Below are 62,029 nucleotides of genomic sequence, written 5' to 3'. Positions count from 1 at the left end.
GAAGAAGGACAGGATTAGGAACCAGTATATTAGAGGGACCGCTCAGGTTGGATGGTTTGGAGACAAAGCAAGAGAGATGAGATTGAGATGGCTTGGACATGTGTGGAGCAGAGATGCTGGGTATATTGGGAGAAAGACGGTGAACATGGAGCTGCCAGGGAAGAGGAAAAGAGGAAGGCCAAAGAGGAGGTGTATGGATGTGGTGAGGGAGGACATGCAGGTGGCTGGTGTGACAGAGGAAGATGCAGAGGACAGGAAGAGATGGAAACGGATGATGATCCGGGAACCGCTGAAATTAGTAGTAGTAGTAGTAGTAGTAGTAGCAGCAGATTAAGCGCTTGCCATAAACCAGCATAAAATAGAGGCAACGTTTAATAAAAGAGTGTGACTCCTGTGTGCATTATAACACCAGGTGGAGGCACCGCTGGGACATCCTGTTTACCAAAAGAAGGAGGTAATTTAACTGTGATTAGTGTTTATTTGTTTTTGCCATTTGAAATCTACTCTAGGTACTTAGTATGGACCTTAGTCAGGCTGTTGAGCGGAGTCGTGAGGAGAATGTGGACTTGTCTCGTGCTACTTTACTTAGCAGAGTGCCACTGGATGTGACTGCTGATGTGGTTAGCTGTGTGCTAAACACAGTTAAGGTTTTGGGTCGGACCCTTTTGTCAACTGGTTAACGTTGTCACCCGTGGTGTGAGAGATCCGGGTTCACATCCTGGCCTCAGCGGTTCCCGGACTATCCCCTGAATTCGCCAATGCACCAGCAGCCACCAGCAATGAAGTCTTTATGGGCCATGGTCATTGGGCCATGGCCCATAAAGACTTGATGTTTCAACAGCAGCATCCAAGCAGTTGAGTCCATGTTGCCTAATATTTTGAAATAACCTAGTATATTAAAATACCAAAGAATCTGTGTAGTTGAGTATTAATTTGGCTGATGGTTGTAAACAGCATAGCAGTGTTCATGTCAGCAGTGGTTCGATATGCATTGTTTTTATAGGCGTGACCACTTCCTGCATAGTTTTGTTTTGCAAAATATTGTAGGCAACCCCCCCCCTCTTTATGGTGTCGTTTTTCTTTTTCAATCTGATTTTTTTTTTTGGGACTATTTTCACAAAAATGTGTCATTAAATTCACGTGGATTGTCCTCGTCTTTAGAGAAGTCCATCAAAAGTCAGAAACCCAATTGTGTGATTCGAGAGTTGCAGAAAACAGTTTGCAAGTCTATTTGTGGATGAAGATGGTGACTTGTCATCGTAACACGAGGACTGCATTTGCGAATCTTGTTAATGCATATGTGCAACAAATCTGGCATTTGCATTTCAGGTTTTACATGCAATTTACTTCTGACACAGAAGTTTGTCCACAACTACTAACCCACACCAGTCATCCATCCATACTCTTTTCCAATTAAATCAAAAATCCTCCTTGGCTATGAGTGGGTTACAGTAGGCCATTTCATAGCCCTGCAGAACAGCAAACTGTAGTTGTACCTCTTTGACACAATGCTTATTTAGCAATCCAAACAGTCAACATTACCTACCAAAGCAAGATAAAACCTATGAAAAATAAGTCTTAAATCTTCTTAAGCGTGCTACTAGATGGTGTGGACTGCAGATGTTCAACAATTTTTCATGTACTATCAAGGTAGATATCACCACATAGTGAAGTCTTGAGTTTTCCCATTCCATTTGTTGGCAGCATAACATTTAATCCACCCCTGGATCGGCTCCACCCCCTCTGCCGATCCAGGGAGGGCTGCAGACTACCACATTCCTCCTCTGATACATGTGGAATCGCCAGCCGCTTCTTTTCACCTGACAGTGAGCACATGGGAAGATAATAATATTCCCCCCACTTCCCCTTTCCCCCCCAAACAGGTGCCCCGACCGACCAGGGGAGGCGCTAGTGCAACAACCAGGACACATACCCACATCCAGCTTCCCACCCGCAGACACGGCCAATTGTGTCTGTAGGAACGCCCGACCAAGCCGGAGGTAACACGGGGATTCGAACCACCAATCTCCATGTTGGTAGGCAACGGAATAGATCGCCACACTACCCGGACGCCTCTAATTCACCTTACTTTTAAGCCACCAGCAATAATGTCCCACAAAGAAGTAAAACTACACTTTTTTTTCTATTTTGCAATTTATTGCTCATATAAACGCTCTCTAAACAATTTTTGATAAAAATAAAATCTATCAATAATAATCACAAATAAAATCATCACAATGACTTTTACATTACATTATATTGCACAATTATAAGCTTTTTGACAATGAACAAAGGTATTGTTGTTCGGGTTGTGTGTTGGAGGAATGTTGAGGTCTGTGGGCAACAACAGACACCGGTTGCCTTGACAGGGCAACAGAAAACGCCAAAACGCAATCCCCTTGGCTGCATTTATACAAGGTCTACAAATCATACTTTTGAAGTACTGACAATGACAGCCAAGTTACCTTGACTACAAACATTTAGTGACTGGGACCAGAACTCTTTCTGTACCGAGCAGGACTACTTGTTCTCTCTGACACTGGCCCCACACCAGTCCACAAGAAAGCCACTAGACTTGGTATTCAGTAGACCTTGCATTAACACAGAAGAGATTTGATTTCGACTCTATAGATCTGATGTTTTGATGCTGATTAACATGAAAAAACAGACCTAGATCACAACGGTTTTAAATATCAGATCCAGTCTGGTCAAGTCCACTCGACTCCCATATGGCTCCTCCGTGTTTACACAGTCACAACATCAAATCTGTGCCACAACCTCGGGTTTTCTGTCCTAGTTTAAACAGTCTTTTGTCCCTTCACAGCAAGGTTCTGCCAAATGAATTCATGTCCATCTCAGCTTTGACCACAAGGATGTCTTCCTGTCTTACTTGGCAGTTAGTGAATAGTAAGCTACAGAAAATCCTGAAAGAACCAGCAAAATCTTAAATTTCGACCAAAAACCCAATGCATCCGTGTTAGTTCAGCTACGCTCCACCTCCGTGTTAAGTTCAGGGCATAGTTCCTTGAGTAACATCTCCATCAGCACCTAGCACAAAAAGGAGAGAGACAGCGAGCATAAGACTTGTGCATGAACATCAATTCTATGTTACTTGATAAAGAATGCAAAGTCTCTTTCCCCTGGAAGTTATGAATGAAGGGTGGTGGAGGAGTGAGCGTGTGCTGTTCTTACATAGAGAAGATGCTTGTTGGCACTAGACTCCTGCAGGGCATTGAAGATCTTGATGATTCCATAGCGGGCGTTCTGCTGGCCAACTAGATTTGCGAGGGCATCTGGAAGAACAAATATTTTTGCAAAGGAGAGAGACAAAGATCAGAAGATGTGAGCGGAAAAACCCCCCACATATCTAGATACATTTTGACACTGGGAATTAACAGTGGAGTTTTGTAGTGTTTGCACACTAGAAAAATCGAGTATTTGAGAAAGCGGGATCTGTATGACTCAATGCTTTATTTCATGTGTAGCGAGTATTTCTATTTCAAGTCCGATCCTCCAAATTTTATTCAAATACACCAGAAATGAACAACGTGAAAAATAGCAATTTAGATTCAAACCTTTTAGTTCCCAGTCTAAGACTGAAAGTCATATGTTATTTGGTTGACAGTGTCAAAGCTTAAAAGTACAGCTGCTTAAAGTAAGTCCCGTTGGCAAAATAAACCTTTGCCCTACAAACTGCTCAAGAAAATTGTAATTTATTCTAGCTAGTGGAGATAGGATTGGGTCCCACAAAGCCAGAAACTCACTCACAAAGGAGATGGCAAAAGGGTGCTACTCTGAAAAGTTGAAAAGCACATTTTCAGCCAACAACCCAGCATCAGTCTAGAGAGGTTTGAAAGACATTACCAACTACAGGGGACCATCCCCACACACTGCAGGGAACCATCAACTGGCTGACGTCCTAAATGGGTTTTACTTCAGGTTTGATAAGCGCACTTTCACACCCCTCACAACACACAACCAACCCCCCCCCCCCCGCCAGCCTGTCTTCCCTCCCTACCAAACCCCCTCCTGCACTCAGGATCTGTGTTGAGGACTTGTGCCAGCTCCTCCAGAGACAGAAGACCAGGAAGCCACCAGCCCCCATCTTCCAGTGGATTAAAAACTTCCTGACAGACAGGAGGTGGCTGGTGAGGCTGGGGAAAATCACATCCAGCACCCGAACAATCAGCACTGGCGCCCCCCAGGGATGTGTGTGTTCCTCTCTCCCCTCTACTCTTCTCCCTCTACACAAATGAATGCACCTACACAGATGACCCATTTGTTAAAACTCCTGAAGTTTGCAGATGACACAATCATCATTGGCCTTATCCGGGATGGTGACAAGTCTGCATATAGACGACAGATTGATCAGCTGGTGCGGCCATAACAACCCGGAGCTGGACACGCTCAGAACTGTGGAGATGACAGTGGACGTCAGGAGGAGCCCCCCCAACACTGCCCGTACTCAACAGCATGGTGTCTTGGGTGAAAACCTACAGATTTCTGGGTTCCATAATCTCCCAGGACCTAAGGTGGGCATCCAACATGGACATAGTCATCAAAAAGGCCCAGCAGAGGATGTATTTTCTCCGCCAGCTAAAGAAGTTCAACCTGCCTCAGGAACTAATTCAGTTCTACACTGCAATAATATCAGTCTGTCCTCTATAAGTCCATCACTGTCTGGTTTGGATCGGTCGCCAAACAGGACAGGCACAGACTACAACAGACAGTTAAGTCTGCAGAGAAAATTACTGGTGCCAACCTGCACTCCATTCAGGACATATACTCCTCCAGAGTCAGGAAATAGCCAAGCAACATCACTGCATTCCCTGGTCACAACCTGTTCCAACTCCTCCCCTCTGGTAGGCACTACAGAGCACTGTACCCCAAAACAACCAGATATAAAACCAGTCTTCTTTCCACGGACTGTCATTCAAATGAACACTTAACACTGTCAAATAAATCCAGCCACTTTGTATATACTGTACTGAACATATACTGGTAGCGACAACAGGTATCACAAGGGCGAGTGCAAGCAAACAACCAAAAACTGTAGAATTTTACCGCTGTAAAATCTCTTTCGATGAAGTAAATCTCTTAAAGTTTTTCCTCAACTTAAGGGGAAAACTTGAGGTGTTTTTTGGAACTGGAACCAGGTCTTCAGGAAGTTAGGTTATCAGAGGGTAAAAATACAATGGTTCATGGCAAAATTGTTGTTACCTGGGATGTTGTCCAGAAGTTTCTGTTGGGCCCGTTCCTTTGTATCTCTGCGTTCTGAGTCAGTTCGGACTTTGACATGTGGGGCGAGCTTCCCGTTGGGCCAGAAAGTGTCCCGGAACACATTGATGTAACAGACCAACATCTGTTCAGAGAAGATCCAGTTCACCGTGTCCCGGATCTGTCTGGAACGGAAACAATGCCACAAAGTTTTGTTAACCTTTTTGCTGACTTTTGTGGCACGTTACAGAATTATCACATATTAAATAAAGGTTTACACTATTTGAATGAGTGAACACAACAAACGCATGGTCTCTAGAGAACTAGCCGGGTCTATTATCCGTTAGAGCGACAAATCCAAGCATTTCCCCTTTACGTAAAGTTGACTATGGCACCACTGCTATGAAAAATAAAAAAATGGGAAAGGTCTCTGAAATATAAAACAACTAGTCACAATAATCTATTAAACATGCTGACACACTTAAAGCAGAAGTGCATTTGAAGTGTTTGAACGTGTGTTTTTGTGTACCCAATTGCTCTAAATGGCTGAATGTGCGCCAAAAGCATTAATAGGCAAGTCAAACTGCCTTGACGCTCCCAATCGGCACTTATCCCAATCAAAGGATCCAGCGCCCAAAACACAGCCGTTTTTTTTTTTTGTGTGTGTGTGTGTTCCTGCTGCTGCTGCAAATGAGCTGTTTAGCCTGCAGTGTGCCATAGAAGCATCAAATAAGGCGGAATTCAAATATGGCTTTCAATGTGTCGAGGCCATTATAAAGATTTTTATAAAGACATTATGAAGTTTTAACAGTAGGACGTATAGAATATCACTATTCAACTTTCATTTGCAAAAACTGTTTTACACTGATGAATGTGGTATAAACCTCAAAATTATATACCCAATTTCCCCTCGGGGATGAATAAAGTATTCTGATTCTGATGATCATCTTTAATTGCCATAGTCCCATTAAAGATGGGTAGTTCTAAGATGATCAGGTTCAGATATTAAAAACTATTCTTGCTCGCATTGACTTTTGGTGACTAGAAAAATGAGGCAGGTGTGTCTCCAACACATCCATGTTAGGGCTGGGCAATGAATCAACATCATCATTAACTATCTTTCAATGGGATGACATTCGGATATTGACAAATTGCGATACCCCCCCCCTTTTCTCTCCAATTATACTTTTTGGCCAATTATCCCACTCTTCCGAGCCGTCCCAGTCGCTGCTCCACCCCCTCTTCCAATCCAGAGAGGGCTGCAGACTACCACATGCTTCCTCTGATACATGTGGAGTCGCCAGCCGTTTCTTTTCACCTGACAGTGAGGCATTTCGCCAGGGGGACATAGCACGTGGGAGGATCACGCTATACCTCCCAGTCCCCCACCCCCACCGAACAGGCGCCCCGACCGACCAGAGTAGGCGCTAGTGCAGCGACCAGGACACATACCCATATCTGGCTTCCCACCCGCAGACACGGCCAATAGTGTCTGTAGGGATGCCCGACCAAGCCGGAGGCAACACGGGGATTCGAACCAGAGATCCCCGTGTTGGTAGGCAATGGAATAGACCGCTACGCTACCCGGACACCCCGAAATTGTGATACTCAATTTTGTTGTTTTAAGAATAATGAGAATCTTTTACATACATTTTCATACAAAATGAGGTCTGAAATATTTGAGGAGGTATTATTCAAAAACTAGCTTTGCTTGATATACTTTACATGACAAATTGTTCAACGTGATGAGTTGGATTCTAAAATATAGTATTTTTTGCATAAGCAAGAGGATTGTATGACATACAGTGCCTATAAAAAGATTCACCCCCTTGGAGGTTTTTATGTTTCATTGTTTACAACATTGAATCACAGTGGATTTAATTTGGCTTTTTTGTCTCTGATCATCAAAGGACTCTTTCATGTCAAAGTGAAAATAGAGCTCTACAAAATGATCTAAATTAATTACCATTATTCAACATAAAATAATTGACCACGTAAGTATTCACCTCCTTCAAGTCAACGTTTAGTATATGCATCTTTGGCAGCAATGACAGCCTTCAGCCTGTGTGGATAGGTCTCTCTCAACTTTGCACATGTGGACACTGCAATTTTTCCCCATTCTTTGTTGCTAAACTGCCCAAGCCCTGTCAGGTTGCATGGTTAACGTGAGTGAACAAACAGCCTTTTTCAAGTACAGTCACAAATTCTTAATTGGCTTGAAGTCTGGACTCTGACCCAGCCACTCCAGGACGTTAACATTATTGTTTTTAAACCATTCTTGTGCAGCTTTGGTTGTATGCTTGGGTTTATTTTGCTGAAAAACAAATCTTCTCCCAAGCTGTGGTTCTCTTGCAGACTGCATCAGGTTGTCCTCAAGGATTTCCCTGTATTTTGCTACATTAATTTTCCTCTCTACCTTCACAAGCCTTCCAGGGCCTGCTGCAGAGAAGCGTCCCCACGGCATGATGCTGCCACCACCGTGCTTCACGGTGGGGATGGTATGTGCTGTGGGTGCAACAGGGTTACTAAATCAGTCTCATAAAATCCGTCTCGTGAATTTTGCTGTTTAATATTTTATAATTAAACTACTAAAATTGATGGAATAATCAAATCAGTCTCATGAAATCAGTCTCATTAAGTTATTAAACATTAATTTGGTGTTCAACAGTTATAACTGAGCCACTCAAGTTGATGGAATAATCGGTGTTGCACCAATTGGAGTCCTTTACTTCGCAGGGGATGACTTCAGTGAGTACTGTCGCAAAAGACACAGGATAACGACTTATTTCAATGAGAACAATTTATTAGAACAATCTGGGTATAGTGGGAGAAGGATGCTGAATATGGAGCTGCCAGGAAAGAGGAAAAGAGGAAGGCCAAAGAGGAGGCTTATGGATGTGGTGAGGGAGACATGCAGTTGGCTGGTGTGACAGAGGAAGATGTCGAGGACAGGAAGAGATGGAAACGGATGATCCGCTGTGGCGACCCCTAACGGGAGCAGCCGAAAGTAGTAGTAGTAGTAATATCTTATTATTAAACTATTAAATTGATGGGATAATCAAATCAGTCTCGTTAAACCAGTCTCATATAATTATTAAACATTACTTCTGGTGTTTAGTATTTTATAATTAAACTACTAGAATTGATGGAAAAATTAATGTTGCACTGATTTGAGTACTCTTATTGGCAGGTGAAGGCTTCAATAAATGTCACAAAACAGGCAGGACAACAACTTACTTCAATTAAAACAATTTATTAGAACAATCAATAAACAAAATTGACTTATACTAATCAACACTAATTAACATATAGATCAGATACAATCAATGATGAGCAGCAATGTAATAATCAAGACACAAAGGCTGACATGAGGTCGTGAGACTGTGCAAATATTGTGTGTGTGTGCGCGCGCAACTGAGTGTGTGTGTGTGTGTGTGTGTGTGTGTGCGCTACCGTGTACAGCAGAGAGAAGATGTATATGTGAAGAAGGCTGCGGGTGGCCGCATAGGCAAGATGGCACACAGTGAAGAATGTGGTAAGGTTAAGACAAGAAGAGAATTAAAGAATGAAAGAAAGAGAGAGAGAGATCACATGCACAATCTATCTACCAAAGTAATTTTGCAAACAAACAAAAATGAAAGTAGCGAATGAACAAAAGAAAGCAGACGGCCCATCAAGCAAACTCTATGTGGATCAGTGTGCGCAACTGAACAGCGAATGAATTCAACTAATAGTACTTTTCTAAAGTAACAAAGGGAGATTCAAACAAAATGAACAATTAAAGAAAAAAAATAAAACGATTGGCCTATGTAACACTTTCTACGTGAAATGATGAGACCAATTATTAAACTAACTCTGCCCCAATGCAAAGCCTGACTTGATTGCTCTAGTGGCAGTCAGAGTCCTTGTTGTCTGACCAACAGTGAGGGCGCAGGTTCAGGAAAACACTTTCTTTTCTGGGCTGTCCGGCGTCGAAAAGCAGCTCCACGAAAAAGAACTTCTTTCCTTCTGGCAGCTCATCAGCTGAAAATCCTCGATCCTCCGTCTGTCGCCTGATGATCTTGGAGGAGCACGCTGCGACTGTGTCGACTTTTAAGAAATAAATGGGATCCGTTGAACTTCTCATTCTGTGGAAACTGTGCCTCTTGCAGGAAAACTTAACCGGTTACAACCGCTGATTAGCGGATGAACAACACAAGGTTATCTTCCGATGAAACCACGGGCAGCTGTAATGTGAAGACATGTGGTCCTTTGTTCTTCTGCAGAAAGGGATCTCTGAGTGCTGCGAGTGCACGGTCCACAGCAAGAGAGCGAATCCCAAAATTGCTGTGGTTTTATGAGCGAAATTGCATCACTGGATACAGTATTATTGTAACCAATAACACTACAGTGTGAGGTGAGACGGCGGGTGGCGACTACCTGAGGTTGAGCAGGGAGTTGTGGGTATTGTAGTCCACGGGCAGCGCTGGTCCCTACAGCACTGAATATCAATATCGTGTAAAATTCCCTATGATTACCATGATAATATTTTCCATATCACCCAGCACTGCACAGGCATACACACATGTACACGCACACAAACACTGACAAACCCAGACAACCAACACACGCAGTTCTGTTTCATCAGCAGTACTTTGTTGGGCTGAAAACAACATCTTCCCAAAAAATTATTATAATTACTACTTACTTGTTGATGGTTCGTCCAAAAGTCACCTGGACTAGTGCAATCAGAGTCTTCCTCACCCACTTAAACACTGTGGAGGGACAGAGAAAGACATGATGGGGAAGGGTATAAAGATGCATCGTATAACATTAAATAGCTGATGATAATAAGCTGACTGTTACAGTCGATGGATTCTCTTCTTTCTTCCCCCCCCCTTTTTTCTCCCCAATTGTACCCAGCCAATTACCCCACTCTTCTGAGCCGTCCCGGTCGCTGCTTCACCCCCTCTGCTGATCCGAAGAGGGCTGCAGACTATCACATGCCTCCTCTGATACATGTGGAGTCGCCAGCCGCTTCTTTTCACCTGATCACCTGACAGTGAGAAGTTACCCCAGGGGGTTGTAGCGCGTGGGAGCATCATGCTATTCCCCCCAGCTCCCCCTCCCACCCAAACAGACGCCCCGACCCACCAGAGGGGGCGCTAGTGCAGCGACCAGGACACATACCCACATCCGGCTTCCCACCCGGAGACACAGCTAATTGTGTCTGTAGGGACGCCCAACCAAGCCGGAGGTAACACGGGGATTCGAACCGCCGATCCCTGTGTTGGTAGGCAATGGAATAGACCGCTACCCTGCCCAGACGCCCGACGGATTCTTTTTTTGCTGTCTCTTTTACATACATGCAGACTGTGGTCCTCTCAGTTGGAAAGCAAAGAAGCAATAAGAAGCCCTGGTCTAACATGTGCAGATCTTTCCTAACACTATTTTCACTCTGTCTCAACTGCTATGTTTCTCTGCAACACCTAGATGTGGACAGCACCGCCCCCCCCCAAAAAAAATTAGTTTCCTCAAACTGTTAATAATCCATAGAAATTTAGAGGACAATTAGGCATTGTCTTGTGGGGAAGATGGCTTGGGCTTTCTCGTTGTAACTCTTAGCTACATGTGAGGGGGAAAGTCCAGGAAAATGTAGAGTACTGCACAGGAAAATGTAGAATAATGCAGAAGAAAATGTAGAATAATACAGAGGAAAATGTGGGAAAAGTCAGCAGCAGAGGACCACCAGCAAAGGTCCAGGATCTAAATTAATAAAACTGCATAGAAGCTCCTGTCATTTCTGAATAAACTTAGTAACTTTGTTAACCAGTTTTAGTGAGTCTGTGTGTGTCTGTGTTTATTTGCATTGCTGTATTCCTGGCGTTTAACATACTATTTTATACTAGACTATTTCCATTGACCAAGCTTGTTAAAAGATAGGAGACAAAATTTTGGATATGAAGGCAACTCTGGACTTACTGCCTCGCAGTTCAAAGATCTCTCCTATGAGCATGAAGCAGGGTTCAGCCAGGGCATCTTTCTTTCCGTCTGCCTCATCACCGTAGTCTGACAAGTCACTGTCATCCTCAGCCTCCTCCTGGAAACAGTTTACACACAATACACACACACACACACACACACACACACACACACACACACACACACACACACACACACACACACACACACACACACACACACACACACACACACAAACAATCTTCTAACTGAAAGGAGTTGCTGAGAACATTATTGAGCATGTCAATTAAAATATTAATATGAATTTAAAAGAAAAAAGTCAGATAAAATGCCAAGTTAGATGGCTCTGTAGATGTGTGCTGTGTTTCCAGCTGACTAACAGCCTGCTGGACTGGTTACTGCTGGCCTGACACAGACAGCCCGGTGTGTGTTTGTATTAAATAACCTCAGTATGCGAGAAGAAGTCCCCTGGTAGTCTTTCTAGGAAGGAGGCCAGAGAGAAAGAGGATTTCTTCTGGATCGACATCACCTTGAAATAAACATTGAATAATGCATGATCACTAAAAATACCAACAACATAACCATCCTCTCAATGCTACAAGAGTGACTGAGCACAAAGAACAACTTTTTACATCTTATTCAGTTCACAGATACATATACACTCACCGGCCACTTTATTAGACACGCCTGTCCAACTGCTTGTTAACGCAAATTTCTAATCAGCCAATCACATGGCAGCAACTCAGTGCATTTAGGCATGTAGACATGGTCAAGACGATCTGCTGCAGTTCAAACCAAGCATCAGAATGGGGGAGAAAAGTGATTTAAGTGACTTTGAACGTGGCATGGTTGTTGGTGCCAGACGGGCTGGTCTGAGTATTTCAGAAACGGCTGATCTACTGGGATTTTCACGCACAACCATCTCTAGGGTTTACAGAGAATGGTCTGAAAAAGAGAAAATATCCAGTGAGCGGCAGTTCTGTGGGCGAAAATGCCTTGTTGATGCCAGAGGTCAGAGGAGAATGGCCAGACTGGTTCGAGCTGATAGAAAGGCAACAGTAACTCAAATAACCACTCATTACAACCGAGGTATGCAGAAGAACATCTCTGAACGCACAACACGTCGAACCTTGAGGCAGATGGGCTACAGCAGCAGAAGACCACACCGGGTGCCACTCCTGTCAGCTAAGAACAGGAAACTGAGGCTACAATTCGCACAGGCTCACCAAAATTGGACGATAGAAAATTGGAAAAACGTTGCCTGGTCTGATGAGTCTCGATTTCTGCTGCGACATTCGGATGGTAGGATCAGAATTTGGCGTCAACAACATGAAAGCATGGATCCATCCTGCCTTGTATCAACGGTTCAGGCTGGTGGTGGTGGTGTAATGGTGTGGGGGATATTTTCTTGGCACACTTTGGGCCCCTTAGTACCAACTGAGCATCGTGTCAACGCCACAGCCTACCTGAGTATTGTTGCTGACCATGTCCATTCCTTTATGACCACAGTGTTCCCATCTTCTGATGGCTACTTCCAGCAGGATAACGCGCCATGTCATAAAGCTCGAATCATCTCAGACTGGTTTCTTGAACACGACAATGAGTTCACTGTACTCAAATGGCCTCCACAGTCACCAGATCTCAATCCAATAGAGCACCTTTGGGATGTGGTGGACCGGGAGATTCGCATCATGGATGTGCAGCCGACAAATCTGCAGCAACTGCGTGATGCTATCATGTCAATATGGACCAAACTCTCTGAGGAATGTTTCCAGTACCTTGTTGAATCTATGCCACAAAGGATTAAGGCAGTTCTGAAGGCAAAAGGGGGTCCAACCCGGTACTAGCAAGGTGTACCTAATAAAGTGGCCAGTGAGTGTATATTCCATTCCATTATCCAAACCACTTATCCTGCTCTCAGGGTCGCTGGAGCCTATCCCAGCAGTCATATATATATTTGACAGTAAATCCACACTAAAATATTATAAAGTAAATATGCAATTTAGTCTAGAATTAAAAAAAACAAAACAAGAAATCCCCACAAAGCATGGTGACATTGTAACTAAGAATCAACCTTGTGTTTTTATCACTTATGATATATGAAGGAACTTATAAAATTATGAACAGGAGATTGATATGAATCTCTCCCATTTTTTTTTTTTTTTACTGTGGCGTGTTAATGCATAAACTATGTAGTTCACTGACAAATATTACATAGCAATTTTGGCCTGATGGGAACACAAAGCACATCAAAAGGGCTGCTAATTTTAATGGTGAGAACTGTGGTTTTTGCTAACACTAAATCAGAATCAGGTTTATTGACCATGTAGGTTTGCACACACATGGACTTTGACTCCAGTTTTATGGCTCTCACAGTGTACTTAACACGGAATAACAACACTACAACACAACAATCTTCATAGGCGACATGAGGTGATAAGGTGCAGTGGTGCAGAGAATATATCAGAGATGCCGAAACAGATGTTAGCAGGTTACTTACATACATGTCTGAGGTAGATGGACATGACAGAGTGTACCAGTATACATACAATGTACAGTACAGTATATACAAAATGGTTAGATTTATTTGACAGTGTTAAGTGTTCATTTAATGACAGCCTGTGGAAAGAAACGGTTTTTATATCTGGTTATTTTGGTGTACAGTGCTCTGTAGCGCCTACCAGAGGGGAGGAGTTGGAACAGGTTGCGATCAAGGTGTGATGGGTCTGCACAGTGATGTTGCCTGCCCGTTCCCTGACTCTGGAGATGTATAAATCCTGAATGGAGGGCAGGTTGGCACCAACGATTTTCTCTGCAAACTTAACTATCCATTGTAGTCCGTCCCTGTCCTGTTTGTTGGCCGATCCAAACCAGACAGTGATGGATTTGCAGAGGACAGTCTGGATTATTGCAGTATAGAACTGAATCAGCAGTTCCTGAGGCAGGTTGAATTTCTTGAGGTGGTGGAGAAAGTACATCCTCTGCTGGGCCTTTTTGATGATTGTGTCTATGATGTTGGATGCCCAAATTAGGTCCTGGGAGATTGGGGAACCCAGAAATCTGTATGTTTTCACCCCAGACACTGTGCTGTTGAGTATGGTGAGGGGGGCAGTGTTGGGGAGCTCCTCCTGAAGTCAACTGTCATCTCCACTGTTCTGAGCTTTTTCAGCTTCAGGATGTTATGGCCACACCAGAGGGCCAGCTGATCAACCTCCCGTCTATACGCAGACTCATCACCATTCCAGATGAGGCCAATGTTGATTGTGTCGTCCGTAAACTTCAGGAGTTTAACAGACGGGCCCCCTGAGGTGCAGTCATTTGTGTAGAGGGAGAAGAGTACAGGGTAGAGTACACATCCCTAGGGGGCACCAATGCTGATTGTCTGGATGCTGGATGTGATTTTCCCCAGCCACACCAGCTGCCTCCTGTCTGTCAGGAAGTTTTTTATCCACTGGCAGATGGGGGCTGGTACAGTGAGCTGGGTGAATTTGGAGTAGAGGATATCTGGAACAATGGTGTTGAACGCAGAGCTTAAGTCCACAAACAGGACCCTTGCGTGTGTCCCTGAGGAGTCGAGGTGTTGGAAGATGCAGTACAATCCTATTTAGATTGCATCTTCCACTGACCTATTTACTCGGTAGGCAAACTGCAGGGGGTAGAGCAGGGGGCCTGTGATTTCCTTCAGGTGGGCCAACACCAGTCTCTCGAAGGATTTCTTGACCATAAACATTAGGACAACAGGCCTGTAGTCATTTAATCCTGTGATACGGGGTTTCTTGGGGACCAGGATGATAGTGGACCTCTTGAAGTGTGTGTGTGTGTGTGTGGGGGGGGTACTTCATGCAGCTCCAGTGATCTGTTGAAGATCAGTGTGAAAATGGTGGCCAGCTGGTCAGTGCTGACTTTCAGACAGGAGAGTGACACACCATCTGGGCCTGGTGCTTTCCTGGTCTTCTGTCTCTGGAAGAGTTGGCGCACGTCCTCAACACAGATCCTGAGTGCGGGTGGGGGTCAGTAGGGAGGGGAGACGGGGCTGGCAGGGAATGCAGTTGGTTGTGTGTTGTGGCCGGAAAGGGTAAGGGCTGTGAAAGTTTGCTTATCAAACCTGCAGTAAAACCCATGTAGATCATCAGCTGTTGATGGTTCCCTGCAGTGTGTGTAGGGGGGTCTCCTGTAGTTGGTAATGTCTTTCAAACCTCTCTAGACTGATACTGGATCGTTGGCAGTAAACCTGTTCTTCAACTTTTCAGTGTAACACCCTTTTGCCACTCTGATCTACTTTGTGAGTGTATTTCTGGCTTGGTTGTACAGATCCTATCCCCACTCCTGTAGGCTTCCTCTTTGGCCTGATGAAGCTGCCTAAGTTTTGCTGTGAACCAGGGCTTATTGTTGAAGGTACAGAAGGTTTTGGTGGGTACACACATGTTCTCACAAAGGCCGATGTAAGATGTCACAGTGTCAGGAAGTTCATCCAGGTCTATAGATGCAGCCTCAAAAACACGCCAGTCAATGCAGTCGAGGCTTGGTCCATTTCCTCACAGTTTTAACCACAGGTTAAAACTTTTTACCTGTGTTTTTAAACTTTTTAAGGCAGCTTTTAGTTTCTGCAAGTAGGTTGGGATAAGAAGAATCAGACGGTGATCAGAGAGCATAGAGGACAGAGCAATAGTTGTCCTTTAATATTTTGTAGTAATGATCCAGAGTGTTTTTGTCCCTGGTGGGACATTTAACATGCTGTCTGTATTTTAGCAGTTCGTGGCTGAGGTTTATTCTGTTAAAATCCCTAAGGATAAAGAGAAAGGAGTCTAGATATTTGCGCTCCATGTTTGTAATTTAATCAGCCAGGTGTTTTTTTTTTTTTACATTTTCCGCCTTTATTAGATAGCGATAGCAGAGAGAGACGGGAAAGGCAGGGGAGAGAGAGAGGATGAAATGCATCAAAGGGCCTGGGCCGGATTCGAACCCAGGCCGCTGCAGTAAGGACTCAGCCTTATGTGGTACATGCTCTATCAGGTGAGCCACTGGGGCACCCCCATCAGACAGGTGTTTTAACACAGGCCTGGGGTGGGATATAGACACCGCCCAGAATAAATGAGGAAAATTCCTGCAGTGAATAGAATGGCTTAGTCAATGAAAAAGGTCTCCAAGTGAGGGCTGCCTTATTTCTTCAACATCCGTACACCAACCTTCATTTATGTAGAAGCATATGCCGACTCTCTCCTCCACCCCACCCACTTCCGTTTTTTCCCCCCGATAGCTCCGTTTTGTGGCCCCCTCGGAAGAGTTGGAACTTCGGCAGATGAAGTGTGGTGTTCAGTACGTTCTCACTAAGCCAGGTTTCAGTGAGGCGCAGGGTGGCAGATCTGAAAAAGTCCCAAGTTTTTTCATCTAAGAGTAGCAGTTCATCCATCTTGTTGGCCAGAGAGAGGCTATTCACCAGGTGGATTGATGGGGGTGCAGTTCGAAATCCCCGCTGTTGCAATTTAACGAGCACGCCGGCTCACTTCCCCCATCGGTGTCTCTGCCAGAATCCGCAGAAAGCTGCTGCACCCCAAGCCAAAAGCTCGGCAAGACTTTCGTTAAAATGTTCAGTTAAAGTCTCTTCATGCATGCTCAATAATCCAGGTAAGAAAACCACAGAAAGTTGAATCAGTTCATCTGGACACGTTCATTGGGAGAGAAAACGTTTTCTTTCCCAATCAATGTGGTGTCAAGATGAACTGCTTCAACTTTCTGTGGTTCAGTTAAAGTTGGTAAAAAAGTCTGTTCAGTTTGTCCAGTGGACAGTTGGAGGCTTAAAAGTTCTTCCCTGCTATAAGTGATCAGTGAGTGGGTGCTGGAAACCAAACAAATAAATAAAAAACACAAAATACAAGAGAGCGCAGAACCGAGGCTACCATCCGCGATGCCATCTTGCATTATACAAAATGCAATACAGTCATGGCAGCATCCTACATGTAGCAGTTTGTTCAAAGCAGGCAACCTTGTAGCGCTATATAAGTTTAATTTATTATTATTATTACTATTACTTCTGATATGTTAGTTTTACACAACAAGCCATGTACTATGTGTAACATAAACTTGATCATTTTATATGGTTAAACCCCTTACCTTGAGATGCTCTGGGGATGGGCTAAGAAACGCATAGAGAGCTTCTGACTGGCATAGCCGCTCATCTGTTAACAGACGCTACACACACACACACACACACACACACACACACACACACACACACAAAACCCAAACACGTTAAAATCAACCAAAAGCCAACAGTTAGGAGCTGTGACTGGTCAAACCAAAATGAAGCAATGTGGACTTGGTCTCTGGTCTAGTTTCTGCCCTTGCTGAAAATAGAAGTAGAACATTTATTAGAAATATTACAGTAGATTTAGATACAATATACCATTATTCCCCTTAGAAAGACAGTGCCCTTGGAAAGACATATATATATATATATATATATATATATATATATATATATGTGTGTGTGTGTGTGTGTGTGTGTGTGTATATGTATATGTATATATGTGTGTGTGTGTGTTTTTCCCCCCAAAACCATCAATGGTGTTACAAGTGCTCAAGTAATGAGGAGTGGAATATCAATACAGATACAGGAAAAAAAGTTTTAATGCATAGCAGTACAGGCCTCTTTCGTGCGTCTCGCACTCATCAGCTGCTAATGTGGTTCGACAAAGAATCATACAGTTTACGTTGCCTAGCGTCACGCCCCTAATTTCCCTAAATGTTTTTCAAAACAAACCCCAGTCCCATTGGTTGTAATGTTTTCTACTCCTCCATTGGTTGCTGTGCATCATAAGTTCCTACCCCATTGGCTGTTATAGTTTGAATGTTTCCCAAGCTGATTGGTTGCTGTCCAACCAAAATTAGGGGTGTTACGCTGGGCAACGTAAACTGTATGATTCTTTGTCGAACCACATTAGCAGCTGATGAGTGCGACACGCATGAAACAGGCCTGTACTGCTATGCATTAAAACTTTTTTTCCTGTATCTGTATTGATATATATATGTATATACACTACCGTTCAAAAGTTTGGGATCACCCAAACAATTTCGTGTTTTCCATGAAAAGTCACACTTATTCACCACCATATGTTGTGAAATGAATAGAAAATAGAGTCAAGACATTGACAAGGTTAGAAATAATGATTTGTATTTGAAATAAGATTTTTTTTACATCAAACTTTGCTTTCGTCAAAGAATCCTCCATTTGCAGCAATTACAGCATTGCAGACCTTTGGCATTCTAGCTGTTAATTTGTTGAGGTAATCTGGAGAAATTGCACCCCACGCTTCCAGAAGCAGCTCCCACAAGTTGGATTGGTTGGATGGGCACTTCTTTGAGCAGATTGAGTTTCTGGAGCATCACATTTGTGGGGTCAATTAAACGCTCAAAATGGCCAGAAAAAGAGAACTTTCATCTGAAACTCGACAGTCTATTCTTGTTCTTAGAAATGAAGACTATTCCATGCGAGAAATTGCTAAGAAATTGAAGATTTCCTACACCGGTGTGTACTACTCCCTTCAGAGGACAGCACAAACAGGCTCTAACAGGTACTATTTAATGAAGATGCCAGTTGGGGACCTGTGAGGCGTCTGTTTCTCAAACTAGAGACTCTAATGTACTTATCTTCTTGCTCAGTTGTGCAACGCGGCCTCCCACTTCTTTTTCTACTCTGGTTATTGCCCCTCTCTTTTTCTGGCCATTTTGAGCATTTAATTGACCCCACAAATGTGATGCTCCAGAAACTCAATCTGCTCAAAGAAGTGCCCATCCAACCAATCCAACTTGTGGGAGCTGCTTCTGGAAGCGTGGGGTGCAATTTCTCCAGATTACCTCAACAAATTAACAGCTAGAATGCCAAAGGTCTGCAATGCTGTAATTGCTGCAAATGGAGGATTCTTTGACGAAAGCAAAGTTTGATGTAAAAAAAATCTTATTTCAAATACAAATCATTATTTCTAACCTTGTCAATGTCTTGACTCTATTTTCTATTCATTTCACAACATATGGTGGTGAATAAGTGTGACTTTTCATGGAAAACACAAAATTGTTTGGGTGATCCCAAACTTTTGAACGGTAGTGTATATATTAGAAAGGCTCTTTTTAAACAATAATGATGTCAGAAGAATGCTTCTAAATTAATGCTATTAGTGTCGGCTACTGAATTTCATTGGGAGTGATGAAGGACAGGATTAGGAAGGGGTATATTAGAGGGACAGCTCGGGTTGGACGGTTTGAAGACAACGCAAGAGAGGCAAGATTGAGATGGTTTGGACATGAGTGGAGGAGAGATGCTGGGTATATTGGGAGAAGGATGGTGAAAATGGAGCTGCCAGGGAAGAGGAAAAGAGGAAGGCCAAAGAGGAGGTTTACTGATGTGGTGAGGGAAGACATGCAGGTGGCTGGTGTGACAGAGGAAGATGCAGAGGACAGGAAGAGATGGAAACGGATGATCCACTGTGGCGACCCCTAACGGGAGCAGCCGAAAGTAGTAGTAGTAGTAGTAGTAGTAGTAGTAGTAGTAGTGTAGGCTATTGAATGAGTGCTTTGCATATGTTACCTGGAGAAAGGCATTAAGCTGAGTTTTGCTCTTCTCCAAAAATTTCTGGTCAATGGATTTGAAGGGCAGTTTACTCAAAGATGGTAATTGTAGTTTCTTCAAGGACGGAAAACACTGGGAGGGACAAAGACACTTTTAATGTTCCCCAATGAAACAAATCTTTAACAATTAAAGCCAAGAAAATATTCATTTGAAAAAAACAAAACAAAACAGATATACACCCATGCACACATGCTCACACTCCATTTGCTCCCAGCTACCATACTGACTGATGTGCAAGGTTCCTGTCCTTTACACACTGACCTACACAAAAGGCTTTACCATCTGCCTGTCCAAACTACCTCAGGCAGAGAAAAGTGCATTAGTGTGAGAGAGAGACACGGAGAAGAAGGGTTGTCAGGAAAGATTAATTAGGAAGTATACAAATTGTTTTATTTCTTCCCATTGTTTTTGCTATTGTCTGGAGAATTTTGCATTATATTAACACAACGCCTTTTTCATTCTAGACAATATTACATTACAACGTTCATCATCTCAATAGAATATGTCATTTACAATACCACTCCAACTCATTTAAGGAGTGGGATATATGAGCTAATTACAACACTGCCAGATAAACTTAAGTGAAATCCTAAGAGAAATTGTCTCCTTTGGACATCCTTGTGTATCCAAATGGCCTTTGGAGCATGCTATGATTTCAAGCCAGCTGTGTGTAATTTAACAAACTCTTTTTTATGTCCGTGTCTGTCTTTGGTTTTCTTTTTTTTTTTCTCCCCAATTGTATCTGGCCAATTACCCCACTTCCGAGCTGTCCCAGTCGCTTCTCCACCCTCTGCCGATCCGGGGAGGGCTGCAGATGACCACATGCCTCCTCCGATACATGTGGAGTCGCCAGCCGCTTCTTTTCACCTGACAGTGAGGACTTTCACCAGGTGGACGTAGCGCATGGGAGGATCACGCTATTCCCCCCAGTTACCCCTCCCCACCGAACATGTGCCCCAACCGACCAGAGGAAGCGCGAATGCAGCAACTAGGACACATACCCACATCCGGCTTCCCACCCGCAGACACGGGCAATTGTGTCTGTAGGGACGCCTGACCAAGCTAAAGGTAACACAGGGATTCAAACCTGCGATCCCCATGTTGGTAAGCAACGGAATAGACCGCTATGCTACCCAGACACCCCATGTTTTTCTTTTTATGGACTTGCATGAAAAAAGGTCTCCATTGGATTAAATTTTTCGTTGGTTTTATCTTTTACCCAAAAAGTGTTGTGTTCTCTGGGATCTTTCCTGGTATGTTGCAGTGGCAAAGTTGTGGTAACTCTTAAGGTTTCTGCAGGCTTCAAATGAACTAGTTCGTGTGGCCTGTAGCCTGACCACGACAGCTTGTTTTGGACAAGTCATAGATACCTGAAGGTGGGGCAATAAGCCATCTGTCACAGAGAAGGGTGGAATGATAATTAGGAAGTCGCTGTATTTGCGACTCGAAGAGCCAAACAAATAGGGATAAAGGTCAACACTTTCAGAGACTTTCCTTGAAGTTATCAGTGATGAGCAGTAAGTCAATATGGTGACCTAAGTAGTTGTGTGAGGAACGTACAATTTTTTTCTCCCTTTTTCAGCCCAATTTGGCATGTCCAGTTCCCTTGTCCTTCTGTGGTTCTTCCACTGTATGACCTCTAAGGTGGTTGTAGAAGGCAAAGACTTCCACGTGCATCCTTCAATACACGTGGAGCCAGCCGACCGCTTTTCACCTGCAGGTTTCTCCAGAAAACAGAATGTGTGTGAAGGCACACAGCAGGCAGAATTTGCAGACCACTTAAAACCCTGCTCTTTCTCACACTAAAGCATGCCTGGCCAATCACTGTGGAAAATGAGCGCATCCTGTGCAATGTCAGCTTTGGAAAGTTTCAAGAATGTCCAGGCACAGGGCGTCCGGTAGCATAGCGGTCTATTCCGTTGCCTACCAACACGGGGATCGGCGGAGCTGTCCAAAGGAGCTGTCCCACATTTCTTGACACTATCCAACATTCTGAACAGAACTTTGTTTGAAGCATGCAGCAGCCTCTAGATGGAGGAGGCTGGACCAGTTCATTAGCTCCAGAGGGAACTTGTTAGACTACATTCAGCCGGTATTGACTAACGGCGTTGTACCACAAAATGCAAGGTTACTTCTTCACTGAATTTTGGAAGAATATGTGTCAATCATTCACAGCCATGTTTGGAGCTGCGCTACCTCAGTTAGTTTGCGGTGCAGGGTCTGGAACTCTGTGAGTTTCCTCTGGACACTCCAGCGACTGTTGGCCGACTCTTCTCCTTCCACCAGACTCACACAAATACTGTAACAGGCCACTGTCTCACCACTTTCCTCTGTAGCCTGGAACACATTTTCATTAGATTAGCTGGTTTTTGGAGTTAGGTGTCTATATCATCTATATTAATAAAAAGTTAGCCCTCATTCAAGTCAGCTGGGCAGATACATGTCTGTATGGTCAAACATATTTTTGGGACGTTATTCAGTTTGCTTACCAGCAGTAACTGCAGTACCTCAGTGATGAAGGTTATCGAACCACAAATTACGGGGTGAGTTAAGTCGTTTTATAGCAATCTTATTACCTCGGCAGTAGTGATAGTAGCCCTCCAGTGACCTAGGTTCTCACACCACCAGTCTGTCCTGCTGATGTGCTGCTGTAGTTCACTGTGTTCTCTCTCCATGGCTCCAATCTCCTCCTTAAGCTTGGACACTATCTGCAGACACACAAAGACAGGAACACTCCCCAGGATTAAATTGGGAAGCAAAAAATAACAATTAAAGCCTGAACATAAAAATGTATTTCAGGTGGCTTTATGTTTTCAGATGAGTGAGCTTTTGAAATTTTCCTGGAGTATTGTGAAAAATCAGGTAATGTTAAACATTCACATTACTCACATCTACCTAATAAATTTAGGTACACAAGCTGTTCACAACAAATGAGGTCGAATTAATATACTTGTTTTGTTTTTGATTTTGTTTGGAATTTTCCACCTTTTTCTCTCCAGTTGTATCTGGCCAATTATCCCGCTCTTCCGAGCCGTCCTGGTCACTGCTCCACCCCCTCTGCCGATCTGGGGAGGGCTGCAGACTACCACGTCTCCTCCAAAACATCTGGAGTCACCAGCCGCTTCTTTTCACCTTGACAGTGAGGAGTTTCACCAAGGGGATGTAGCGTGTGGGAGGATCACACTATTCCCTCCAGTTTCCCCTCCCCCCAAACAGGCGCCCTGACCGACCAGAGGAGGCGCTAGTGCAGCAACCAGGACACATACCCACAGCCGGCCTCCCACCCGCAGACACGGCCAGCTGTGTCTGTAGGGATGCCCGACCAAGCCGCAAGCAACACAGGGATTCGAACCGGCGAGCCTCGTGATATATGTGGTTTTTAATTTGAAGTCAAGAACCTAAAATACTTGAGCAAGCTTCTTTGTATGGTCACATTTGAGCCCAATCGTTTAGCAGTGACAGTGATGTACGCTCTAACAACGTTTCCCATGCGCTCTCTTCTCTTCTAGTTTGGATGTTTAAGACCGTTCTGATTCTACCTTCTGTAGTGTTCAGGATTTATGGTGAGCAAAAATGCACATTTGTTTCTGTATCCTGCTCTTTACTACTGTTGCATGTTCATTTCTGCCACTTTCCTGTTAACTGATTGTGTACAGATGAATAAAGCAAAAATACATTAAAAACAAAAAGTGATTAATAAAAAAAACATGATAAATGGCAGCTTTTGCAATGGTCCCTCAGGCTTGTCTTGTGTTACCTTTTTGTCAGGTTTGGGCGCATTCTGGATGGACCCCAAGGCCTGTCGTTTGTACTCCAATTTGTCATAGAGCTGGCAGAGTTTAGTAGCAGCATAGCTTGCCTGCTCATTGATTCCTTTGCTACCTTCATCACACACTTCTTCGCCTGGATCTAGGCCCTGACACTACACACACACACACACACACACACACACACACACACACACACACACACACACATATATACACATAAATTCACATACAAATACAACCAGACATATACAAAAAGAATTGAAGAATGGACTGTTGACTTCCTCAAAAAGTTAAAATTTTCTTCTTCATATACAATATTAGTTCTTTGATAAACCATGTGGTGCAACCTGGACACATGGTCAGTAATGAACCCGGGGTCATCAGGTGTTTCGGGTCTTAACATCAGACACCCTCGCCCGAGCGACCCAGCCGGGGGGGGGGGGGGTGATCAAACCCCGACTTGTGTCCAGGTAGCGCATTATGCCACGCATCACCCCTCTTCACCCAGAAACGAACAAGTGTTTGTGTACAACATCTGTGAGTCTGTCTCTGACCCCCTCCTCCTTGTCTTCAGTACTGCACTGTGACTGGCTGCGCTGCTCGTCTTGTCTGATCAGCCTTTCGTATAGGTCTGAAACAAGGAAGGAAGGGTAGTACCGCTCCCTCATCGTCTCTGCAACCTAAAGAACAAGACATGTTTAGCTAGTTTGTGAAGATGCTGACAACACAGATCTTACATTTGTGAGCATAGTGGAAACATCCATTACTAATCCAATGTAAGGCTGTTTAATTTGGCAGTTAGTAAAACTGAAATAATTAATTCATTAACATACAATTTAATGGCATGGCTAATGACCTTTCGGAGAAACTGACCTGCACTTTTAGCCTAAGAAGAGTTGAAAGCCTCACTACCATCTACCAGGGTGTTCTGGATTTCATTACTACAAATGCAGTAAATGGTATTAACAACAGCAGTAACTACCTGTTCCTGTAGTCTAATGAAGACCTGAGTTCCTCTGTTGCCCACCAGACTCTGTTGGACCTCTTTTAGGAGTACCTTCTCCGCTGGAATCTCTCTGCTCTCGACAAAGAAATTTTGGTAGATTTCCCCTACAATCTGCGGCACCTCACTCTATCAGGCGCACACAAACAGATTTAGGTTAATACAAATCAGTTTCTGGAACATCTCCCTTAAAAATGCGGGCCACCATACTTTGTAGAAGTGAGATATAACCAGTAATACACAAAGAAACATAACTGGAGCAACACTGCATATACGGCTTGGGGCAACTTGCTCGGTCAAATGCACACATCAACAAACATACACAAAGACAGCATTTTTTTTGGCATATATATCTGCTGCTACTATTTAATGTGCAGTGATCGGTGAGTTAATGTGGCACCTTATTGGCAGTTTTGAGTGTCTCCACAAGTTCCCAGAAGCTGATCAGAGCCCTCTTATCGACTCTCTCCATGTAAGCCCTGAAATGATCTCTGTATCCTGGGTTACACATGATGTCATCAAACTGGAGGATCTATAGACAGGAAGGAAAAAGAGACATAATATCAGCCTTCAAATTAACTGACACTTAACTTAAGCACTTTGCACCCTTTTATGTGCACTCAACAGTTTTTAGAAATGTATTCATTCTCAGCCCTTTTGTCCATTTCGCTTGTCTGGATTTCCACAGCAAAATGCCGGTGTTTACACTCATGCTTTGTTTGCTTGCTGGCAAGCTACCCATTTTCAAACACGGCAGTTGTTTATTCTCAGACAAGCTTGAGTCATTCTGATGCTTGTGTTTGGCCAATCAGCACCATTCAGTGCACAAACTCCAGTGGTATTAAAGTATCTATCCCGGAGTACTAAAAAGGTTCCTGGGATCACAATTCCAGACTCAAAAATCAGCCCTGGTTACTGCTGTGGAAAACCTCATACAAAGTTCAGAGTTCCTGAAAAAACTGAGTTGTGGAAAAGGCTCCTGTGATGGCAACAGTGTCAGGGGTGTAATTCTTTATCATCTCTGTGACTTCCCAACAGGAATAATATACATATACAGCACATTGTGTACACTGTCTTACCCTCTGGCTCTGAGGTCCATCACCCTCATCAGCCCCAGCTTCCTCTGTGTTGTCATAGTTGGGCCCACCCAGAGAGCGGATCCGTTTCTCACATTGTTTCTTAGCAACGGTAAGCTGATTGATATAACGTTTCATATCTCGGGCCCTCAGCAGATCTGCCTTCATTGCTGCCGACTCTTTACCTTTACGCTCTGAGAAAGAGGGCGGGGGTGGGGGGGCATAAGCTCACTTCAAACACATCACAACACAAATAACTAGTGACCCATTCAGCGACCAGGACAGTTGGATGAAGCATCCCATTGATCAATCTTTGACCTCATTTACAAGTGGTATTAACAATTTGTATGGAAAAGGAGAAGAAAAAAAAACATTAATGCAAGGCGTAAATGTAGGCAGCATGAATTGCTATTAGCATGTGATCAAATCTGCCAGACCACCTCTATTCATTTCTTTGGCTGAGCTAATCTAGCCATCAGATCTGACCTGCATAAGTTTAGAAGCCAAACTTTCTGTTAGCCTTGGTTCAGCTGTGTCCAGATCTACAATATCTACATTATGTCAGAGTGCTCCACTTAAGGGTGTTGCACCTGCTGACCAGAACAGCATTTAACATGACCAAAATTAAAAACATTTTAGCAGACATTTTTCTAAAATGCTAGCATATTTTTAAGTCACCACTGAAACATTTGTATACGGAGCCACTGCTGTGTAGTGCAGTGAACTCCATTGTGTCAGTACCTTTCTGCTTCTTGAGCTGAGGCAGGCTGCTGATGGTCGTGGCATGGATAATCTCCACTACAATCTGATACCTAGAAAGAAAGACAAACAAGAGATATATATGGGGGGGGGGGTGTAATTAGAAAATCACTTCTTGTAATCATTCAACTGATTAAAAATGTGCTTTGCCACAATGAAAGAGAGACTGAATGAAAGAATATCTGATAAACTGTCTGCAGTGGCAGCTACAGATCGTAAACTAAGTAAATCCAGACTACATGCAATGAAAAGCTACATGTGGAGCATGAGGTACATATAAAACAACAACCATCAAAAAGTCAGCAAGGGACTCCATCATTTCTCAGACTTCAACAAGAAAAATTTGGCTGACTCATCTCTGTTCCACATTTAGAAACCAGTCTATCACCGTGGAGACACTATCTGTTCCCATGGTAACCCCACATCAGCAGTGGGCTAGAAGTTAACAACACTGTCTGTACAATGCACATGTTTGTACCTATGTGTATGCGTGCATGCGCATCTAAATGGTCTGAAAAAATGTGATGGCGCTAGAGCGCAATATAATTTTAATGAAGTCCTTGTATAAAGCAATGTGTGTGTGTGTGGGGGTGTCTCCGTGCTTTGAGTGGGTTTCATGCCTGAGTTGTTTAAGGAAGTCAACATCAGCAGAAGTTGAGATCAGTTTGATGAAGTCTTCATAGGAGGCGGCGTAAGTGTACGCCTTCTTCTGCTGCTCAGCCTGCTGCTCCCTCTGTTCCAGCTGGGACAAGAGCATTCTGTTGATGGAGTCTGGGTCACTTAGCACTTCCACCAAAGGCTTCAACACTGCGCGCGCGCGCGCACACACACACACACACACACACACACGAAAACACACACACACACACACACACACACACACACACACACACATTAATTCTCAGTAAATAGAGCAGGAGTTTAAATCAAGGCATGCTGATTTTGTTTGACCAGTTATAAACAGTTATAGCCGAGTGTCTGTCCTAAACTGACGATGATGATGATGATTGCCACCAACTATACAGGGTGAAATGCTATGTTTTTGTAAGTAGCGAGGTATAGAGCTTAGTAACTATTTAAACGGGTTTGTATGTCACTTTGGTCTGATATGTATTTGGTTTCGGCGTGTCTTATTCCACGTTTAACTTGTTTTATGGTTTAGTGAAAAGTTCGGGTCCCAGCCTTCGATTTGATTTACGTAAGGAGGGTGGGGCATTCCGATGTCGAGTTGTTGGTCTTAAAGAAAATAATTTATTTCTTCTCATCTAGTTCCCCGGGATTTTCTTGAGTCTAATTTTTCTTTCATTTAATCGGTCTTTTGATGAAAGGTTCGTATATTATGGTGGTTTCATTGGAAGTACAAATTTCCCTGATTGTTATATCAGTCGTCCATTTTGGATCGTTTATTAGTCTGAAACCTGCCGTCCACCCTTTTCCTTTTATTCTTTTTATGAAGAGTACTACGAGTTTGTAGCTACAGCGTTATGAAACTTAGTGGTTATTCTTCAATAAGCCCTGTGATGGCCTGGCGGCCTGTCAAGGGTGTCTCCCCGCCTGCTGCCCAATGACTGCTGGGACAGGCTCCAGCATCCCTGTGACCCTGACAGCAGGATAAGTGGTTTGGATAATGGCATGGACTATCGATAGCATAGGAAGGAGCAGTTCCTGTGCTATGGGTAATATTAACTGTTACCGTTTAATTATAAAGCCAGTATTTATTATACATTACACATAACAGTTCATTCAACAAATTTGTATCACAAATATAATTGTCTGTGATGGCATGACGGCCTGTCCAGGGTGTCTCCCCGCCTGCCGCCCAGTGACTGCTGGGATAGGCTCCAGCATCCCCGGGACCCTGAGAGCAGGATAAGCGGTTTGGATAATGAATGGATGGAAATATAATTGTTATAGATTTTGCACCGACCACACACACACACACACACACACACACACACACACACACACACACACACACACACACACACACACACGCATTCAGTTAATAACGTACAGAACACTTAGCAAACACTTTCAAGCAAAGGCTTTCACGCAGGAATACATACATACTGGTATTAGGAGTGTGAATTTAAGATGGCTAGACACTCAAGTCAGATACACAGAGATAGTGATAGGTGTGTATAGTGATATCATATCTAGTAGCAGTAGTAGTATCTGTTTAGTGTGTTACTGATGACTTTTAACAAGGACTCCAAAAATGAAATTCTTTTCATAATACACATAACTCAAATATTCAGCATGAAGAAGGTTGGTAACTCAGCAGCTCTAAGATCACTTCTAGGTTCAGAACGAGAGTGAAGTGATAAAAATATATTACATTTTGACTTGAATTCAAGGTTTAGGTCAAACTCTAACCATGTTGTTATCATTGAGCTTTTGTTCAGCAGGTTAACAGGAACTGCAAAGTAAAATGTCATGATTCATCAACCTCTAGTCTTGGAAGAGTTTTCTCAAGGCCATTGTGAACTTGTTTTCCTCAAGCTGTCCAATATTTTGAATATGGACAGCCAAGATCAATAATATAGATACGGACAGCCAAGATCAATATCTGCAATACACTCTGGACAAAAATCTATTAGGCATTCATCCTTAAGTGGAGTTATAATAAGATCAGAATTAGAATCAGAATACTTTAGTCATCTCGAGGGGAAATTGGGTAAATCACGGTCTCACCATCCCACTTCTAACACCAATGTAGCGAATTTGGGGGGCAGTCTGGCAACCGCCGCAGCCAGGATGCGAACCCGGGTCTCCCGCACCACGAGCGACTACGTTAACCAGTCGACTAAAGGGTCCAACCCGTTAGCCAATGGCTAGCGAGTCTAGTTATCCGTGGTTGCTACACTACCCCCCTCCTTTGGGAAGCGCATCCCCATGTTTCAGCATATCAGCTCCCTCACACCTCTGGACGTACGTGCTTCTGATGGCCTCACGGTCTCACCATCCCACTTCTGACACCAATGTAGCGCATTTGGGGGTACAGTCCAGGAACTGCCGCACCCAGGACGCAAACCCAGATCTCCCGCACCACAGGCAACAACGTTAACCAGTCGACTAAAGGTTCGGACCCTTTAGTCGACTGGTTATCATTCTAAGATATTCCCTTGGGTCCTCCATGAATGATATGATTAGGAGCAAACGTGCTATCACCATTACTTTTATTATTACAACTACTTCTTGCAACTAAAAGTGGATGACACGGATTTAAAACCTTTTACTTTAGTTTCTTCCTGAAGATATTTGTATGCCAAGACTTGAGCTCCAAGTTCCATGTCAAACCCATATTTTTTTTTTCTTTACAGAAAATGTGGGGTTTTTTTACATCTATGTGGGCCTTTTATTAAGATGTTGCCCATGTTAACTTTTACATAACTGGCAATCTGGACTGATAGACTGTAGAATGAATTAACAACTTCTAATGCTAACAGGCTGCTATGGCAAAATACCGTACCCTGCAAGTGCCAAGACAGACTTTTCCTTTCACATTTTTAGAGGCGATAATTTAAGAGATGACAGAAGCATCGTGCAGTAGTAGTCACATACAGAGACACAATTACACACACAGCACAAAGGCACTGATGTGCATCCACCGATAAGCCGAAACAGTAAAACTACCTGAGGCTAAGGCCATCAGGGAATAACGTAGCCATGTAGGGGTGTGCCTGTTCTGCTACAATGTTTAGGTAGGTGGAATGCCAGAACCCAAGGTTTCCCAGCAGAACATTGCCCAGAGCAGTGTGATGCTAATCACACTGCCTCCGCTGGCTTGCCTTCTTCCCATAGTGCATCCTGGTGCCATCTCTTCCCCAGGTAAAGGAAACACATGCACCCTGCTTGTCCATATGATGTAAAAGAAAATGCGATTCATCAGACCAGGACACCTTCTTCCACTGCTCCTTGGTCCAGTTCTGACGCTCACGTGCCCATTGTAGGCACTTTCAGTGGCGGTCATCATGGGCACTCTGACCGGTCTGCAGCTACACAGCCCCATACCAGGGTGCAATGCATGGTGTGTTGCAACACCTGGCTATCATAGCCAGCATTATCTTTTTTTAGCCATTTGAGCTACAGTTGCTCTTCTGTGGGATCGGACCAGACAGGCAAGCCTTCGCTCTCCATACACACCAGTGAGTCTTGGACGCCCATGACCCTGTCGCCGGTTCACCAGTTGTCCTTCCTTGGACCAATTTTGGTAGGTACTGACCACTGCATACCGGGAACACCCCACAAGACCTGCCGTTTTGGAGATGCTCTGACCCAGTCATCTAGCCATCACACTTTGGCCCTTGTCAAAGCCACTCAGACCCTTACACTTGCCCATTTTTCCTGCTTCCAACACATCAACTTCAAGAACTGACTATTTACTTGCTGCCTAATATATCCCACCCCTTGACAGGTGCCATTGTAATAAGATAATCAACGTTATTCACTTACCGGTCAGTGGTTTTAATGTTTTGGCTGATCGGTGTATATGCCCTACCTTTAGTGGTGATGACTTCAGTGAGACAGGAGCGGAGTGTTTGAGACTTAGCATCTCTATGTGGTAGCAGACAAACAAGCAGTATCCTGGCTACACAGCGGAGAAAAGCCAGCTCAGATTCCGGGCTGACCAAACACGGGTGGAGAGGAAATGGCCGAGCACACTCCTCTGGTCTGGAGAGCGAGACCGAGAGTGTAGGAGGGTGATAGACAGATAATGAAGAAGACAGACAAAGAAAAACAGTGACAAATGGTGGGAGAGTGGAGAGGAACAAAGGAAGAGAACGTGAAATATCAAAAACCACTGATTTAGTGATACAACCATCAACTTTAGTGGTTCAATTTGTGTGCATGTATGTGTGTGTGTGAGTGTGTGTGTGTGTGAGTGCTATTTACTGGCATCTACCTTGTGGCGGCAGCCTTGAGGTCAGTGAAGTGTGTATGAAGGATTCTAATAGTGTCATAACAGACTACGTTGACTAGGTCTATGTCAGCAAGCCTGGCTCTCAGCTGGCCAATCATCTGCCACCAGTCCTCGGATAGCATGGCGTACAACTGGCCTTCATCACGGCTCAATGGGACATACCAGGATAGAATGTAGTCTCTGTAAGAATAGTCAAATACTAGAGAGAGAGAGAGAGAGAGAGAGAGAGAGAGAGAGAGAGAGAGAGAGAGAGAGAGAGAGAGAGAGAGAGAGAGAGAGAGAGAGAGAGAGACAGAGAGACAGAGAGACAGAGAAGTCAGAGGGAAAATAGAGAGGAATGCAATTTCACAGCAACAGGGAGCTAACCACAGGGGTTGCCGTCAATGCATTACGAACTGCATTACTGAGAACTTCCAACTGCCTTCTCATTAGTGCAGACCTTCCTCATCAAAAATCCCTCCCTACACACACTCTTCACAGAACTTAAACACACACACACACAACTATCCATCTACAAATCGAGCCATTCTTTCCGCAACGTGCAAAAAAAAAAGAAAAAAAGATTTGCTCTGGACAGATTGCAAAAAGATAAGAAGTGCTTTATCAGTACTGGACTGGGCAGAGAAGGGCTTCGCTGAAGTGTGAAAGCTGTTCTCTGTGAACAAAGAAGTGCAAGCAGTTTTGTATAAATGTATTAACGGATATGTATTTCTATTAATACACATGGGTTTATAGTGGAAAATTACTAGTTTAACCGTGTGTGGTCCGGGTGTCTGGGTAGCATAGCAGTCTATTCCGTTGCCTACCAACACGGGGATCGCCAGTTCGAATCCTCGTGTTACCTCCGGCTTGGTAGGGCTTCCCTATGTTAGGTTGTGTCTGTGGATGGGAAGCCGGATGTGGGTATGTGTCTTGCAGCTGGCAACTCCACATGAATCAGGAGGAGGCATGTGGTAGTCTGCAGCCCTGCCCGGATCAACAGGAAGGGTGGAGCAGAGACCGGGATGGCTCGGAAGAGTGGGGTAATTGGCCAAGTACAATTGGGGAGAAAAAAAAAGGGGGGAGGGGGGGGCTGAGTGTGCATTTAAATACTGTGAAGAGTGTATCGTTATAGAACAGATCGGAATAATTTAAACGATTTTCTGCCAAACATGATGAGTTATTATAAAAGCATATATTTAGCTTTTCAATATTTGTCTTAGCAATTCAAAACACAACAATAGTGGGGGAAAAAACAGCGTAGTTTGTGATTAAAGAAATTACCAACAGTAAAATTACAATTTACAACATTTTAATTCCCTGCATTGATATAATGGTGTGAAGTCCTGCTACGGACCTTCCCGTCTCAGTACCAGGAAGGAAAAGCCAAACAAACCAATGATTTTTTTCCCCCCAGGACTGCGTGCCATATAATGTCTCACATTAAAATGAAAATGTGACTTGAGGATTCATTAGAAGGGCTCAACATCACAAAATGTTCAATTCTGTCTTCAGCTTTTTAAACAGATTCTTGTACGAGGGATTTTACCATTCGATTCCAGTGTTGTGATTGAGTAAGTGCCAATAAAGAAGAGTAAGGTAGGTCTACACAGGTTTAAAAGTCAAGTTAGCAATGATGGGAGCCTGGCCTCACATGAGTAACACAAGTCACACAGTGAGATTCAGTTTCATCCGTGTTCTGGGACAGATACCAAGAAGCCTACCCAGCTGCTGGTTGTAGTGAAGCTCCACCTCACTAGATTTTCAAATGGAGCATCAGTTGTGTGTGTTCTGCCTAGCAGTGCCAAAGAGCGCCTTTGTTAAGGGATCTAATTTTTAATCACTGCTTGACAGCCACCCGGAGGAAACCCACGCAGACACGGGGAGAACAAGCAAACTCCACACTGAGGAAGACCCGGGACGACCCCCAAAGTTGGACTACCCCGGGGTTCGAACCCAGGACCTTCTTGCTGTGAGGCAACCACGTTAACCACTGTGCCACCGTGCTGCCCCCCAGAAGAGAAGATATACACATAAAAAGAAATAATAATAATAAACCCACAGTCCAAAGACATGTAGGTCAGGCGAATCGGTTGTATGAAATTGTCCCTAGCTGTGAATATGTGTGTGTGTGTGTGTGTGTGTGTGTGTGGGCCCTTTGACGGCCTGGCGGTCTGTCCAGGGTGTCACCCTGCCCTGTGACCTAATGACTGCTGGGATAGGCTCCAGCATTCCCGCGACCCTGAGAGCAGGATAAATGGTTTGGATAACGGATGGAATGGATGGATGGATGCTCAGCAGCCAAACTTTAGACATTTCCAAGACTTTGGTTTTAGACTGGACAGTCTGGTTTTCAAATGATTTGTCCAGATCCGGTCCGAGAAGTCAACCAAATGTCCAGTGTTTTTTTTATTCAAAATCAACAATGTATATGCTACCCATACAAAGCAAAGGGATGCTTGAAATAGTGTTTTGTTTTCACACAAGCATAGAATGAATGATGGGTTAGTGATGAGTGCATGGATTACCATCTTGGTTCTTAGATCGAGATCTGGACTGCCATGAACAGGGTGTATTTTATTTTCTGATCGTCCGCACTGTGTGACCATAAATGGCTGCCAAATCTGAAAGGAATGTTAAGGGCAGGGTCTATTTGGCACAGAGTGCCCAAACTCATTAACATATTTTGCGGTCATTACCAAATCTAGTGTATATGTGCAGGTAGTCACTGAGGTCATCCATATTGTACTTGGCCAATTACCCCACTCTTCCGAGCCGTCCCAGTCACTGCTCCACCCCTCTGCCGATCCGGGAAGGGCTGCAGACTACCACGTCTCCTCCGATACATGGGGAGTCGCCAGCTGCTTCTTCTCGCCTGACAGTGAGGAGTTTCATCAGGAGGACGTAGCATGTGGGAGGATCACGCTAGTCCCCCCAGTTCCCCCTCTCCCCTGAACAGGCGCCCCAACCAGAGGAGGCGCTAGTGCAGTGACCAGGACACATAACCACACCCGGCTTCCCACCCACAGACACGGCCAGCTGTGTCTGTAGGGATGCCCGACCAAGCCAGAAGTAACACGGGAATTTGAACCGCCGATCCCCATGTTGGTAGGCAACACCAACCGAATGTACTTATAACTTTAAAGATTAATAATTCGGTGGCTGTTTGTCCGATTATGTTGAAATTTTGAACATTTCATCTTCACAGAAAGGCACAGGACATTTTGGGAAAACGTAGGGTCCATCCCAATCCACTCCTTACATAAAACCCTTCAATTTGTGCGTTCTTGTGGCGTTTCCGTCATGTTGAAGGGCATTCCAGACCACTGAGGGTGGAGGAGAGGTACTCTATCCTACCATCAGTGAATCTATGTCGATGGTGACCGACCAAACTCGACTGCCCCTTAATGGAAGAGGGATGCTGAAGAAACGAGGAAACACCATACATGTACAGGGTTGTTTTTTACTGTCGTCTTTGAGATATACATATGTGTAGGGATATGAAGAAAACACAGCTGATGTAACAAGACTTAATAAAGTTCAGGACAAAAAGCGGTCATTCTGACAAGAACCTCAGCCATTTTATTTTATGGCTGGCCACTTTGAAGCCATATGTAAATTCTATAGTCTTGCAAAGTGTGCCTATATCATTACACTTCATCAACTTTGGATTACACCAAAAGTTTGGAGAATAAGTTAGATGTCATTACTGGGCATGAAATCAAATAAAGCCTGCAATCGGTTGTATTGCATAGCTATTATAGCTGGGGTGTGACTGAAGGGACACATCGGTCTTCCCATCATCCCCTTGACGAGCTTTGCTCCCCACTATAATTAAATGGACTTTCCACAGACTGTAGGAGTACAACCATTACATTCAAATGACTGAAACTTTCAATAATATGCATTAAAACTTTGGCATCAGGTCCTCGGTTGCTGAGGAGCTTGAGCACCTCAATATCCTCCCCAACCCCTCTCTAAAATAATAACATAAAATAAAAACAATTAAAAAAAATATATACTTAGCCAAATCAAAAAGACAGTGTTGAACAGAAGTATAACTGTGAAGAACTGGAATGAGGTTGGCTGCATTACAAATCGTCAAATGAAATAAACCAAACACATGATGCAGGACTTTAAGTGTGTGACTAGAACCTTGTGTCTTTACCAAATACTTGAGTTTAAGCAAAGCCGTAGGCTACATACACCTCCCAATTTCGCCTAGAAATTTAATAAACATCAGACAGCTTGTGTGCACTGAATATCAGAAACGCTGAAAACTATATTTTTTTTTTCATAAGTTGATCTAGAGTTTTGGCCTGCAGAAGTGTCATCAACAAGTAAAAGCCCCATTTTATTTTCATGACAGTAGTTGTTTTGTCAGGGAGAACACAGGAAAAATACAAGCACTATGCAATAGTATGTCTGTCCTTTTAGATCAGCACAATAATCTTCATAAGCTAGTGCTAATGTGCACAAACAAAGGCATATTCTTTCACTGTGTAGTGCCTTCCAAAGACGCTTGTGGGCAAACAGCAAAACAGCACGACACAGAGGAGCTGGGCATTCATTCACCGGGAGCCACGGCAGGTGGACGTGGTGGCAAAGTGTCCCAGAGTTACCAGCTGTTTTTCATAGAGGTACTATCCACTGCTGTGAGTGTCACCTGGTTTGGACTGACACTTGCAGGTTAAGTAGTAGTGGGTATGGAGCTGTTTGGGAAAGGCCCATAGTCATCATCAAAAAATATGGTCGTCGCCAGCCGATCGGTGCTGAAACAATCAGAAGATGAATTGACTGCACTAATCACTGTGTGTAGATTTGGCTCTTGTTTTGGTTCTGGGACAATTTATAGTGCTGTCTTATTTGAGTTATTATTCTACCATACTAGAACTCCTATGACTATTTCTTTACAATTTTGTACTAACTAAACGCCAAAATGTAATAAGTCTTTTGAAGTCCTTGGTAAATATATCTGTAATTACGAGCGTTGAATTTATAGCGCCCCCCCAACCCCTTCCAACATAAGTACATACCCAGGGTGTTGTGTCTCGGGTCTTACATGAAAAGGGACAGTTATGCTCAGTTGTGCTCCATGACCAATTTGACAAAAAAGAACAGCAGATATGCATTTCTGGACTAAAACCATTACATAAAGTAACTGAGATCTCAGAAAACACGTGTTTTTGACTTAAGGGGGCCTTCAAACCACACAAGCAATCTTCATTTTATGGCAAAAGAAACATGTTTTTTAGTGGAAATCAACTTTAGAAAAAGATTAATTTCCTATGTGATCATTCCCATAGGGAAATTGTGCTCTGCATTTAACCCATCCTAGTTGTGTAGCTAGGAGCAGTGGGCAGCTGCCATGCAGCACCTGGGGATCGACTCCAGTTATTTCTTCCCATTGCCTTGGTCAGGGGTACAGACAGCAGTAATAACCCTAGCATGCATGTCTTTTTGATGGTGGGGGAAACAGAGGCACCCCAGAGAAAACCCATCACAGACACGGGGAGGACATGCAAACTCCATTCAGAAGACAGACCTGGGATGACTCCCGAGGCTGGACAATCCCGGGGTTCGAACCCAGGACCTTCTTGCTGTGGGGCAACAGCACTAACCACTGTGCCACTGTGCCACCCATGTTATCCAAAGTCTCACTGTGATGGAATCATAACTTGTAAACAAACTATCAGTGGCTTGGTGTACAAGAAATTCCAACAGCGCCTGTACCTGCTGAGGAAGCTCAGGGGTTTTAATCTCACTCACTGAATCTGTGCTCACCTTCAAATCAAATCAAATCAATTTTATTTGTATAGCCCAATATCACAAATTACAAATTTGCCTCAGTGGGCTTAACAGCAACATAACACAACACAACTTCAATATCTTGTCCTGGTACAATGCTCTCGCCATCAAAAACAAAACTCTCTTGGATCACCAGTCAGATAACCAGCTCAATCCGACCTCCACTATCTGAGTCGTACACCTGACCAGTTACCAAGAAAGCCACCCTCATTACACAGGATCCCTCTCACCCCTTTCACCAGTTCTTTCAGTTACTTCCATCAGGCCGCCATCACAACTATCCATTCCACAAAGCCCTAAATAACTTGTCTTTTTAACCATTCTTCTAACCTTTCTGTATTGTCTATTGTCAAGTTTTTTTAACCTTTCTACTCTTGTGCCTTTTTAATTTGCTGTCATTATTATTTATTGTGTTGTGTGATGTATGAGCCATGTAAAAGAAGAATTTGTTTTACATTGTGACAGACAATAACTCTTTTTGAATTTTCAATCTTATAATTAATTTTTACAAGATTTTGAATCCACGTTTGAATTGTACATAAGTTAACTGCACTTGCCAGGTAAACGTACAGTAAAGCGATGAAAAATCAACCAAATGAAAGATATATCAGATTTTTGTGTGCACCTTCTTGTAGGCAACCATGATGACGCAAGGAGGCCAGCACTTTTGTCCTCCGTTAACCCTTTCAACTGTAATGAAAGGGTTAACAGCATGTTACCTCAAAGTTAAGGACAAAACGTTTGTAGTACCTGAGGTCAATGTCTCATCTAAAACAAGTGGCAAATTCCAATTGTGGAAAACCAAAAGGCTCCTTGGGAACTTTCAACGTTTGTAGGAGTTGGAGGTCAGTGGCTTGACAATGAAGGCGATAATTACCTTCCTTCAGGGCCTTATCCACATTGTGTGACACCATCACTCTCCTACTCTGGGTTGACTCCTGTGCAGGCACTAGAAAACGAGACTGAAAGACAATAACAGAACCAGTTAACTTCAAGAACAAAACAATACACAGGTATGAACAGGAAATTAATGGGTCATTGTCAAAGACGAAATAAGTGTTGTATGTCCAGTAAGCCTAAAATATGAGCTTAACAACCCCGATTTATCGAAATTCACGTTGCAATCCAACCAGACAAATGCAGATGACAGGAAACCTTCTCTTTCAATAACAGCAACCCATCAGGGCACAGCAGCCGGCATACATTAGGCTCCAGCTGCCCGTTAGCATAAACCACCAACTGATCAAAACAACATGTACTTTCCCTTTCTGGCATAAACAATGCCCAGTGCATCTTTGAGTTTGTGTTAGCTGGAGGCTGGAGGGGTATGTGTCTAAATCGAGGGGTATGTGTCTAAATCGAGGAGTATGACTCGGCTTCACCTCATCTATAACAGAAAAAACCCACTGAGCTGTAGGGTAGGACGAGACAGGAAAGATGTGGGGGAGGATAGAAGAAATTGAGGGAAAAAGACAGGGGGCAAGACAAGGAGAGGATAAAAATAAATGAAGCAAAAGTCTAATATGCTAAAAGATGTTACAAAGCACCTTAACCCTCTTATCAATCGCATTAACATGCACTTCATATAAAGACTGAATTGAGACGCTTCAGCAGAATAATATTTACACATGAGTTGAGTTTTCTCTTTTCTTTTGCTAGGACAGACAAGATGATGGATTACATTTATAAGGCACTTTACACCCAAAGCACTTCGCAGAGAAGGGGGGAAACTCACCCCAACCACCACTTATGTGTAGCACCCACCTGAGTGATTGATGCATGGCAGCCATTTTGCACCAAAACATTTAAGGTGGAGAGGGAGGAATCATTGAGCAAATTACACAAGGGAATGATGAGGTGGCCAGATGGAGACAGCCAGTGTCACCGGATCTTTAATGACAGAGGTGAGTCAGGAGCGCACATCATTTCCTCTTTAAAAAGTTCTCTCCTTTAAAGGTGACCGTAACATCTTGTCTCTCGTTTCCTAAGCAAGCATCCCTTTTTAATAAAGAAATCAGTAATTTACATCTCACTGTTACTGTGTCCAAACACATGATGGTTTTCTCTTTATCATTTTAGGTGCATTTGGAATCTGGATTTTAAGTGTTTTTGCTTTACCTGAATGCACCCTGATTACCCAGACCCCATGTTGATGATGTTGGGCGTAAAGAAGATTCATATGGCACGGAAATTGTCTGCCGCTTTATTTATACATTTTGTTCAACTTCATGTTCCAGTTACACCAATACTCATGCCAAAGCTGGGCAATATATTGATATAATATTGGTATCGTGATAGGAGACTAGAACAGTCTGGGAATTTGGTTATATTAATATGGTGATGTAACTTAAATATTGTCATTCCCTGGTCTTAAAGGCTGAATTACAGTAAATTAATATAATTTTCTGAACCTATTTGACTGTTTTAGCCGAGTGAAATGAACAGCAACCTACTTGGTCATCACATCCACATTACTACTGATCAGTTCTCAAAATGTTCTTGTGTGTAAATATCTTATTAAAGCATCAATAGTCATCCCCAATATATTTTTACATTATTAATATCAAAGTATTTAGACAAAAATAGTGATATTTGATTTTGCCAATATGGCCCAAACCCTAAGTCATGCCTATTAAGGTAAGTGGTTGGAAGGGATCAAGTTGGCATTAAAGAGGGGAGCATACTGCTTAACACAATCTTACTATTATGTCTTTTATCATAGACTCATCTCTAATTGTGCCACATGGCAGCCTATTTACTTCATCCTCTGTGCTGACTGAAATTTTATGATATTTTTGAATAATCTCTTACTTTTGCTTGTTTACACTTCTGTTTCAGACAAATGCATGCCATGAGCAAGTTGCAGATGCATTCCTTATGACAGGTTCGCTTGCCCCCGTAAAAGCATCTTACATAAGATTGGCATAACGCTTTGCATGCTTGACTCCGCAATCTTAAAGCTTTCGTGCAAACTATCATCATTCTGGAACATTTCTGGAAATGTTACCAAGTCAAGTCAAATTTATTTATAGAGCACATTTAAAAACAAACCATGCTGACCAAAGTGCTGTAAAAACCAGAAAAGGTAGCTACAACACAAATACAAGAATCATTGACATTGACAACAAGGCACATAACTTGTAGGCACGAATAAACAAAACATGGACCTTGGCACAAGCCAGAAATCAGCCATATCAATTCAGTATTCAAATGCTAGAGAGTAAAAGAAAGTTTTGAGCTGGGACTTAAGAGTCGATGAAGGGAGGGGACAGATCTTATAGGGAGGGGGATGCTATTCCACAGTCTGGGGGCTGCAACTGCAAAGGCACGGTCACCCCTGAGCTTAAGTTTAGAACACGGGGCAGCCAGGAGTCCCAAGTCAGCCAACCTGAGGGACCTGGAGGTGGAATAGAGGGTTAAAAGGTCTGCGATACAGGAGAGGGCCAGCCCAGTTAAGGCTTTATAAACAAATGGGAGAACCTTAAAAATCAATTCTGAGCCACACAGGCAGCCAGTGGAGAGAGGCCAGTATAAAGATAATATGGTCTCTCTTCCGAGTACCTATCTCCACATCAGTCTCCTGTATCAGGCGTCCAGAACGCCTGGCTGTGGCATTCTGGACCAGTTGCAGGCAAGACAGAGACAACTGACTAATCCCAGCATACATGGAGTTGCAGTAGTCCAAGCGGGAGGATATCAAAGTGTGGATGACTTTCTCGAGGTCTTTAAAAGAGAGAAACGACTTCACTTTGGCAACAGTACAAAGCTGGTTACCAGGTCTTGAGCTGGCAAATTGCTAGTTCAATTTTTCCAGAATACTGACTCCAACTGGATTCCCGCATGACCCTCGTTACAGAAAATTACCAGCAGACTTACAGGTTATGCTAGATGAGTGAAAGGGGTTTAGTTTATTAAAGATTTCCAGTTGTACCGCAAACTGAGTCTGGTTATTGCTGTGTGGTGCACTGTGGGTGTATGGACTAGACACAGATGTGTATTTGATGAAGTGCAGTGTAGCTTTCTGCAGCTAGAGGTGAAGATTGTTCAAACTAAAAGTTATCAGCTATCTTACCATGAGTTTGTTGAAGAAGTCCAGCAGTGCAGCAGACTGCCTCCTGTTCCGGCCAAAGCAGCTGACTTTGGGGGGGCTCTTCCTGACCAGCAGAACAAAGCTGCCGGCCAGGAAGCACAGCAGCGCAAAGGACACATAGATAAACAGCTTCAAGAAAAAGGAGGTGAGAGTCAACCCGCCCCAGGCCAGCTGGAACACTACTGCTGCCACCACGCCCAGACAGAATGCAGGGATAAACCGGAAAGATGAGCCAATGGAACAGAAAGAGGACAAGGAGGAGGTGGTAGTGGTGGACACGGGCACCCCTTCTCCCCTCTCACTATTGCTGCTACTCCCCCCAGCCATCGGTGTAGTGGTCGTTGAGGAGGTAGGCATACCGCAATCCCACCATCCATATATGTGCTACTCCTTGTCAGGCTGAATAGTGGGTACAGTCGTTGATTCGCCCGTCGAAGGAGGCGGGTGCACTCTGTATACTTCTGTATACCCTCTACTACACCACTGTGTGTAAGGAGAGGCATCCCCGCTCTGACATCTCCTCACTGACCCGCGTCACCTCGGTCTCCCAGCTCTTCGCATCCGACCGTTCGGCCGCACACACACGCAGCCCTGCCCGCCGTAAGACCCGCGGGGCGACGCTCCGGGGGAAAAGGGAGGGCGCCGTGCCAGACTCGGCGGGGCGGACGACCGGAGTCACCTAGAAAGCAGAGACAACAACACCGAAGCGACGCGGACGGCAAAAGCCACGACCGTCACCTTGGCGACGAACAGGCGGAGGGGTAGCTTAGCGACCGTTGCTTGCCAACCGAGCTAGCGGAGAGAGGCTAAGCCAAGCCGCCGACGTTAGCGAGTTAACGCGACCTAACAAAAGAACTCGCCATTCAGGAAACCGAACTAGGTTGTTTCAGAGGGGGGCTGCTTTGCGGCTGGACCCCTCGACTGTGGTGAGTTTACATTGGGGCCATTTCCTTTTCTGATTTACTGAGCAGCCACGGCACCGTTGGCTAGCCTTAACGAACTCTTACCTACCGTTTATCGGGGTACGGCAACGCTGCCCCGCCGCTGCCTGATTTTTCGTGAAAATAATAACAGGCTTTGCTACAAACAATTATAACAGCTAGCGACGACGGGGGGGGGAATCGCTATAAATTCCTCGAATAATAAAAATAAGCGACTGTTTCAGACGGAAGCGACGCTTTCGCTCTACCGAGCTTCAGCCGACAAATCTCTCCCCCCCCCTCCCCAGATGAAAAGGTGTCAGCCAATCAGCGGGCAGCGTTAACGGCAGACGGGCGCGCCCGGTTTACTGATCAGCGCATGCCGACTGGGTGGGGGGTGGGGGGGGGAATTGTTCGCGCACTCGTCGGAGGTGGAGCCACCCACCGGGGCGGTTAACACAAGAGTAAGCTGAAAGGTAGCGCGACGTGTGGGCGGAGTCCCAGCTCCCGGCGCCCGAGCACGGCGCTCGCGAGCTGCTCAGTCGGAGCTATTATTTTGCACGTTTCCTCTGCGGGACGCGTTTACTCCACTTTGCCGTATTACGTTTAGCGCCGCTTTATGGAAATAAGGTGGTCGTGATGTGTGTGTGTGTGTGTGTGGTGTAAGTGTAGATAGCGGGACCGAAAACTAAAGCGCTTATGATCCTAATTCTTTTTGGAGGTGGTAGGTGTTGTCTCAGAGAGTAAGGGAAAAATCCCAGAAAATTAAAAGTATGCATAATTATGCATAAATATGCAAAATATGCGTTTTTTTAAAAAAAAAAGAAAAGGGCTAAAAAACACTTTTCTCGGCATTTCAGATGATTCAGAGCATCCTTGATTTTTTTCACCTATATAAAAAAAAAAATTCTGGGACTTAGAAATGTTTTGGCATTATGCAAAATATATGCATTTTTGCAAAAAATGCACTTATGATCCTAAGTTTTGGGAGGTGGTAGGTGTTGTCTCAGAGAGTAAGGGGAAAATCCCAGAAAATAAAAATTATGCATAACTATGCATACATATCGAAATATGCGTTTTTCTAAAAAAAAAAATGGCTAAAAACCACTTTTCTTGGCAGTTCAGATGATTCTGAGCATCTTTGATTTTTTCACCTATATAAAAAAAATTTCTGGGGCAGAAATGTTTTGGCATTATGCAAAATATATGCATTTTTGCAAAAATGCACTTATGATCCTAATTTTTTGGGGAGGTGGTAGTTAGTGTTCCAGAGAGTAAGGGGAAAATCCCAGAAAATTAAAATTATGCATAATTATGCATAAATATGCAAAATATGCGTTTTTCTTTTAAAAATGGCTAAAAACCACTTTTCTCGGCATTTCAGATGATTCTGAGCATCTTTGATTTTTTTCACCTATATATAAAAAAAATTCTGGGACAGAACTGTTTTGGCATTATGCAAAATATATGCATTTTTGCAAAAATGCACTTATGATCCTAATTTTTTTGGGGAGGTGGTAGGTATCGTTCCAGAGAGGACCAGAAAAATAGCAGAAAATTAAAATATAATTATATATAATTATGCAAAATATGTATTTTCTAAAAATGGCTAAAAACCACTTTTCTCGGCATTTCAGATGATTCTGAGCATTTGCGGGGAGGGAGTTGGAGTGGGGGGGGGTTAGGGGCAGGGGGAAGGCGGTTAGCTGGCAGGATGAAGAGGAGGGAGATTTAGACGGGTGGATAACCAAACCGCTACATTGTAGCGGGGTTCTTCTAGTATATTGATATTGTAGAGTTACAGCTACATATGCACTGTGTATTATTCTATACAGCTTTGCGTTATCGTTTTGTCTTTTCCTCTTAAAGGACTCCCGATGCAGCGTCATATAATATGATGGGTCTAAAATACTACGGTTGTCAATTAATTTTTGCGTTTGAAAGTATTTTGGGGCTCATTGTTCAGGTCAATTACCAAATAAACAAATTTTACAAAATGTTGTTTGAATTTGTATTGCTTTGCAAATAATCTGGGGGGGGGGTTGTGTGTGTGTGTCTTTATTTTTTTTAATGAATGTTTGCTCCTTTCTTTGTAGACTGCCGGTTCATTAGTTGTTACCCAATTGATGACACCTATTGTCTAGGCAGGACTTTGTCTTGTGCCTTCTCCTCCATGGTGCTGATGCTCCCCCCCACCACCTTGTGTGCCAAAAAGGATACCTCTCTCTGCATAAAGTGACACTTCTTGGGGTGCAGCTTTAGACCAGCTGTTCTGATCCTTTCCAGTACCAGCCACAGGGTTCCCAGGGCAGCCTCGAAAGAGCTGCTATGCACCCGGATGTCGTCAAGGTAAATGAGGCACTGCCGTCGGGGAATACCAGCCAGCACCTTGTCCATCAACCTCGCGAAGGTGGCAGGGGCATTACAAAGTCCAAAGCTGAGGACCTTCAACTGCCACGACCCCCGCCCAGTACAGAAGGCTGTCCCGGGTCCAGCCTCTGGAGCGAGAGGTATCTGGTAATACCCACTGTGGAGGTCCAAAGAGGAGAACCAGCAGGACCTTGAGACCAGGTCCAGGGACTCATCAATGCAAGGCAGGGGGTATAAATCTTTCTTTGTTACCCCATTCACCAGCCTGTAGTCTGAGCAGAGCCGCCAGCCGCCTTTCTTCTTGGGGATTATGACGACTGCTGCTGCCCAGAGGCTATCAGAAGGCTCGATGATGTCTGCCTGCAGCATGGTCAACACAGCTTCATCACAAGCCTGCTGACCAGCCAGAGGGAGGCAGCAGGGGCGACACTTGATAGGCCGTGCCTTCCCCGTATCGATCTCGTGCTGTACTAGGTGAGTCCTACCCACCTCCTCTTCACTCATGGCAAAACTGCCCTGGAACTCCAGTAGTAGCTGCCACAGCTGCTCTTGCTGCTGGGGTTCTAGGCTGCCACAGTTCTCCCACCATATCTCCGTTACTGCAGACAGCACCCCCTCCTCCGTTGTCTGGAGCCTTAGGGACAGGGCTGGAGCTGAGTGACTCATGCTGAGGGTGATGGAGAGGGGCTCGCACCGGGTGGGTGTCACAGGAGAACGAGACAAGGAAGGGGAGTTGCTGAAAACAGTCTACACTGCACTAGCGGCTGGTGTGAAAAGTCTGCAAGGAGGTATGGTAGAGATGTCAACGGGGGCCATAGTGACAGCAGGCCCTCCTTTGAAGCTCACTGTGTCTCCTTCTAGGTCCAGCTGGCAGCCCATAGCCCTCAAAAAAATCCAAACCAAGGATCCGTGGGTCCTGCACTGCAGCTGTCCACACTGGGTGACACACTGACCTACCCTGAACAGTCACAGTCAACATACCTTTGCCTTTCAGAGGTGCTAGCTCACCCATGACCGTGTGCAGTCGCACAGCCAGCCCAGCACCACATCTGGCATCACCAAGGTCATGGTTGACCCAGTGTCCACTAGAGCAGAGCAGGACACCCCCTCGACTGGGACAGGGACATAACAAGAGTCCCTAACACAGACACACCCCACCATAAGGACGGGCTCCAGACATGTGCTAACATCTGCTTACGGGGGTAGTGGAGCCTGGCTCCCCAGGCTGTGCTGTTGGGCCCCTCCCATCGACAGCACAGCTTGAGAAAACAGGGTTGGAGTTGGGGTTGCGGCTCTATGCGGGCCCCTCTATGTGGGCCCCTAGCCATTTCAGAATCAGAGTCAGAATCAGAATCATGTTTATTGGCCATGTAGGTTTGCACATACATGGAATTTGACTCTGGTTTTGTGACTCTAAAATAAAATATAATAAATAAAAAGCAAAAGGAAAGAAAAGAAAATACCATGGAAGGCATTTAAGGACGTTGTTGAGCATTTTCTCGGCAACGACAGAGCACCAAACTACACTGAGCTGCTTGACAGCATGCTTAAAGCATACAAAACCACGAAGTGCAACACGTCACTGAGAATTCATTTTCTGCATTCACACTCGGACTTCTTCCCTGCTGGTCTTGGTGCAGTCAGTGACGAACATCGTGAAGGTTTCGCCAGGACATTGCGACCATGGAAAAGAGGTATGAGGGCAACAGGGATCCATCGATGCTGGCCCACTATTGTTGGGCGCTGACACGAGAGGCACCAGATGCTGGGCACAAACGACAATCAGCTGCAAAACATTTGAAACTCAGTCGAACTAACACAATCTGTCAGCATCATTACGCAATTAAACACGTTAAATTCAATAACAGTTACTTTAATGTTTCTCCAGCGTCCTACGTGATACAGTGAATCTGGAATTATTTTTGTGTTCAGCTTGACATTGTGTCAGCAACTCTGTGACTTCACAAAGTGTGGCAGTCAAAAATGTTGATGTTATGTTTGATCCCAGCCTTTCCTTTGATAAGCACAGAAACCACCAGGACTGCCCTATTCTTACTTACGTAACATAGCTAAGATTCTGTTTCCTGTCCATGGCTGACACAGAGACTCTAACATATGCATTTGTTTCATCCAGACTTGATTTGTAATGTGTTCTCAGGTCTGCCACACGCTAGCACTAAAAGTCTTCAGATGGGTCAGAATGCTGCTGCTAGAATCCTAACTAAATCTAGACAATTTGACCACATTACAGCAATTCTCCCCTCCCTTCATTGGTTTCCTATCCATGTCAGATCAGCCTTCAAGTTGCTTCTGCTGACTTATAAAATCCTAAATGGGCTCCCTTGTGTGCATGTGCAGCCTGTTCTCCTCCCAGGTCTCCATGGCGATGGTGGTCGCAACCTGGACACTGCTTGGCATCCCCCTCATCAAATATTCTTTTTCTCACAACTTTTTTTTATTGAAATTTAACAGTCAAAATGTTATACAGACATATATGAAGTCAATGTTTATACTTTCTTTTTATATATCTTATAAATCCATATAATTTTGTTATCCTGTCTCACTGTTATATCCTTCTCTCACTCAGATGTGTGACTAATGTGATTGTTTTTTGGGTTTTTTTGTCTACATTGTGATGGTGGCCGGGTGAGTCAGGCTGTCTCGGTGGCATCTGGACACTGCTTGGCATCCTCTTCATCATATTCTTCATATATTTTATGATTCCATTATAATTCTGTTATCCTCTTTCAATGTTGTATTGTGTAAACACAACATCCATTGCACATTGTCCGTCTTGGGAGAGAGATCCCTCCTCCGTTGCTCTCCCTGAGGTTTCTTCCTATGTTTTCTCCCTGTTAAAGGTGTTTTTTTAGGGAGTTGTTCTTCATCCGATGCGAGGGTCTAAGGACAGGATTGTTGTGTTGCTGTAAAGCCCAGTGAGACAAATTTGTAATTTGTGATATTGGGCTATATGTGACACACACAAATGTATGGTCACATTTTGTGTTTAAAATGAGTGGTGTGTTTTTCTTTGTTTGTGTGCACCGGAATCAATGTATAACTTTGTGAAACTATTCTTCCTACGTCCGCCACAAGGGGGAGCTCTGAGTAAACGGGAGCTCTAGTTGGTAAAGTTGGGCCAGTCAGGCTTCAGTTCTTCAGACGGAGAACGCCCTGATTGACCACCTCCCGGGCTCCGTAGTTATCTGCCGTTTCTGACCAGGAAAATGAGAAAGCCTTTCCGCTTGTGACTTTTGAAATGAGAATCAAATTACTCAACTGTTGAAACAGTTGTTTGCGTTATTGGGCATGCCTTTTTGGTTTAAAGGTGTGCTGTTTTTTTAGCCATACTCTGTAATGGTTTGCATGTAAGTTCTCATACAGGCCATTTGGGTCATTCCTAGTATTCAGTGCCATTTGAGCCCCCATGACATAATATGGTATAGTTTCTGTAAAAATTGGCCAAAATGGGCCAAGAAATGGAAACGGGTGATCCGCTGTGGCGACCCCAAACGGGAGCAGCCGAAAGTAGTAGTAGCAGTTGTGTAAAAATGGGCCAATACTTCTTTCTAAAAGCTGGTCTTACATGGTTAACCCCCTCTACCACAGAACACAATGATGTGCACGCATGAGTAATTAAATTCAAAATAATTACACTAATTTTAGCACAAGTAGGCTAAACTGCATTGTCCCCAAACTACTACTACTGCTACTTTCGGCTGCTCTCGTTAGGGGTCGCCACAGCGGATCATCCGTTTCCATTTCTTCCTGTCTTCTGCATCTTCCTCTGTCACACCAGCCACCTGCATGTCCTCCCTCACCACATCCATAAACCTCCTCTTTGGCCTTCCTCTTTTCCTCTTCCCTGGCAGCTCCATATTCAGCATCCTTCTCCCAATATACCCAGCATCTCTCCTCCACACATGTCCAAGCCATCTCAATCTTGCCTCTCTTGCTTTGTCTCCAAACCGTCCATCTTGAGCGGTCCCTCTAATATACTCGTTCCTAATCCTGTCCTTCTTCGTTACTCCCAACGAAAATCTTAGCATCGTCATCTCTGCCACCTCCAGCTCCGCCTCCTGTCTTTTCGTCAGTGCCACTGTCTCCAAACCATATAACATAGCTGGTCTCACAACCATCCTGTAAACCTTCCCTTTAACTCTTGCGGGTAACCTTCTGTCACAAATCACTCCTGACACTCTTCTCCACCCACTCCACCTGCATTCTCTTCACCCCTCTCCTGCACTCCCTGTTACTTTGGACAGTTGACCCCAAGTATTTAAACTCATATGCCTTCGTCACCTCCACTCTTTGCATCCTGACCATTCCGCTGTCCTCCCTCTCATTCACGCATAGGTATTCCGTCTTGCTCCTACTGACTTTCATTCCTCTTCTCTCCAGGCTCTCCTCAACCTGCTCCCTACTCTCACTACAGATCACAGTGTCATCCGTGAACATCATCGTCCATAGAGACTCCTCCCTGATGATGTCTGTCAACCTGTCCATCACCATTGCAAACAAGAAAGGGCTCAGAGCCGATCCTTGATGTAATCCCACCTCCACCTTGAACCCATCTGTCATTCAAACCGCACACCTCACCATTGTCACACGTCCCTCATACATATCCTGCACCACTCCTACATACTTCTCTACAACTCCTGACTTCCGCATACAATACCACACCTCCTCTCTCAGCACCCTGTCGTATGCTTTCTCTAAATCCACAAATACACAATGTAACTCCTTCTGGCCTTCTCTATACTTCTCCATCAACATTCTCAAAGCAAACATCACATCTGTGGTTTTCTTTCGTGGCATGAAACCATACTGCTGCTCGCTGATCATCACCTCTCCTCTTAACCTAGCTTCTATTACTCTTTCCCATATCTTCATGCTGTGGCTGATCAACTTTATACCTCTGTAGTTGCTACAGTTCTGCACATCGCCCTTGTTCTTGAAAATCGGTACCAGTATGCTTCTTCTCCACTCCTCAGGCATCCTCTCACTTTCCAGGATTGTGTTAAACAATCTAGTTAAGAACTCCACTGCCATCCCTCCTAAACATCACCATGCCTCCACATGTATGTCATCAGGACCAACTGCCTTTCCACTCTTCATCCTCTTCATAGCTGCCCTCACTTCCTCCTTGCTAATCCGCCGCACTTCCTGATTCACTATCCCTACATCATCCAACCTTCTCTCTCTCTCATTTTCTTCATTCATCAGCCCCTCAAAGTATTCCTTCCACCTTCTCAGCACACTCTCCTCGCTTGTCAGCACATTTCCATCTCTATCCTTGATCGCCCTAACTTGTTGCACATCCTTCACAGCTTGGTCCCTCTGTCTAGCCAATCGGTACAAGTCCTTTCCCCCTTCCTTAGTGTCTAACCTGTCATACAACTCACCATATGCCGTTTCCTTTGCCTTTGCCACCCCTCTCTTTGCTTTACGCTGCGTCTCCTTGTCCTCCTGTCTACTGTCTTCATCTCTCTGACTATCCCACTTCTTCTTTGCCAACCTCTTCCTCTGTATAAAGGAATTGTACATTGTCCAGTTCTGCATTGTCCCCAATAATGTTTGTTCAATCTAAGCTACAAATATAAGTAATACAAATCAAACAAATTCTACATTTTAATTATTGTTGTATAGCCTTATTTATAATATTCCTTAGCAAATGTTATTTTTTTGTTATTAACACATTTTTAATGCTTAAAATTGTTAGAATATTGTAGTGAATTCGGGAGGCAGTCCGGGAACCGTCGCCACAGCCGGGACGCGAATCTTCAACTCCGCAAGCGACAACGTTAACCAGTCGACTAAAGGGTCCAACCCGTTAGCCGGGGGCCAACGTGTCTACTCATGCACGGTACACTACCCCCCCTCCTTCGCATATCAGCTCCCTCACGCCTCTGGGCGCACGCGCTTCCGATGACCTCACGGTCTCACCATCCCACTTCTGACACCAATGTAGCGAATTCGGGGGGACAGCCCGGGAACCGTCGCCACAGCCGGGACGCGAACCCGTATCTCCCACTCCGCAAGCGACAACGTTAACCAGTCGCCTCAAGGGTCCAACGTGTCTACTTATTTATGCACGTTACAATATGTTGTGTCCCGGAGTCGACTATCCCCCCTCTTACTCTGATGCAAATCCCCCTGAACACGCCCCCTGACTATTCCTCTAATCACATGACTCAGGAAGTAGCACACTTTTTTGGCGGGAAAATCATCTACAATAAGCAAAGTATCACTCTTTAATCAACCCCCCCCCAGTGTTTTAGAATGCTTGACTGATGTGGTAAAGCATAACATGTCCACCCTGTCATGATTATTTGTAGTGGAAACCGATCATTTTTTTTGGTACTTTTGAAAATACGGTTAATAAATATGTTAAACATCTATTATATATATATATATATATATTTCTCTGCTAAGATGTAACCTACGGTTAGCAGAGAAACATTCTATTATTTGCAAGCCTGATATGTCTACCTTGAACAGTAGCGGTGAATTGGCCACCAGCTGTAGACACAGAAGAAAAAAATCTGCTTTGCAATTACAAATAAGCCATTGTCTTTTTTTATTCCACCCCCTACCCCCCTTCCATTGGATGATATACATGTGATGACTGTTATTTGGATGCTGTGTTTTTATATTTTGCCTGTCTGCTCTTTCGGCTGTGCTCCAGGCCCACTCCACTAGATGATGTACGTAAAGTACCACACTGGATGTTACTCTATTTTGTTATATTTTAAAAGTATGCTATTCCAACACTGTCTCGGCCCTTTAAGCCCTTACTTTCTCAAAACGAGCCCCAGTCCCTCCCTCATTGGTTGTAGCGTTCCTGACGTTACTTTCAAATGTTTCCAAATCCTCCCATTGGCTGCTGTGCACCACAACCAAGGGGCGTGACCGCGTGGCGCGAGGCAACGTCGCATTTATTCGCTGGTTTTTAAAGAGCGCGTGACGCACGAAACAGGCTTGTACTGCTATGAATTAAAGTCCCCCCCCCCCTACATCTATCTTTATATTGTAGCGAAGTTGCTACCACGTCAGAATTGTGCCAATTGTCCTGTTTTACCCATCAGGCACTGCGTGCAGATTGTCAGTTGTTATTAAATGTTTTGTAAGTGTTTTATGTGCTTTTATGTGTTTATGTGATTACTATTTGTTGTGGTGTAATTGCAGTTGTCATTCTGTTGTGTTGTGTAACCTTGTAACTGAAACCCTGAACAACTTTGTTGTTCGAGTTGATGACCACCATGTATAGCGTCACATTTCGGTAAGTTCTTGTTTCTGAGGGAGTTCCATAAGGGGGCTGAAAAGTTACCTTTGTCGTTGCTTCTACGTTCGCCACAATATATATGAAGATTGTTGTGTTGTAAAGTACACTGAGAAAGTCACGAAACAGCAGTCAAATTCCATGTTATGTGCAAACCTAAATGGCCAATAACCATGATTCTGAGTCTGAGGTAATGATTTTAAGCATGCTGCGTTGCATTGGGTTGTGACTGGCATTCAGACTGAGCATCAGTGTAAGGGCTAGTATGGTATTTGTAGACCCGTGTCTGTCTGTGGCGTAAGGTTTTTGTGGTTGGGTCTTACATTTTTCTGCAGTGTGTGTTGAGCCTGTAGTATGTTAGCTATAAATTCATGTAAATCTATGCTCTTTATTCCCATAGTAAATGTCATTATTTTATGTATAAAGTGGGAGGAGGGGGGCACTTCAAGTGTGGTTCCACCAGGGCACCACAGTGTTAATCCGGGCCTGGGAAAGTTTTTCCCAACATACCATCAGTTGCATTGCATTTATGAAACCTGTCCTGTTGACTGCTTCTTCATTAAGTGATTCCAATGACCGGTTATGCTCAATGCCCTGTCGATATGTACTACCTGTCAGTCAGAATCAGAATCAGATTTAATTGGCCATTTGCACACACATGGAATTTGAAACCGGTTTCGTGTACCTCAGATAGAATAATAAGTCAAGTCAAGTCAAGTCAATTAGCCCAATATCACAAATTAAAAAATGTGCCTCAAGGGGCTTTACAGCAACACAACACAACACTCTTCATATATATATACACAGGATTGGTTGTGTACGGGTGAAATAAAAGGCAATAAAGTGCAATAGTGCAGAGAATACATCAGAGATGATGAAATAGATGTTAGGTGTTTCGTGTTGTCATGAATGACGCAGGGTTAGTACTCATAACCTGGGTTATTAACCAATAAGACGACATACGGGTAGCTGGCATCCAGCACTATCGCTTTTCGGGCCCTCACCCGGTAACCTGCATAACTGAGTGTTCCTCAGTACGGTGTCTGCAGTGGCTCAATAAACATCAGCAATGACACAGTCACTGATCTACATCCCCCTTTCTTAGCTCTTGCTCATACCATAACAAAACCATGTTGTCAATTATCAATACTTGCTGAATAACATATATTGAACAAACCTTCAAATAACATACATTAAACAACTGTTCAATAATCACAGAGGGAGAATTATCAAATACAAAGAAAAATATAGCCGCAAGCGGCGATTAATGGGGTCCAAGCAGTATTGCAGCCGCCATGTGTCCGATCTGTTTCATATTTGGTACATGGCTTCTATGTGCCACAAAGAATAAGCCTATCAAGTTTCATGAAGATTGGCCATTCACACTAGCAGAAACTAGCTGCTGAATTTTGATTGGCTGTTTGGCAGCCATTTTGGTAATCCAGCCAATCAGCACTTTAGGCAATATAGCCAAATGGGTCCAAGTATAAGTATACCAAATTTCAGATTTTTTGATCAAGCCGTTTTTGATCAAGCGGTTTTTGAGATGTCGGATTACTTGGGTCGCCTGTGTCCTAGACAATGACCGTAATTTTTTAAAATGTCGTAACACTTCCATTGCTTCAGAAACATGTGCCAGAGTTTCCAAAACTGGACCAGACGGTGTCTGATTTCTTGCGTCCTAGCCGACTGCCGTAAAAAGAAAAAGTATTTCGTTAAACTCAGGTGTCCTGGCGTGTGGTATGTAGAGCTGCAGCGCTTCCACACCAAATAAGTCAAAATAGCGGGCAAACTATATGACTGACATAGGTGGTCCCGATAGTAAAGTTGTTGGGCACATTGAGATGCATGGGTCGATTAAGTTTTGTGTTGATCTGACTTATGCTGTGGGAGTTATGGCCTTTTAAGCATGACCCTTTGTTATAGCGCCACCATCTGGCTGACATGGGTGATTTGTAGTGCCAGAGTAGTGGGGGGCCGTATGAATCCACCTACCAAATTTGGTTGGTCTAGGACTTATGGTTGCTGAGCCTCAGACACTTTTAGCTGAGAAACCGCGCCCAAACTAATATAAGTCAAAATGGCGGGCAAACTATATGGCTGACATATGTGGTCCCCATAACAAAGTTGTAGAGCACATTCAGATGCATAGGTCTGTGCAGTTTTGTGCTGATCTGACTTATGGTGTGGGAATTACGCATGGCCCTTTGTTATAGCGCCACCATCTGGCTGACATAGGTGATTTGTGGTGCCTGAGTAGTGGGGGGCCATAGGAATCCACGTACCAAAGCTGGTTGGTCAAGGACTTACGGTTGCTGAGCCTCACACACTTTCAGCGGAGAAAAATAGTAATAATCCTAACAAATACAATAGGGTCCACCAGCTTCGCTGCTTGGACCCCTAACAATTTGCCCTTAATGAATAATATGAAAACAGTTGTCTCAGCAAAGCATATGGTTATACTTTAACACAAAATGAGGTCTCTACCGCAGGTTACTAACACACATGCCGGAGACAGATGGACATGACAGAGTACACTACAGTACAGTACATGGTTGGATTTATTTGGCAGTGTTGTGTTCATTTGAATGACAGGAAGAAAAGGAAAGAAACTATTTTTTTTCATATCTGGTTGTTTTGGTGTACAGTGTTACATTACATGTGCTACTTTGCGGTTCTGCGCATGGCTAGGTGGGGTTAGGGTTAGACCGCTACCGATTCGTGCTGGGGCAGCATTTTTTCGACAAGGCAGCATAAATCGTCATAACACCGGCCACAGCTAAGTGAGTCATTTCGCTGAAACTGTCTCGAAAATACGTCTGTTTGCGTCATGAACTGGTCGTTGGTGTCGGTCGTTAAGTCATTGTACTGTTTATAAGGGCTGGGATAACTGCAGTCAGTTGAGATATGGGGGGGGGGGGGGGGCGTCCCGTCCCGTCCCGTCCCTGAGCGTCCCGTCCCGTCCCGTCCCTGACAGCAGGATAAGCGGTTCGGAAAATGGATGGAATGGATTATTTGGGCATGCATCAAGACACGCCCCCCCCACCACCACCGTCTCTTTATTGAAGAAATATTACAACAACAAGCCTTCAACAAACACTGAGACAAAAGCAGAACATATTCTAGGCATCACTATAAAGAAAGGATAATGTAATAGAGCATGACTCCATCCTCAGTACATTACAATCGATACGTTATCGAGACGCAGGGTGAATGTAACCTAACAAAAAAACAAAACTACAATAAAATGAATCAAACAGATGTAGGCATGAAATTCAGAAAGGCTCAAAAGTTGCTTTACGGATATGGTGTCCCCCCCCCCCCCCAGCGGAAGTGATAAGATGACAGTCTGCTGAAATATAACACCACATCCTTGGCTTCCACGTTTAACTGGATAATTTGTTTGAGCCACAAAATAATCCTCAACAATTTTATTATCCCCCCCTCTCCTCCAGATAAAGACAGGCTACCTGATTGGAACGTCACGCGAGAGACAGGTGGCCGAACCAATCATTTTCTCTCTGCGGCCGCGTTGGGCGGAGCTCCTTTAGACAAACGGTGCTGGAAGCTGATTGGCCGGAAGTTGGCCGCCCGCACCTTAAGCCTCTCGCAATCGTACCGCGGGTCACTCCGGTGAGGACGAACGAGCGGCCGCCACCTTCCGACTCGGGGAAAGAGTAAGTCAACTCAACGCCTTGGCCTGGAGCCCTGTGGGGGGGGGGGGGTAAACCTAACCCGAGCAGTTCGACCTGGAAACAAGATGCCTCTCTCGTCGTTGTTATTCGGATGCAGACGACTTTTGTGTACCCCAGAAGGGTAATCCACTATATATGTATCCAGCTATACGCACGTGTTCTGGATATGGAAACAGGCGAGTTTAGGTCTCGCGCGCTGTCTCTTAGCTCGCTGCAGCCTGTCGCGTCAGTCGCGTGGCTTTGGCGCAAGGTAGCCCCGCATAAGGAAGTAGGGTTCGAACCCGGTTCGAAGCGCTTGCGGTTTCGCTTTATTTCAACGTTCACTTTGCGTTTCTCTCAAGTGGCGCTGGTTTCAAGTCAGGTCAGTTTCATTTGTGTGGCCCAAATCACACATTAGGAATGTGCCCGGGGGGGGGGGCTTTACAGCAACGCAACATCCTGTGCTTGGACCCTCGCGTCGGATAAGGAACCCCCTAAAAGAAAGCAAACCCTCAGGGAGAGCAGCGGAGGAGGGGTCTCTCTCTCCCAAGACGGGCAACGTGCAACGGGTGTTGTGTGTAAGGCAAGGCAAGTTTATTTGTATAGTGCAGGGGTCCCCAATAGGCGGCCCGCGGGCCACGTCCGGCCCGTGACGGGTTGATTTATGGTCCGCGAGAATTTTTGGAGAAATGCCAGAATTTTTTTTATTTCCCTACCAAAAACATTTTTTTTACATTTCTTAGTAAAAGTAAGACTAGTAATATATCGAAAAATAGATGAAAAATCTCTGTTTAAATTATAATGCCTGCAACGTATCGACACCAAAACAAACTAACGAACAACATGCTGCTGGAGGTTGAGTGGCCCGTGGTTTTAAAAGTGGCCCGCTATGAAAAGTAATTGGGGACCCCTGGTATAGTGCCTTAGCATCGCAGAGGTCATTCAAAATGCTTTACAGGCAAAAAAAGGGGTGGGGGGGGAGGTATTATAAAAGCATAAAATAAGATAAATAAAAGTACAGATACGTTTGAAACCGACTTAGTAAAAGTGCCATTAAAAACGGATTAATTAAAAGTACTCAATTTACAGAATGCAACATTTCAAGAGGATAACAGAATTATAAAGTATATGAAGAATATGACGAGGAGGATCCAGACTCCGCCGGAACAGCCGAGGACCCGAGCCACGCGACCAGCATCGCCATGTAAAATAAATAAAATTGGTCACATCTTGGAGAGAGAGGGATACGACATTAAAACAGGATGACAAAATTATATGGATTTATAAGATATATAAAAAGGTCATGTGATGAGGGGGCTGCCAAGCAGTGTCCAGGTGGCGACCACCATCAGCATGGAGACCTGGGAGGAGGACAGACTGCACGTGCACACAAGGGAGACTCACATCACACCATTCACACACAGAAGAGAAAGGAGGAGACATCGTTCAGAGAGAGAAAAGACAGTTTGCAATAGTCCATAATCTATACTCTATAATCTCGTCGGCACAACAGTGGTTGGTAAATTCATTGAGACAGAAACCGGCCCGCCATGAAGTACAGGTTGTGAAGCACTCAACTTAAAGGCAACTAATTGTAGGTTAAGGCAAGAAGACGAGTTTTAAGTTTGGATTTAAAGGACTCAACAGACTCTGGTTGTCTGATGGCAGCAGGCAGGTTATTGCACAAGAACGGGGCCCGATAGGAACAGGCCCTGCCACCAGCTGACTTCTTTTTAACTTTGGGTACACACAGGAGCCCTGTATTTTGAGAGTGATGAGCTCGAGATGGACTATATGGTTTAAGGCAGTGTGTCTCAACCCAGTCCTCAAGGAACCCCTATCCTGCATATTTTCTTTGCAATCCTGAATAGGTACCTGTTTGTAGTTATTCAACCAATCAGCAATGAATTTTGTCAGATGTTGCACACCTTGCATAACTAAGTGCTGCGAGATGATTGGTCGAGTAAGTAAAAGCAGGGCTACCTATGCAGGGTTACAATGAAAATCTACAGGATAGGGGTTCCTTGAGGACTGGGTTGAGAAGCACTGGTTTAAGGAGATCAGACAGGTAAGATGGGGCAAGCCCATTTAGGATTTTATAAGTCAGCAGAAGCCCCTTGAAGTCTGATCTAACACAGATAGGAAGAAAATGAAGGGAGGCAGGAATTGGTGTAATATAGTTTCAGTTGGAAAGGGTCATCCTGGATGTACTGTGTTCATGAACAGGGGTGCGTTATAACGGATATTTAACCCATTTTAAGTGATCAGTTTACAAGGAACGTGTAACGTCCATCCACACAGTAATAAAACAACGATACTCCACAACTGTGATTTGAACCAAATTTTAGTTGAAGCTGGTGGACTAAAAGGAGATGATGTTGCCATACCCCTAAAATGTGTCTCCCAAGCAGCATTGCACACCTTTCGACGGGTCCAAAATGTGACAGACTGGGCATTATTTCATGTTTCTTGGATTCTCCTAACAAACTGCCGAAAGGGAAGTTGGGAAGCTGGGGATATCCTCTGTCTCCTCCAAATATAGAAAGTTTATTACTATGTGTTTGTGTCTGTAGGATCATGTCAGACTGCGGTGGTGACCCTGGGGGCCAGATGGCCATGGACTCAGAAGTGGATGCTTTTCGATTATTCTCAAAGAGGTAACGCCAATCTGCTGACCACTATCTTATTATAAATGCATTCATAGTAAAGAGCACACCGCGCGCTAAACCGGAAGTGAGCACTGCCCCCCCCCCAGCGGGCTATCGTTGTCCGCTTCCTAGGCTAGTCCTATTGCACTTTTTTTTGTAAGTATGTGCTGTACTTGTGTATGTACTATGTAAATTATTGTTAAAACAAGTGTAATTGTATATGCATCTCCTTCAAGTTGTAAGTTCTTTGTGTTGCGTTGAATAAATGTGTTGAATAAAAAATAAGTTCAAGAAGAAAGTAAACAAAACACCTCTTCAGTTTCTGCTTTCAACAATGCTGCTTGTCTGGAGCATTAACAGCAACTTTTGGGGTTCGTATGTGTGTGTCTTTTCGTCTTGTCTTCTTGTCTGGAAAGGAAGCCTGAAGCTTCCCAATGCAAGGACAGGAAAAATGAGGAAGTGGACTCTCGGCGCAGACATGAAGCGGCACAAGGCGACCCCTACCGCTACAGGATGGACTACCCCAGTCGAGGAGCCTGTCTGATTATCAACAACAAAAACTTCCACAGGAGCACAGGTAAGCATAGTTTGATGTCAATACACTAGCAGGGATGGGCAACATGGTCCAGGAAGGTCCGGTGTGGGTGCAGGTCTTTGTTCCAACCAAGGAGTTACACACCTGAGTCCAGTGACGTGCGGTGGGGTTCGTGGCTGGTGAGGCACTGACTTTTTCAGAGGCAGATTTGCAAATGTATGAACCCAATATAGTAGCTTCAATTCACCATTCATTTGGCAGCTTGCACACAGTGGCGCCCCCAAGGCGTGGCCACGGCATATGCAGAATATGCTTCTGATTATGCATAATATGCTTCTATCTGATATCTTACATTAGGTGCTGTTCATTTAAATCAATAATGTATATTTTTCTTAACTCTCATTTTGACAGTTTTCCACTAGGCTATACAGTATACTACAACAGCAGCATAGAATTCCCGAAATTCAGTCATGGCTTTTGGTTTTGGTGTACCACCCCAAGATTTTCAGTGGCCCCATTTGGCCACCCCTATGAAACATTTCTCGGGGCGCCACTGCTTGCACATTGACTACTGCTTGTGTTTCATAGCTCATCAGCATTCTTTACACACACATAATTAAGGTACATATTTGGACAAGGAGCGGCTCAGAGAAAGAGCGCGTTTGCTCTGAGCCGTGCGTGTTTTCCTAAATTGCCATCGTAATTCCACAATTACGGTTACTATGTTTTATATTGTGTAGTTTTTATCTGTTGTTGCTTTTTGTATCTGTTTATCTTTGTACAGTGTCCTTGAGTGTCCAGACAGGCGCTTATAAATACAATTTATTACTACTATTACTATTTAATTAATTACATACTCATTCAATACAAATAAAAGGATGTACTGCAGTGTATGCATTGGCTTACCTTTACTTGAAAATGAAGTCCATTCTCCTATCCTCCGTATCTTCTTTTACTTTTAGAAGTCTTTCCGTCCTGTAAACCCGTGGGCTCACGCATACGCCCCCTTCAGTTAGGCAGAGGTACTGGCTGCCTCATCATGCTTTTTCAGTGCGGTTTTATGTAAGATCAGCAAGACTAAATATGTTATACACATACATGAAATACATTAACTATTTTAAGGACAGTGGGGACATATAATAAAAGTGTCTACAAACAGTACATTGGTGACAAACAGTGAGAAAGCGAAAGGCACGCGCTCAACCCAGTTTGTGAGGGATTGCGCAATCCGAGGTGAGGCTCCACTCCTCACTGCCTCAACTCGCGTGTCTCCCCTTTAATTGAACAGGAAATATGCAAATTCAGCCATTTTGATAATAAAAATGATTTAAATTATTGGAATTGCACATAAATTACATTTATAGCACAGATCAGTAGACAAATATTAATATTTATTTTATTTTATCGTCATTTGTTTTTTCTTTTCATGATGTAGACTCAGGCACGTCCCTGCCTGAGTCTACAAATTAAGGTCTTTAGCAGAGACTATTGGTTGACTAATAGAATCAGGTGTGTAACTGCTTGGCTGGAACAAGACTATTGGTTGATCTATAGAATCAGGTGTGTAACTGCTTGGTTGGAACAAAGACCTGCACCCACACCGGACCTTTCTGGACCATGTTGCCCATCCCTGCACTAGGGGTTTCACAGAATAGTCGACTATCAAAACCACTAGTCGACCCTGTGCATAGTGATAGACTAATCGTTCATCTGTGGTTTAGCACTGTGCAGTGGCAATGCATCTACAGCAGATATTCAGCTGGGGGCGCTGTGGTTCCAACATACATTTGTTGGAATCATTTTCTACATTATGCCATGTTTATCCATCCATTATCCAAACCACTTATCCCACTCAGCATCGTGGGGATGCTGGAGCCTATCCCAGCAGTCATGGGGCAGCAGGAAGGGCAACACCCTGGACAGGCCGCCAGGCCATCATAGGGCCGACACACACACATAGGGACAATTTAGTACGGCCGATTCACCTGACCTACATGTCTTTAGACTGTGGAAACCAGAGCAAACCCATGTAGACATGGGGAGAACATGCAAACTCCACACAGAGGACGACCCGGGACGACCCCCCAAGGTTGGGCTACCCCGAGGCTCGAACCCAGGACCTTCTTGCTGTGAGGCGACCACGCTAACCGCTGTGCCACCATGCCACCCACATGCCATGTTGAATAAACAATCATTTTCTACGTTATGCCACATTAAATAAATAGAATTTAAGGTGTTTAGAGAAGGAAGGACTCCCGCCATCCCGGTGTTTCAGTTTAACGAATGACTTGGTGACTTTAGTGACGGCAGCTGTTGAAAACACCCAGGCCCGTACTAACAACTCCCACATGTCCACAGCCCTTGCTGGCCACTTCTGATCTTCAGCTGAGCGACTACTTCGCCATGCTGCCACTGCCACGACCCCCATGTTATGCTCACCAGCTCCACCCTGTAGCCTGGCGCTCTCAATGACTTACAGCTCCTCACAAACAACTCAGTGCAAAAAAAAAAAAAAAGACTCCTCAGAAAAGCCAAAGCACAATGAAGGGCCAAGAACCTCATATATACCTCAGCATGGTCCCTCCCAGTTGATGCACAGTGACCTCCACCACGGCATACCTGTCCTATGTAACTCAAGCTGGTTCCTACACTGTACATCAAAGAAGTAGGCCAAGTACAAAAAAATAAAGGCATATAGCTTGAAGAAGCTTGATTCTGCACCGTCTATGTCCTCCTCAGATGATTTGAAGTTTGCAGGCGGCATGGTGGCACAGTGGTTAGCATGGTCACCTCACAGCAAGAAAGGTCCTGGGTTCGAGCCCCAGGGTAGTTCAACCTTGAGGGTCATCCCGGGTCGTCCTGTGTGTGGAGTTTGTATATTCTCCCCGTGTCTGCGTGAGTTTCCTCCGGGGGCTCCGGTTTCCTCCCACAGTCCAAAGACATGTAGACCAGGAGGATCGGCCATACTAAATTGTCCCTAGGTGTGTGTGTGGGTGTGTGTGAGCCCTGTGATGGCCTGCCCAGGGTGTCTCCCCGCCTGCTGCCTAATGACTGCTGGGATAGGCTCCAGCATCCTGCAACCCCGGTTGCGATAAGCAGCTTGGATAACGGATGGATGGATGGATGAGAATGAAGTTTCATTTCATCTAAAGAATTGGGATGGTTCTTTCTGTCCATTTGTGTCTTTCTTTAGGGATGAACTCCCGTAATGGGACAGATGTAGATGCTGCTGCTGCTATGAAGACCTTCTCCAGGCTGGGCTACAAGGTCAGGGTGGCAAACGACCAGACTGTGGCACAAATGGAAAATCTACTGTACAGCGGTAATAGAAATTGGCATCATTATAAAGTCAGTTAAGTGTTCTGTCATCTCCCGTGCTCTCAAATCTCT

The 62,029-nt window shown here is 44.3% G+C and overlaps 2 protein-coding genes across 2 annotated transcripts in view; one reads left to right on the top strand and one right to left on the bottom strand.

Annotated features, from left to right (window-relative positions):
- Positions 1-2,149: 2,149 nt before the first annotated feature.
- snx25 (sorting nexin 25) lies at positions 2,150-42,361 on the bottom strand. Its single transcript, XM_056282386.1, has 21 exons — positions 41,193-42,361; positions 37,998-38,082; positions 31,316-31,532; positions 30,911-31,083; positions 27,030-27,216; positions 26,392-26,462; positions 25,654-25,844; positions 24,975-25,106; positions 24,554-24,703; positions 24,126-24,251; positions 23,559-23,723; positions 22,378-22,509; positions 21,998-22,138; positions 19,760-19,873; positions 17,290-17,367; positions 11,624-11,707; positions 11,179-11,296; positions 9,905-9,971; positions 5,221-5,402; positions 3,193-3,293; positions 2,150-3,048 (listed from the first exon to the last, which is right to left on the bottom strand). The coding sequence occupies exons 1-21, from the start codon at positions 41,565-41,567 to the stop codon at positions 2,983-2,985; spliced, it is 2,955 nt and encodes a 984-aa protein (XP_056138361.1). The 5' UTR covers positions 41,568-42,361; the 3' UTR covers positions 2,150-2,982.
- Positions 42,362-55,365: 13,004 nt separating this feature from the next.
- LOC130113045 (caspase-3-like) overlaps positions 55,366-62,029 on the top strand; it is a 15,494-nt gene continuing 8,830 nt past the window's right edge. The window contains exons 1-4 of the mRNA XM_056280580.1: positions 55,366-55,459; positions 58,030-58,113; positions 58,521-58,681; positions 61,833-61,961. Of these exons, the coding sequence (XP_056136555.1) occupies positions 58,034-58,113; positions 58,521-58,681; positions 61,833-61,961 (370 nt within the window). The 5' untranslated portion in view covers positions 55,366-55,459; positions 58,030-58,033. The remainder of the gene's footprint in view (positions 55,460-58,029; positions 58,114-58,520; positions 58,682-61,832; positions 61,962-62,029) is intronic.

This window comes from Lampris incognitus, chromosome 1 (genome assembly GCF_029633865.1).
Source record: "Lampris incognitus isolate fLamInc1 chromosome 1, fLamInc1.hap2, whole genome shotgun sequence".
NCBI lineage: Eukaryota > Metazoa > Chordata > Actinopteri > Lampriformes > Lampridae > Lampris > Lampris incognitus.
The sequence above is the reverse complement of the archived record's forward strand: the minus strand, read 5'-3'. Positions and strand labels throughout refer to the sequence as shown.

Excerpts from the sequence above, each read along its gene's own strand:
- snx25 (XM_056282386.1), bottom strand. The coding sequence starts at position 41,567 with ATGCCTACCTCCTCAACGACCACTACACCGATGGCTGGGGGGAGTAGC. Across the intron at positions 31,084-31,315 it reads CTCAAGGCTGCCGCCACAAG|ACCAGAGGAGTGTGCTCGGC; the intron begins GTAGATGCCAGT and ends CTCGCTCTCCAG. Across the intron at positions 26,463-27,029 it reads GACTTCCTTAAACAACTCAG|GTATCAGATTGTAGTGGAGA; the intron begins GCATGAAACCCA and ends CTTTCTTTCTAG.